The following is a 72,089-nucleotide window of genomic DNA, read 5'->3' on the forward strand; positions in this document are numbered from 1 at the left end:
AATAAAGATCCATGCGTATAACAGATACAAGTCAAGCAATAATAATCAAGCCATTAAAGCTTACAATGCATCTAAATTATACATTTTAAAAATAAGCATGGCTAAATATTCTAATATAAATAAATTACTATGGAATAACAAACTCGCCAATCAGTACTCCATTCATTATTATTATTATTACTTTAAAGATAATAATATAAGATAAATGTCACACTTGCAGCTTTTAAACTCAAAAATGCACAATAAAGACCTTCATTTGTAACCGTGCATTGAAGAAACCTTAATTTGATTAAATAATCAGTTACTTCTCAAACTTTTTAACCACATGTCAACGTATATATCCATAATAATTGAGTCAGAAAATTTACCTGAAGAACATAGCCTTCCACAAAAGTAAATCATTTCCCAAAGATGATTAGGACAGCGTTCTTGTTTGAGTGTTATGCTCAAATGCATCACTGTAGAGGTCTTAAGCGAGTTTCCATTTTGGGGCTATTTTGGCATTGTTAGTGTTGATCATATTCAGCATTGCCTACATGAGTGTTTGCCACTGTGCTCACATACACCCTAACATCCAATTTTGTTTGTAAATATCAGCGAAACTCACTGCCTCAACACACACCTCCACTGGGTTTGGGTTCACCAAGCCTAATACACCCTCATCACCAATTACATCCACAAGGATATAATTGTTAATAGCTCCCCATGAGCACCTCTCAAGTCAACGTTGTAGTAGATCAATGGTGTAAGCTTTTGTGACCACCAACTTCTTAGGACCAGACTCCAATCAATAGCAATACATGCTTTTAAGTCAACCCATTGGATTTAATCAATCTAGAAAGTCAAAGGAAAAAGATGCACACACTCATTACGTGGATTAACTCATTATTTCAATTTTTTTCCATAGTTTAATAACAAAAGGTCATAAAACAATAAACAAATATCCAACATGAATTGTCATTTCAAATGCCTTGCCACTTTTAAGCAAGAAAAGCAAGTGCATGTCTATATATATTTATATAATATTTTCATGCCATGCATATTTTAAATATCCAAAGTATTTTTTGTTATCTAAATTTTGCTGCCACAAATCATAGTGTGATCTAATAAACAAATATTAAAAAACAAAGCAGGGATACAGAACAACAAAAATTTACAGAATATATTCAAATAATTGTACAATAAACTAGTGTGATAGAAGAGGAGAGAAAGATCAAAAGTACCAAGGCTCTCTTTTTGAACCTGTGCAAGCGTTGTCTTTTATAGGCAGATCTCATAATGTTAGGTAATAAAACCACCTTAATTACAATTAAAAAGCAGTTTCAAATAATAATGTTGTTTACATTATATGTTATAAAATAATAAATAGACTTAAATAATAATTAATATTATTAATTTATAATAATTCCTTTTGAAATACTCAAAAATATTTATAATATCCAACAAAGTTGAGAAGAATGACAAATTTCAAAGCACAGACCTGGTAATATTTTTGTAATGTCCTTCCTTTACTTTCCATTTACTTTGGTTTCTATACATTTCATGCTAAGATAAGCTCAATTGTTAAAGTTATGGGCAGCGACACTCAGTTTAACTAGCTAATTTACAACCCTTCAATTTATAACTGGAATCTTATCTTAATTACTTGTATAACTAATCCGCACATAATGGTAAATACATGCAAAAGCCATATAATTTGTAACAACGTCCATATCGAAGCCATTCTGGGCAGAAGAATAGTACTGATCATAGTAAATAAGAAAAATTCTCATTTCACAATGAAGTAAAATATTAAAACTTAAAAAACCGTTATCTTAAGAATAGATAAAAAGAACTAGTAAAGTTGGTTAAGTTGATAAAAATTTAGCCTTAACATATGAGGTCGTAAATTTAAATCCTGTTATCAATATAAAGACTCAAGACCAACTCATCTAAACTTTCTGTTACATAAAAAATAATAGATAAAAAGAATTTCAAAATAGATACAAGCTCTAGTATTTTAGGTCTTTGACACGAATTAATACGGTTAGCAGCTTACTACCTATTGATAATTTAATTATTGTTGTGTGTCTAGGGCTCAAGCTCAAAACCTTTGATTAAAAGAACCAACCCCTATCCAGTTGCTTCATGCATCCAATGGTTAGAGATTAATTTGTAAATATAATAATTGCAATTTCATAAAATCCCCAGACCCAAAAAAAAAATATATAGAACTTTAGGCGACAGACACAAAACTAGTTTTGGCCTGAAAAGAAAAAAAGAAAGAAGGGAAAATATCACTGAAGATCCCTTTACCAGACATAATAAAAAAAAAAGTCCCTGATTTATGAAACTTCATTACAAGTCTAGGGTATTAAGTTAAAATTAAAATTCAATGACAAGATTGTCCTTGCCTCTTTGCAAGTAATTCAGCTGAAACAAAGCATGCTCTTGCCTTGGAGAGTCAATGATTCCAGTGACAGCATTGCTTTTGCTTCAGAGAAGCTATGCCGGTTGCCAATTTGACAACAAAGCTCCTAGTCCAACAATAAGATCCAAGAGAACAAGAACAACCATCTCGTCTCTATGCTTTTCTAATCATTCCTCTTCTATTTCATTCTACAGTGGAGGATTATGAGGAAGATAATAAAGTGATGACTTCTGATATTTTAATGAATTTAATAGTATTTTTAATGCAATTGGAAGTCATCTTATAGAATTAATTAGCAAATATATGATTAAGTGGATAATTATTTGTGAGATTGGAGGTGGATAAAGTTCAAGACAATTGTTGAAGTTAGTGAATCAATTATGGTATTAAATTTGAGTTTTATTCATAAAGGGAGGTCCAATTTATGGGCCTAAAATTGATAATTTTGAAGCCCACAAGAAATTGGATTCTGCCCAATGATATTGCAACATCAATTTTGGATGTTGTGACATTTAAACCAGTTTTTAGCAAAACGCACAGATTCACTTAAAATCGTGTTTTAAGAGTTTTTGGCAATCATTTCCATTCCACTTCATCTTCAACCAGCAACTGCACGTCCAGGAAGCATTCTAAGGTGGAGAAAGAGTTGGAGAAGCTTGGGAAATACTTGGGTCTTACAATTTGTGATAGAAATCATCCCTACTAAGCTTTCTTCTTCCTTTTCTTTGTATTTTGATGTATATTTTGTTGAATATTGTTGCTTTATACTATTTTAATAGCTGTTAGTGGTTGAACACGTTTGACCTAGAGCAACTATAAACTTGTTGGTGGATTAGAGCTTGTTTTTACCCATTGGTTATACTTAATATTAATTTTGGTTGCTCAATCTTGCAATTATTTATCTATTTAATGTTTGGCCACTATTAATTATGAATTTGGGTATTGGGTTTTTTCCTTGACAAGGGAATCTCATTTGGACCTTTAGATTGAGTAATAGGAGATTAAATTATGATCTAATTCATAATTAGGATAGAAATATACCTAATTACATCATATAATTAAATTAGAGTGAGTTGGAATTAAAGTTGCCTCTTGAATAATTTTGTTAGAAATAACATAATTAATTTGAGAGAGGGTTATTTGAGATTCGAAAGGCCCTTATAGCCATTAATATTCTAGATTAACAAAATTAGCATTAAAATTAATTAATTGGATAAAAGGCAAGATCTATGAAGCTAGTAAGGGATTAGTGACTCTAGGTTATATTGGACATTTGTAGTTATTGGATTGGAAATCTTATTGCATTTTATTCATTTCACTTTTTAATTTTGCTTAATCAATCAATTCTAATTGGTTTTGCTTAATGTTAACCAAAATGAAAACTTTATTGCTTAATTGCTATTATGCTTGATTCCTTATAGAATCGACTTTGACGCACTATTATATTGCACTTTGACCTATACACTTGCAGTGAAACTTTTTTTGTGCATTATTAAGTGCTAATTTGATACCGATAGAACATGCTCATGCCGGTACAGGTTTCATGTTTGATCAACAAAATTAAATTCCTTTCAAGACTCGTTTAGGAGAGATTCTTAGTTAGGAATCCTAATAATGAAGAAGTCACTAATCTTTAGATGTGTTCGTTCAAGTCTTGGGGAGAAATTTAAAAAGCTTTACTACATGCATCCTCCAACTTTAGAAGCTGATGATCCACCTTTTCTTAAATCCTATTGCTGGTGAAGAAATGCTCAAAGACTTAGCTATTCAAGATTTCTAGTATATTTGATTTCAGAGCATCATTTAGAGTGTAGAGAGACAAGGACAATCTTGTCATTTTCAACTGAATTTTAATTTCAATTGAATAGCCAGGCTTGTAGGATTTCAAAAATTTAGGAGCCTTTTATTTTATTTTATTTGGTTAAGGGATCCTAGTGAAATTTTGCCAAGATAGAAAGACAAAAAACCTGATTGGCGGGACCGTCCAACACAGTCTCATTCAATCTCGACACATGGTGTGTTATGCCACGTGTGCAACAGGACAAGCCCCATCTGACACGTGGCTCTTCTTCCCTGCTACGTGTCGTCACTCTCATACCCACCGATCTATTTCTATCCTGCTCCTGCTTCAACCGAACCTACCTATCTCAGATTTCTCAGATATATCACAACTGTGACACATTGATCTATTATACTTACAAAGAAATCACATACGGCGACCAAACTAAACACGCAAAAAATGATGAACCTCGTAGCTCTCTGTCTTGTAATGGCTTCCCTCGCCGGAGCAGGTGTCTTCTCTCCCACCCCACATGTCCGTCATAACGACGCCGGCGAGCAGACTATCGTCAAGGAAGGTCACAGAGTGGTTGTGGTGGAATACGACGAAGGCGGCCACCGTAACACCAAAATCTCCATCACCCCAGATCATCTACCACATGGCAGCGAGAAATTCATCTACGGCGCCGGAGCCGGCGATCACTCAGGCACCAAGGACAGAATAAAAGAAGCTGCTTCAATTCTCCCCAACGTGGGCCAAGGCCTCTCTCAGGATTTTCCCCATAATGATAACCAGTATCGTTCATTTCTTCACAGTACTCCTAAGGAGCTCATTTGCGACGCTTATGGAAAATGCAAGCACAAGATCTCCGACGCCATAGGAAGAACGAAAGAGAGTGCAGAAGAAGCCATAGACACGTCGAAGGATGAAGCAGAAGAAGTTCGTGAGACTATCTCCGATGCAGCTGGTAAGGCCAAAGATACTGTGTCACATACAGCACATAACGTTCGAGCAAAAGCTAAAGATGCTTTGAAAGGAGCCAAAGAAATTGGTGAAACTGTGGCAGATTCAGTTGGTAAGGCCAAAGAAACAGTGTCACATAGGACACATTACGTACAAGAAAAAGCAAAAGAGACTCTGAAAGAAGCCAAGGACACAGGTAATACTTTCAGAAAGGATGTTTCTGGAAATGTTTCAGAAGCCGTGAAGAATGTTAGGAGCTATATAGGATCATCAAAGGAGATGCTAGATCAAGCGATGAGTGTGGCAAATCTGATGGGTTTCGCGACTGCTTATGGATTGTGTGTTTGGGTTACGTTCGTTTCGAGCTATGTGTTGTCCAGGGCTATGCCAAGGCAACAATTTGGAGTAGTTCAGAGTAAGATTTACCCTGTTTATTTCAGGACTATGGCTTATAGTGTTGGATTGGCTTTGTTGGGGCATGTTTTGAGGCATAGAAAGACTCTGTTTTTCAGCAAAGCTGAAATGTTGCAAGCCTATAATCTTCTGGCCTCGCTTTTCACTGTTTTTGTCAATTCCATGTACTTGGAGCCTCGTGCCACAAAGGTATATATCATTATCATATCATCAACTTTTGTGTTATTGATGATGCGTAGGTCTTCATGTGAAAAGTTCCAAGTTTCTCTGTCTGCACTTAAGTAACAGCATATAATTGAATGGGTTTGGTAGGTGGTGATTGATAAGCTAGGAGTATATAGCATCATCTTTAAAATTTAATTTTGAATTGGTATCAAAAGTTGATCAATTATATATATATATATATCCTTGTGTCCTCAAAGCGTACTTTCAGCAGCACTCTAATTAATGAGGCCTATCTCTCAGAAGCTTTATATATCAAACTCAGGATCAATAAGTGCCCATGTTATGGTTTGACTTTTTAACTGGGTAGGCGAGCGCGCCCGCGCGCCCACAGCTTGTTCTCAACTCCTGCGCGAGCTTGATTTGCTTTGTGCTGATGAAAGTGAAAGAGTAGGCTAATAATTTGGTCTGGCCTAGTGAGTTTTTGTCTTTTCATTTAACAAATTTCTCTTTCAAGTCACTTGACCAAAAGGATTAAGTGAGCAATGACTAGATGAGTCAAGCGAGGCTTTTTGCACTGCATTAGTCTGTTTATATGTTAATGACCTTGGCATTATTTATAATCCTTCAATGAATGAGTGTATATATGTGTGTGTGTGTGCCTTGTTTTATTTGACTGAATGTTCAAATGATAATAATAAGATTACTTGGGTCTTCATCATCATTCCTCCTCTGTTAATGTATTACAGGTTATGTTTGAGAGGATGAAAATAGAGAAAGAAGAAGGAAGGGGAAGGGGAGATTTTACCGCTGAACTTAACAAAGGGAGTCAGCACACTACCCGGACAAATCCAGCCGCCACTGCGCCGACAAAGGAAGGAGGAGAGAAAGACGTGATCCGATCCAGGATTATTAGACTGAACGACAAGCTGAAGAAGCTAAATTCATATTCATCACTGCTGAATATTCTGAACTTGATGTCTCTAACTTGGCATCTGGTTTATTTGGCTCAATGTCTTCACCATGATTGTTGAGCCAAATAGAGGGCAGTAAATTTTCTATGTTGGTGCTTGAAAATATATGGTTGGTTTCTTTTCTTTTCTTTTCTTTTCTTTCTTTTTGTTTTTTTTTTTTTTAACTTCTGTATCTTCCAGGTTTTACGTGTTTAGTTACAGAACATCGTGTTGCAGCGTCCAGACTAGATACACCTTAGCTAGATATAGAATTGAAGCTTGCTTTAGAGACATGTAGGAAATTGCTTGTGCTGTGTTTTTCAGATCTGTACAAAGAAGTGCTTCAGTGTTAATAGAAGAAGTTGCAGCTTTAGTTTAGATGTGAAACCTTGCCAATTCCATCACCACTTGGATATACATGCCTGACAAACATTTTACAAGGTATCTTCTTCGCCCCGAGACACAGTCATACAGGGACGGAGCCAAATTAAAAAAATAAATATAAAAAGAAAAGAAAACTTTGGGTAGTGAGAATTATAATTAATGAATAATTATAAAAATATTTTAAATATTTATTAACTGAAAAAAGTAATACGATTTAATTAAGTTTCTATAATATTCTGGTCAAGGGTTTCTATAAATTGATCTTATAGGTTTCATGAGTAATAGCAAAAGTTAACTTTGATTGTTGGTCAAAAAAATTATAATAAATAATTCAAAAATTATAGATAAGAACTTAAAAAATTACATAAAAGGATCAATTTTTTTTTCTTTTTCCATAATTTTTGATTTCTTTTTTGATATTTTTTGGTCAACAGTCAAAGTTTTTTTTTTTTTCAAATGATGGCAGTTAAACTGTTAAATTATATTGTTTTTAAAATTTGAGAGAATAATTTAAACAATAAATAAATTTAGGGATTTATAGTGTTATTGGACTTGAAATTCAGGGAGTTGTTTTGCTCATTTATGTTCTTAATTTCTCTCTTAATTCCATGTATACAAAGGATGGTAGTGATAAAAAAGTACTGATTCAACTAATTAAAAAAGCTAAATTGACTTTTCTTGTGATCTCGAGTTTGAGTTATAAAATAAGTAATTATGATAAATAAATAAATATGTCAAAGGCAACTTTGAGGCAATTTAAAGCCGTCATTAGTAATAATAATCACATATATGGTAAATAAATAAATATGTCAAAGGCAACTTTGAAGCAATTTGAAGCCGTCATTAGTAATAATAATCACATATAATGGGATTGTGAATTAGTTTAAACAAAAAGTGATAATTTCTTTCCATGATGGAAAAAAAGAGGGTGGTGATAAATCTTAAGCCTTAATTGTTTCGCTGCAATCACGGTACATTTCAATTAGCGAAAATAACTATTAAAGATTTCATAAGATAGTTAATCATAATTAAATTATTAATATCTTGATGATGAAACATTACCCTTGTTTAAAATAAACATGAATTTAAAATTTAAAAAAAAGGACACAATTAAAATTATGAGTTAGAATTATTGTTAATCTTAATTAAAAAAATTAAAAAATACATTTGAAAATGAATTATTTTTTATTATGAAACTAAAATTTACTTATAAAATTTTCTAAAGGTACATGTGAATATATGATAATCATTGAAAAATTTATTAAAGTCACTTTTGAATAAAAAGTTAATCACTTGTAAATTTTTATGTTTGTCAATACAAAGGTAAATCACTTGAAAAATCAGCAAAATAAACTATTAAAATTATTTTCATGAACTGTGATTATTGTTAATCTCAATTAAAAAAATTAAGATTTCAAGTGTTATGGGATGGGACTACTGAATTTACTATTATAAGTTGAAACTATTGTTAATCTTATTTTTAAATGTGAATCCTGTTTTTTTCAACCAAAATTAATAATAATCATAACTTATAATAATTATTACATATATCTTAGAGCTTCATTTTGATTAGGGCCTAAATTAAGATCAATCTTTAAAGGATTAGGGCCTAAACAGACTGACCTTATAAAATTTAATTATATCTTAGAGCTTCATTTTGATTAGGCTGGCCCTGACCTTATGTATTTTTATTTCTTAATTTAAAAACTTAAAAATCAAATTTAAAATCTTAAAAATTATTACATCTAACATTAAATCTATAAAAACAAGTTTAAGTAAAATAAAAACAAAATTATAAAATTAATGCCAATAACAATTAGCTATCATCATCCATGAAATTTTGATAATTTTTATTATCATTAATATTAATATAATTTTATCATCCATGAAATTTTGATGATTTTTATTATCATTAATATTAATATAATTTTATCCTTCTTTTTATGAAGTCTCAATAGTAATAAAAATATTAAGTTTGTCATATATTTCTTCTTCATCCCCCCTAAAATGAGATTAAGATTTTAACATCAGTATAGTATTTAATTTTTTAATATTAAAATTTAAAAAATTATAAAAGAAATTTAAAAAGACCGACTTTAACCTTAAGAGATTTCCCTTTTATTTTAATGCTTGAAATAATTTTAAACTTAAATTATTATTTTACATTTTAATACAGCGAACTGACTCTAAATTGTTTTAAGTTTAAAAGGGCCCGTCACATGAGTACATCTACCCTACCTTTGAATTCTCTTCGTTGGAAAATGGACTGTGTTGTCTTTGGCATGTGACTGTGTGTGCTATCACGGGATCTAATTGACAGCTATACATCTACCCACCTCTGAATTCTTTTTATTAGAAAATGGACTGTCTTGTCTTTGGCGTGTGACTGATTGACTGTGTGTGTGTAGATTCATCTCTCCATATGCTGTGGCCCAGAGACCAGAGTACCTCAATTTTACATAAATTTCTCTTCAGACACCACTTACGACGCTACTCCTTAATCAATCAACATGGAACAAACCATAGTTCTCTATCCAGCTCCAGGCATAGGCCACATAGTCTCCATGGTTGAGCTAGGCAAGCTTCTTCTTCTTCATCATTCCAATTCTTTCTCCATCACCATCCTCCTCACCACCGGCCTTCTTGACAAGCCCTATCTCGATTCCTACATCCGCCGCATCTCTCACTCCTACCCCTCCATCTCCTTCCGCCGCTTCCCTTTCCTCGCCGTTAAACCACCGGCCGTCGCCTCATCACATCCCAGCCCTTCGGCCATCGCCTTTGAATTCATTCGCCTGAACGACGCCAACGTGGCTTCAGCGCTCAAGGACGTCTCAGAAAAATCCAATATTCAAGCTTTCGTCATAGATCTGTTCTGCACATCCGCCATGAACATAGGTTCTTCTCTCGGGATCCCTGTTTACTACTTCTTCACCTCTGGAGCCGCCGTTCTTTCCGCTTTCTCGTACTTTCCCAGAATTCACGAGCAAACCACCAAGAGCTTCAAGGATCTCTCTGTAGATCTTCACTTCCCTGCTAATCCCCCGCTCAAGGCCTTTCACATGGTAGAACCAACGCTTGACAGAGATGACCCAGCATATTGGGACTTCTTGAATTTCTGTTCCCATCTTCCAAAATCAAGTGGCATCGTGGTTAACACGTTTCAAGAGCTCGAGCCTGTAGCTGTTAAGGCTATAGCAGAAGGCAAGTGCTTTCCAGATCCAAAACAAGCACCTCCGGTTTACTACATCGGGCCTCTAATTGCAGAGCCAAATGACCGAATCGAAGACGAAGGAGAAGGAGAACATCGTGGAAGAATCGAGAACTGTTTGTCGTGGCTTGAGAAGCAGCCGAGCAGAAGTGTTGTTTACTTGTGTTTTGGAAGCCGTGGGTCGATGTCAGTGGCGCAATTGAAGGAGATCGCTCATGGATTGGAAAGGAGCGAGCAGAGATTCTTGTGGGTCGTGAAGAAGCCACCCAGTGATGAGAGAACGAAGCAGACGGAGGACACGAGAGTAGATTTCGATTTGGATAAGATATTGCCAAGTGGGTTCATGGAGAGAACCAGAGATAGAGGGATGGTGGTGAGGTCGTGGGCCCCACAAGTGGAGGTGCTGAGAAGGGAATCGGTCGGAGGATTCGTGACTCACTGTGGGTGGAACTCAGTGCTGGAGGCGGTGGTGGCCGGAGTGCCGTTGATTGCGTGGCCGCTGTACGCGGAGCAGCACATGAATAGGAATTTGCTGGTGGAAGAGATGAAGATGGCGATAGGGTTGGAACACAGAGAGGAAGATGGGTTCGTGAAAGGTGAGGAATTGGAGAAGAAAGTGAGAGAACTGATGGAATCTGAGGGAGGAAGAGAGATGAGGGCAAGAAGCTTGAAGAGGAGAGAGTTGGCTGAATCTGCAAGAGGCACCTTGGGTTCATCCACCAAAGCGTTGAACAACTTGGTTGAATCGTGGAGTAATGGCCGTTGATTTTTCTTTTCATTTTTTTTCCTTTTACTTTTATATTACTCCTCCGTACTAAAATGTATTTGACATTTTTAATTATATTTAAATTAATATTTTTTATATTTATTATTATTTAATAAAATATCTCACCAAAGCAAAAAAATTTGGTGTTTTATTTGTTAAATATATTTTAAAAAACTCATTAATTATCTATTAAAAATTATAAATTTTTTTGTGTGGTTCTTTGATGATATTTTTAATCTTAATAAATTTTTTTAATATGTGGATAAATAATAATTTATATTTTAATTTATTTATCTTTTTTTTTAACATTCCATGTAAATATTTATGCTTATCATTGTATTATTTTAATATATAAAATTTAAAATATATTAATTTATTAATCAATGGTTGGACCATTATGCGATTTTGATTGAACCAATGAATTATGAATCATTATCTTGATTGATTCAATGATCAATATAATTTTTAAAATATTAATATTTAATAAAATTTATTAATACTTGAGATTTTATTTAAAAGTATATTTTATAATTTGAGGCAAAAGGGATATTATTTATGAAAACTTATTACATATAAGATCTAGATGTTATAATGATGTTTGTTCTTTTTTTTTTTTTTGTTTTATGGATGTAAATGAAAATATTATTAATTATTTCTGTCTTTTTATGGTTTATCTTTAATACAAATATAATTGGAAAATAGTTTCAAGTTTTTTACTCTCTCCATTTAAAAATGTAAAGCATTTCTTAAGAAGTTAGATATTAAAAAAATGTAAAGCATTTTTAATCTTTTGAAATGTAATCATCATCTTTTTTTAAAAGTGTCCCTATTGATAATAATTTTATATTTATTGTAAAATATTTAATAAAAGTAAATATAAAAAAATAGGGTTAGTTTAGAAATGGATAATTATTTTATTAGGAGTGAGATTTGATTAAAAATATTTTATATTTTTAAATAAGGAGAATAATTTTTTATGAATCTTTCACCCTCAATCCTATTTAAGTTTCAACTAGGTCTCATTGCGGAAGGTTTCTAACGCTTAATCCTCCTAAAATAGTATCCTTGGTCATTAATTGACAATCATTTTCGAGGTCATTTACCAAAATGTCCATAATTTAAAAACAACAAGGATATAGTTTTTACTTGTTAGAAAGGATTGTTAAAGTAGAAAGACATGTGAATTCGTTAAAACAAAGTTGTGAATTTTAATTGTGTGTGTGTGTTAATAGTTAATGTTTGTGCCCAGTACAGTACACACACATATATATGCAATTTGTGGGTCTGATGCTTTAATTAAATGTTGTGTTCGGATTAAGTTGTGACATTTAAAAGAATACAAACACCTTTACACAGTTTTGAATTAACTCTATAATAAGTTTGTTTTGCAAACGACTTCATTCAGGACCATAGATCAATTTGTGACTCTAATGCTTAAGTCATGAGTTGTTAATTTTAGAAAAAGCACCTTGTGAATTTGCTAAAATTGTAAGTTTAATAGGCTAGTCATTATTAATTAACTATGTTCCACCCTCAACTAACTTGTGAAAATTGCTGGCCAAAAAAAGGGGAAAAAAATAATAACTTGTGAAATCGATGCTGCTCAGTTAATGTTTTTTCTTAGGAGAGAATTGTAATTTCAAGCCTTCAGAGATTTTCAATTCGCGGGGGAAATTCAATTTAAGTTAAAAAAAAGAAAAAAAATCACTAAGGGGTCCCAAAAGATATTTAATTTTCAAAGAGTCCCATGAAATGCAAAAATAACTCTTTAACCCCGCAAGCCTTACAAAAATTAACCGTTAAGTCCCATGAAATATCAAAAAAAAAAAAAAAAACTCAGAATTATAAATAAATTTTGGTATACATCTACTAAAATATCCTTATTTAAAAAAATAAAAATTTCTTCATATGGAGATTTTGGTGCTAAGGTCGTTTTGATTAAAATTAAAATTTTTTAGTTTTCAAAGTTATTTTTACATTTCATAAGACTTTTTTAAAAATAAATTTCTTCTATGAGACAGGGTGATTTTCTAAAAACACTGAGAGGAAATTTGATATAAATAGAATTACATGAAGAAGATGATAAAAGGTCACAAAATCATATGCACACACATATATAATAGTAATATTAATAGTAATATACAGGTTTACGAACAATTCCAAAATTAAGATACCTAAATTTATAGATATAAAATGAACAAGAGACAAACTGACAAAGTTGAGACTCTAATACTATAGTTAAGAAGCGCATTCGAATTTCATATATAACAGATAATAATATAATGGTTGTCTTCCACAAACGAAAAATCAATGATCAGTATTCCATGTTTCAACCAAGCTGTTCAAGGCTTGGGTTGATGAACCAGATATACCTTTTGCGGATTCAGCGAAGATTTTCACCTTCAAGCTTCTTTCCCTCATCTCTCTTCCTCCTTCAGATTCCATCAATTCTCTCACTTTCTTCTCCAATTCCTCACCTTTCACGAACCCATCTTCCTCTCTGTGCTCCAATCCTATCGCCAACCTCATCTCTTCCACCAGCAAATTCCTATTCATGTGTTGCTCCGCGTACAGCGGCCACGCAATCATCGGCACTCCGGCCACCACCGCCTCCAGCACCGAGTTCCACCCACAGTGAGTCACGAACCCACCGACCGATTCCCTTCTCAGCACCTCCACTTGTGGGGCCCACGACCTCACCACCATCCCTCTATCTCTGGTTCTCTCAGTGAACCCATTTGGCAATATCTCATCCAAATCGAAATCTCGAGTTGTGTCCTCCGTCTGCTTCGTTCTCTCATCAATGGGTGGCTTCTTCACGACCCACAAGAATCTCTGCTCACTCCTTTCCAATCCATGAGCGATCTCCTTCAATTGCGCCACCGACATCGAGCCAAGGCTTCCAAAACACAGGTAAACAACACTTCTGCTCGGCTGCTTCTCAAGCCATGACAAACAGGTCCGGCTTTTTCCAAGTTCTGCTCCTTCTCCTTCTTCTTCGGTTCGATCATTTGACTCTGCAATTAGAGGCCCGATGTAGTAAACATGAGGTGCCTGTTTTGGATCAGGAAAGCACGTCCCTTCTGCTATAGCCTTAACAGCCATGGGCTCGAGCTCTTGAAACGTGTTAACAATGATGCCACTTGATTTAGGAAGATGGGAACAGAAATTCAAGAAGTCCCAGTAAGCTGGATCGTCTCTGTGAAGCGTTGGTTCTACCATGTGAAAGGCCTTGAGCGGGGGGTTAGCTGGGAAGTGAAGATCTACGGAGAGATCCTTGAAGCTCTTGGTGGTTTGCTCGTGAATTCTGGGAAAGTACGAGAAAGCAGAAAGAATGGCGGCTCCAGAGGTGAAGAAGTAGTAAACAGGGATCCCGAGAGAAGAACCTATGTTCATGGCGGATGTGCAGAACAGATCGATCACTAAAGCTCGAACATCGGAGGTTTGTGAGATGTCCTCGAGAGCTGAAGCCACGTTTGCGTAGTTCAGCCGAATGAATTCAAAGGCGGTGGCCGGAAGGCTGCGCGGCGAGGAGGCTGGTCCGATGGCAAGGAGAGGGAAGCGACGGAAGGAGATGGAGGAGCAGGTTTGAGAGATGCGACGGATGTAGGAATCAAGAGAGGGACTGTCGAGGAAGCCAGTGGTGAGGAGGATGGTTATGGAGACAGAGTGGGAATGGTGAAGAAGAAGCTTGGCGAGCTCAACCATGGAGACTATGTGGCCTGAGCCTGGAGCTGGATATAGGACTATGGCTTGTTCCATGTTTGAGAGGATGAGATTAGCTAAAGTGAGCAAAGGTCGGAGAGAAACAAGCTCTGACCCAACTAGAAAGAGATGAAGAGAAGCTAACTAATTCTTTAAGGCCAACAACATACGAGAGACATGAAGCTAGTAGCTAGATACGGAGAAACTAAACAGTCCATTTCGTTACTAAAAAACATAAAAACAGAGAAAAATGTCATGGAAAGATCCTTGTAGCTTTGCAATATCAGTTTTTTTTTCTTTTTTTAACTTGTTCATGAATTAATATCTCTACGTTAATTACATATTGTTACTTATTAATAGTTGAATGCCTTTGTTTTTTTATATATATTGGAGCAAGACTTATAAAATCAAATCAAACCTTTTAATTTTTATAACTTGTTAACACATGGATCTCTGCTTGTTAATTGCGCATAATAATTTATCAATAGCTGAATGTTTTCTTATTTATGTAGGAGAAACACTTATAAAATTAAACTAGCCTATGAGTTTTTGTAACTTATTTATAAATGAATGTCAGCTTATTAATCACGCATAATAACTTGTCAATAGTTGAATGTTCTATTTTTATATCAGAGTGAGGCTTGTGAAACACTATAAGGCAGTTAGGTGTTTTTCCTGCAAAATCTTAATTATTTTCAAATATGTTCCCGAAAGTACAGTAATATTTTAGAATTTTAGGCTCATTCTTTGATATTAAAATGTTAGAGGAGTCCTTAGATGATATTTTTCTTAAAAATTGAAAGTTAGTTGGATGACTCACAGGGAGGGCCGTTGCACCCAGTGGATTTTCCATTAGAGGGGGAGCTGGGTTCAGAGTTCGGGATCCGTTTAAAGTGCATATTGAATTATTGATGATTTTTTGTTGTTTTGTTGGAAGGGGAGAGCCCCCCGCGGTGGCGTTTCCATAGATTTCGTAAACTTTTGTCATCTTCTTCCTTTAATTTTATCCATATTAAAATTTCTCTTTTTCATATAAATTGGAATTTCCCCCGAGAATTGAAAATCTGAAGACTTGAAATTAATGGTTTCTGGCCTTTTTTTTTTTTTGATATGCTTTAAGAGAGTGTTTGGGGGGAAGTCTTAAATTAGTTCAAATTTAATTGTTCCTAAAAATATTCTCATTTAAAAAAACAAAAAGTAAAAACATTTCAAAGCTAATTTTATTTTCTTTGCTTTTAAAATAAACTACATTTCATTATTAAAAATTATAGTTACTTTGATCATAAGACACCATCATCGTTAACTTATTTTTTAATTCTAAAATTATTTTTAATTAACACAACCAAATAAATTTTTCTTTTATTCTGTTTTGTAAAATAATTTTAAAAAATTATTGCAAAACAATTTTTTAAAACAAAAATGATAATAAAAATCAAACAGGCCTTAATTCTCTCCTAAAAAAAACCATGAACTTAATAGCACCGATTTCACAAGTTAGTCGAAGAAGGCACATAGTTTACAATGACTAGTCTATTAAACTTACGATTTTATTTTAGCAAATTCACAAAGTGCTTTTTCTAAAATTGGCAAATAGGTCTTGGGGAACAGATTTCTACTATATATTGATGCAAGCACCCGGTACACATATGCAATTATTGGATCTGATGGTTTTTTTTTTAAAAAAAAAAATCTTCGTATTCTGGGATTACAGTAATTCTTGTCTCTTATCTATAGTAATTGGGGGTATTTCTGGGATTATAAAAAGAGTCGAAAATTCATGCCCTTCACATCTATGCAAAAATACAAAGGATGTCAAGGGCATTTCCAGTATTTCACATTTATTGGCCAAAGTAAAATATATATGACATCATGTTTGAAGTGAGCTTTTATCCTCCCGGTTCTACAATTGCCGGGATTGCATTCAGTGCAACAGGCTAGAAGGGTCCTTGTCCTCTGTTTCAATCTTTTGTTATTCATTTAAAGTAATTTTTTTAAATATTTTTAATATTATATTTATTAATATAAAAGATATAAAAAAATTTAAAAATTTAATATATCTATTAATTATCAATTTAGTTAGTATAGATTTAATTTAGCAATTTAATTTAATATTAAAAAATTATAATTTTATTATTTGACTATACAAATAGATTCTGTATAATTCAATTATAATTTAATAACCTAATTTAATATTAAAAAATATATAAATTTTATAAATTAACTGTTTAAATATATTTTAGATAGTTTAAATTTAATATTAAAATTTTTATATTTTTTATTTTTTAAAAATATAATATTAAAAATGTTCAAAAAATTAATTTAAATGAACAGTAAAAATTAAATAAAATTAAAATCAAGGGTCAAAATTATTCCTGACTTGATGAGCACGCGTTGCTCGTCACTACGATGACCAGCGTATGTAACACTACAATTGCCCTTTTTTACAAATATTTATGAATGTAAATACTTAACTTAATGTTTTCTTTTGCCGCACAAAAAAGATAAGGAAAAAAACTTGAATGTTTATTATTATTATTTTTTTTCCAGAACGTGTAACACAATGTTTTTCCCCACATAAAAGATAGGAAAAAGACTTGAATGATTATATATTTTTTTTTTCCTTTTGTTCATAATTCCTGCTATACATTTATACTCCAATGTAAAAGGGATATAAAATTATATTTTGTTTTATTTCAACACTTTATTTCAATTTATTTTTTTTGTTTTGTTTTTAAAAAAATTGGAAAAAATAAGGTGTTCAGAAATGAGAGGAGAAAAAAGAAAGAAAGAAATTTTGATGGTTTCTAATTAACTAATATTTGAAAACATCTTTAACTCTCCATGGACACGTCACCGGACAGAGTAAAAAGACAGAAGTTGTTGTAGTAAAAAGACAGAAGTTATTGTAGTAAAAAGCTGGTATATTACTGAAAAAGGACGTCAAAGTAGATAACATACGAAATGAATAAAACAGCAAACCAAATTACAAAAAAAAAAAAACTAATAAATAAACGAACTCTGAAATACAATTAGCCAACACCACTTCTCACGGAGATAGCATTTGAAGGCATAACGTAGGCCACTGCATCCTCAGCTAATAGGAGAGACAAAGAAGGTTATGATGAGGACACTCGTCCAATTGGAATCACCTCTTGGAGAGCAAGCGTGGTAATGAAATCAACTTCAGCATTACTTTCACTTGGAGCAAAGGCGAGAGAAAATCCAGCTTTGATTGCTAAGAGGTACACAATATCTTCTATTGTCCCTCTACATTTTCAGTCGCCAAGAGTAGGTTGACACTTCAGAATATAAGAGACAAGACTTAGACAATTAAATCTGAAGATGACATTGTCACAATTTAAGTCAAGAACAAGAAAAAGTGCTCTTTTTAAAGCAAGAGCTCGTACATTGGTTGCTTGAAGGAGCCAATTCAATTATGTTATAATCCTTCAGAAAAAGAATCAATAAAAGCTGATCCTAATCTTTTATCGGCGAGAATCTGGGGCCCTCAGAAACAATTTGTCTACTTGAAGGGCTCAAAGAAATATGAAATTCTTTTGTAGGCCCTTTTATTCAATTAAAGGTTTTACTAAAATGCCAAAAATGCCCCTGCCTTTCCTTTAAAAGAAACGTCATCATTACCTGTGGTTGAGGCTCTGAGGCTATCACTAGAGCCGGTAATTTGGGCCGAGCCCGACGGGCCAGCCCGAACCCGCCCGAAAAATTTAGGGCCAAGCCCGAAAAAAATATTATTATTTTATTGTTCGGGCCTATTCGGGCCGCCCGAATAGGCCCGAGGAAATTCGGGCCAAGCCCGATCGGGTTCGGGCTTGACCCGAATACCCGAATAAAAAAATAAATTTTTTAAAAAATATATAAAATATAATAAATATTAATTAATTTTTCAAGTTTTATATCATTTTATACCAAAATACTATATATATATATATATAAAAGTGTTTTAACGTAGTTACTTTTTTAAAAAAATTAAAAATAATTATATTTCATATTTTTATTATTTTTAATCAATAAAATATCTTAAAATAATATTTAAAATATATTTTAATATTGATTTTAATATTTTAAGACCCAATTTTTGTTAAAAAAAATTTTTGAGTCCTATAAATCATTTGAATATAAAAAATAAATTTATATTTTTTATAAATTAAGATAATTAATTTTAAAATAAAAATAAAAATAAAATTTAGGCATGTACAAATTTCTGACTCTACTACTACATAAACATAATAAATAGAATAATATTCTTAAATAATTATTTGGTTATTGTCCATGCTAGATTTGGTTAAAAATTAAAGGTAAACTAGAGTAAGAATTCCTTTTATGTAAGAGTAAAACAATATAAAAAGTTAAAGAAAAATAATTTCAAAAAAATAATATTTTACTCATAATTAAATAATTTTTTTATATAATATAATGATGGCAATTTTTTTTATATTTATAAAAATGAAAAGTACAATTTACCTAAAAGTTATTAAAAACTTTGAACTAATCGAGATAATAATTTTAAGTTAGTAGTCTAATTGTGATTGAATTGAGATCAGCTTAATCATAATTAAAATAATATAATTTAATTAAAATATATAAAATATTTATATATGACTATGATAAGAGCAATATTTAAACAACTAAGACATTAATTTACAAGTAAAGAAAACATTCATGAATAAATTATACATAATACAACAAAATAATAACAGAGCTACTTAAATACAAAGTTGATCAGTTATTTTTTATTTTATTCTTTTAAAATTAAGATAATATTTTACGCTTAATAAAATTATTTAAAAGTTAAAATTGGTTTAAAAAATAAAGAAAAAATATTTTTAAAAAGTTTCGGGTATTCGGGCCAGCCCGAATAAGCCCGAAGCCCGAAGGTGTTAGGGCCGGACTTGGCTATATGGGCTTTTTAGAAGGGGTATGATGCTTTAAGCCCGATCCGAATAAGCCCGGCCCGAATAAGCCCGGCCCGCCCGAATTACCGGCTCTAGTAATTTGAGTCGAACTCGACGGACTAATCCAAACCCGTCCAAAAAAATATTATTTTTTTATTGTTTGGGCCTATTCGGGCCGCCCGAATACCCGAATAAAAAATAATTTTTTAAAAAATATATAAAATATGATAAATATTAATTAATTTTTTAAGTTTTATATCATTTTATATCAAAATATTATATATATAAGTGTTTTAATGTAGTTATTTTTTAAAAAAATTAAAAATAATTATATTTCATATTGTTATTATTTTTAATCAATAAAATATCTCAAAATAATATTTAAAATATATTTTAATATTTTAAGACTCAATTTTTGTTAAAAAAATTTTGAGTCCTATAAATCATTTGCATATAAAAAAATAATTTTATATTTTTTATAAATTAAGATAATTAATTTTGAAGTAAAAATAAAATTAAAAATAATTTTAAAAATAAAATTTAGTCATGTACGAATTCCTAACTCTACTACTAGATAAACATAATAAATAGAATAATATTCTTGAATAATTACTTGGTTATTGTCCATGCTAGATTTGGTTAAAAATTAAGAGTAAACTAGAGTAAGAATCCCTTTTATGTAAGAGTTAAACAATATAAAAAGTTAAAGAAAAATAATTTCAAAAAAATAATATTTTACTCATAACTAAATAATTTTTTTATATAATATAATGATGGCAATTTTTTTATATTCATAAAAATGAAAAGTATAATTTACCTAAAAGTTATTAAAAATTTTCAATTAATCGGGATAATAATTTTAAATTAATAGTCTAACTGTGATTGAATTGAGATCAGCTTAATCATAATTAAAATAATATAATTTAATTAAAATATATAAAATATTTATATATGACTACGATAAGAGCAATATTTAAACAATTAAGGAATTAATTTACAAGTAAAGGAAACATTCATGAATAAATTATACATAATACAACAAAATAATAATAGAGCTACTTAAATACAAAGTTAATAAGTTATTTTTTATTTTATTCTTTTAAAATTAAGATAATATTTTACGCTTAATAAAATTATTTAAAAGTTAAAATTGGTTTAAAAAATAAAGAAAAAATATTTTTAAAAAGTTTCGGGTATTCGAGCCAGCCCGAATAAGCCCGAAGCCCGAAGGTATTAGGGCTGGGCTTGGCTATATGTACTTTTTAGAAGGGGTAGGATGCTTTAAGCCCGATCTGAATAAGCCCGATCCAAATTGAACCCAACCCAAATAAAACCAACCCGCCTGAATTATCAGCTCTGGCTACCACCACCAGTGGGCAGTGGCTGCCTGGTTGGAGCTTCGGTGCCAGCACCTATAGTCAAATCTATTCAAAGAGAGCAAAGGACTAAGGGAGGATTTAAATTCTTGATTCTTTGGAGTTGCAAAAGGTGGTTCACTACTGTAGTAACAACAACAACAACAAGCCTTTATCCCACTAGGTGGGGTCACTACTGCAGTAACAGAGCCATATAATAATATGTTACAAAATTTATAACTTTTATTGTCAAATATTAATATGAGTTATTATTAATCATAAACATATTATTATTTATATATAAATAATTACTTATAAATATATGAACATGACTTATTCATATATAAAAAAGTTATCAATTTTTAACATCTAATTTGTCCAATTTTCTTAACAATTTGTTCCTTCAATATTAATAAATTACCAATATTATGCTAAATAATATATGTGTGTGTTATAAATTTATTTTTCAAGTATTTTCATGAGTTGTGATTGATTATAAACATATTATTATTCATATCTACATAATCACTTGTAAATATATAAACATGATTTGTTCATATATAAAAAGTATTAATTTTTAAAACTTGACTTTGTTGTTAAACTTGTATGAAGATTGGTACACTTGTCAAAAACTTACCAAAAAGTTGTCACCTTGTATAAGAAAGTTGTCAATTTTAAGACCCAACTTTATCGAGATTAACTTTTAAAACCCGCAAGGGGCATATGAGAGTAGATGGAAGGGTTTTGCTGTTTAATTGATTGGAATTCCAACTTGAAGCCAAAAATATGGACCATCCAGACAGAGGCAATGTAGCTCCCTCTTTTCTTTGACTCCATGCAGGGCTTCTTTAATTTTGTGAGCTTTTATGCTTAATCAATTAATCTCTAGATATTAGATTACTAACTTTCGCTTTTAGTAACAAGTGACTGCAAAATGCATATAGCTATTTCAACTTCAGTTTTGCATTTTGCCTTCAAATTCTGTTTGAAATTTAATTATTTTGGTTTCATGGGAGATGCTTTTCTCAATGGGAAATTAATTTTTCTTTCAAATATATGCGAGTTTCAGAAATCAAAACGCTGAAAGGAGAAGGGAGTAAGGACAAGAAGGAACTATGGACGATGGAAGAAGACAAGGTTTTGATGGAATTTGTTGGGTTAATGGAAGAAGGCATTGTATATGGTGCAGAACATTTGTTACATCTCTTTGGTAGTATTTCACACTGAGCCTTTTTTCCTTTCCTCTTCGTTGCTGCAAAATGTTAGTAAATTTTTTGGAATAAGTTAATAGCATGGTAACTTTAAAAGAAGAAACTTTAGTTTTACTTGCGAATAGAAACGTAAGTTTCTTCAGTCTTCTGTGTTACTAATTTATGTATGTTTACAACTTTGGCTTATTCTTTTTCTTTGGTCATCATCCATCTGCTCTCATATGCTCCTTCTTTTTTCTCAACGTAGAGTAAAGTAGGATTCATTTTAATAGCACCCAATCCCTTAAAGATGTTTAGATTTGTGAAAAAGTATGAATGACACCCATCTTTATGCCATGGAAATCAACCTTATAATGAGAGCAAATTGATGATAGTAAATTCTAGCATTGGCATTTTCTCTTCGGTGAGAAGGAAATAGTTTTTTTGTTGTTGTTGGGCTTAGCATTTACCAACATGGAAGTCGATTTATCTAGCCGAAGCTTGAAAACTGCAGTACTGAAGAGAAGACATCTGTTTCTGTGTTCATCAAAATTAATGACGAATGTGTTTGGCAATTATGTATAATTCAGAAGGTATAATGTCACAATCTGTGTCCTAGGTCCACTTTTAAGGTGATGTTTCACTCAAAAGGATTTTCTGGACTTATGTGCAAGGAAAATAATGCTTACAAACGATTGCTCAGCTACAAGAGTGTTTTGGGATTAAAGCTTCGATCAAATTCAACCGAGGAGAACCTAGATGCAAGAGCAGGCTAAGGTTGTGGGTTTTTTCTGGTGCCGCAACAAAGCTTTTTGAGGATTTCTTTTCATTTATTAATATATGGACATCAATGCCACTTTTCTGTGTAGCTTAAGCTTATTTTTAGCTTACTCATTGTTAATGTTTTTGTCTTGACAATGTCAACGTCCAGATCATCAATTAATGAGAAGGCATGTTCATGTTAATTTAGGCCTTACATGAGCATGTTCATTCACAGATTGTATGTCTTCTAAATTATTTTTCATATTGTCGATTTAATATGCAACTCAATTTGTGAGCTAAGGAGCAATATCTATACATCACGCTTTGGTTGTATCCACCAAAAAATAAGAGTTTAAAGCACTAGGAAAGTGTATTCTAACTCAACAATCAAAACAAACACTCAACAGTAAAAACAAACAAAAACTATATTCCAGTAGCCTAAGCATATTTGCTTGTCATGCTTTAATTGCATCCACCAATAATATTATGGGTTAGTGTGTACGAGCCTGCTAAAAAGTTTTTTTTTTTTTTTTTGCTGTTTCATGTAATCTTACTTTTATATAACTACCATTTAATTCATTATGGGACTATTATAGTGATCATGAATCGTTATGTGATTTTAATTGACATCAGAACAAGATATTTAATTTGACTGCCATTTAAATTTATTCTTCTAGGATATCGCACGGGAAATAAATGATAATTAAGAACACAATAGTAAGTTTTTACTGAAAAGCTGGATAATAAACATAGAATCTAATAGCAAGTTTTTGTACAAAGCATCCTTTCAATATTAATACAGTCGGCTAATCTATTTATATTAATTAAATTGATGATAGACAAGATTCTAATTAATTATGAGATTGTAAGTTTTACAGTTTTTTTTAGGGGGTAGGGTGTTATTCTTGAGTAGCTTAAACATATTTACTTCACAAATCTTAATTATATTCAGGCATAATATTATGGGTTAGTGTGTAGAAGGTCATTGCTATGCTCCTGCAAGTTTTCTTCTTGTTTTATGTAGATAATTTTGGTTTCATTATCTTTTAAATCTTTCTTTTTATGTAACTTAAAAAGTAATTTTTTATAATTTAATAAATTATTAAGTACAATATTTCTTTGCAACATATAGGGGTAATAAAAGCTAGTTAACTACTATATGTACGTATGTTGGTAGAAAAAGGGGCTAAAAGCCCAAAAGAACAGAAACACCCATCAAAACCACTTAGCCCTTATCAAACAAAAAGCCCCATTTATCTGCCGAATAGAACAAATTCCAATCGTTCCAGACTCCATCCACTAATGCAACCCCACTTTCAACTCAAAGTTGCATCTGGTGTCTTGTCACCGAGCTATTATCCCCTCTTTAAAAAACTAATTTATTAAAGTGTATACACTTATTTATATAATCATGATTCTTTTCAAATCTTTTTAATATGGTATATAACAATTACTGCGATCAATTGGTGAGGCTCTCATCACAGATGGTTTGAAAATGGTATATAACAATTACTGCGATCAATTGGTGAGGCTCTCATCACAGATGGCCCACCAAAGAGACTCATTAATTGAATAAATTTGTGTTTGTCTTTGATTTCATTTTGTCATAGAATCATTATTCTCTTTCCGAAAAACTAATCTATTGATATATACAGTGTATTCATTTATATAATCAAGACCTCTTCAAGTCTCTCTAGTGTGAGAAAAAATAGTTTGTTACCTTATTACCCTCCCTAAGGGTTGCATCACTTTAATTTGCCACTCTTGCTAATAAAAAAAAAAAAAAGGATTTAGCAAGTGAATCAATCCCTTTGTGGGCTTATGCCATGAAGACTTGAATCCTTGATTTTTTACATTATTCCAAATTTTATGCTTTTATTTTTTGCTATTTGAATTGAAATGTACCATATAGTAATTATATGATAAATTAAATATATATTATTTAACTACACATATGTATCAAAAAATATATTATAAAAAAATACACTTGTATATTATATTTTATTTTCAATTATTAATATGATAAAAATTTATATTTATATTTATATGACTCTTTATATTTTTTTAATAATCCTTTGTGGGCTTATGCCATGAAGACTTGAATCCTTGATTTTCTACATTATTCCAAATTTTATGCTTTTATTTTTTGCTATTTGAATTGAAATGTACCATATAGTAATTATATGATAAATTAAATATATATTATTTAACTACACATATGTATCAAAAAATATATTATAAAAAAATACACTTGTATATTATATTTTATTTTTAATTATTAATATGATAAAAATTTATATTTATATTTATATGACTCTTTATATTTTATTTTTTAATAAAATAATATTTTTGTTAGGTAAATGAACTTAAAATAAAATAAATATTAAATATTAAATAATTTTATTATGAAAAAAGAATATTTTAGTTAATATTTAAATATTATTTTTATTTTTAAATGAAAATAATTAAACATACAATTAAAAGTCTTTGCTAAAAGTCATTTTTTTGTAATAATTAATTAGAAATATAATCTCTCACTAACACTTTTAATATTTCAATAATTTTTTTTAAAGAGGCATAAAAATGCATTGCTAATTTTCTTATTAATTATCTTCTTTTAATGATGAATAAAAAATCTCTCATTAAATACCTTATTAATTATTTTATTTTAAAAATTGATTGACAGTCACTTGTTATTTTTTTTATTAATTTTTAGTTGAGCTATGAAATTAATATTTCTTATTTTTTTTTTAATTTGACATTTTTAGAGAAGGATAGACATCACTAAATTTTTTCACCAATTCGCATTTATTTTCTAGCAGTGTCTTTCCTCCTCAAGTCACGGATTCCCTACAGCAGCCTGCTACCCTTGCTTCGCTCCTCCTCACTTTTCTCAATAGCTGGAACCAAAGGAGAATCCAGATCGTGCTCCACCTTTTGAAACCCTTCCTTCTAACAAAGCTCAATATCAGTTAAAGCTCCCCTTTTAATTTAATATATTTTTTATTATTATTATAAAAGGTTATATGTAAATTATTAATTCGTTAACTTTTATATTAAATTTGTATACCCTTTTACCCCTGCACTCGTGGAAAAAGGAGTTTTTAGATTGGTTGTTTATTAAGGCTTTCTAAATCAATTTTGTGTGGATGTGGTTTCACTTTCAGGGACCGAAATAAAGTTGAACTTTCTAGATGGTTATTAAACCGATCTGGAAAAATGTTTTTAGATTGATTAGAATTCTAACCGATTTAGAACATGACGAATTGGAGATGGGGTCCCTCATTCCCGCCCTTATCACATTGGTGACCAAGTTGAGTTAGAGAGGGTATTAGTGGCAGCTGGATTGGGAATCTTCTCGGAAGCCATCTTCTCGGCGAGAGAAAATCCTGACCCTTTAATTCATACCTAATCTAATGTTTTATATCTCGCGACATCATCTCAGGTTAAAATAATTTAATTTTAAAAAATAATTATTTCACAATTTATTTCACCACTTCAGATATATTTTTTATACTAATAATTTAAAATTATTATTTTTATTTTCAAAACTTGTTCTAAAAAATTAGTCTGTAAAAATTTTTTTAAATAAGTATTTGTTAAATAAGTCAGGGCAGAGTTTGAATAAACTATACAGTAGATCCCTACAAACAATCTGAATAATTCTAAAAGCTTGCAAAAGCTTACAGTCTGGCTTATTTAAATTTTAACTTGACTTATTTCACAACTGTCTATTTAAATAAAAAATTATTTTGAACTATTAGTATAAAAATATATTTAAAGTGATGAAATAATTAAATTGTGAAATAATTATTTTTTAAAATTAAAATATTTTAATATGAGATGATATGACAAGATATGATACATTAGATATAGATTCAAGGGCCAAGATTTTCTAAGAGGATCGGATCCGAGTCAGTTTTAATGGTCCAAAGTCACAGGATCTTCAAGAGAGATGGGCATCGTCAAGCAAAAGGAAGTGACACAGTGGGAAGGAGTGATAGGTCTATTCGTGAGGCATAAGTGAGGGTGGGAGAAGTCTCAGCATGAAGGAGAATGGACTCTAGAGCAAATTAAAAATGTGAAGGATCTCAGAAAATAGGTGCTTGAATTAAACATAGAACGTTACTCGCCAAAGCATTAGATAGGTCATAAAGTCATATGGGCTAAGTGGCTGAAAAGTTATGCTCAATCAATAATCTAAATAAAAGGGCCGACCCTGAGCTTAATGAAAAGCCACGACAGGATGAGCATGATGAAATCCCACCAATTGCATACCCTAGACTGTTGGTACATAAAGACATAATCTCAAATAAGCCTGGATCTCATAGGAGAAGCATCATCGTGCCCAAGTATCTCGGCGAGACGAGTTGGTTACCAAAAATGGGAGATAGTGAGTAAAGACCATGCCATGAGCCTCGCGAGATTCTTGATTCTTTGGAGGAACATTCTAAGTTCTAAAGGAGAGGCTGCCATCACTCTATCAGTATAAATAGAGTACCAAAGTGTAGAAGAAGATAACAGTCAACACTCAGAAGACTCGCATTCTGCATCCATAATTTTTAGGTTTATCAATTAGCTTTATCTTCAATTCAGGCTTACAATCATTTTACATTTCAATAATAATAAAAAATATTTGTTCTACCAAGTCTTGTATATCTTTTACATTTGGGTAAATTGTGATAAGAGAGCCTAGGACCTTTTTGTTATCAATTGAGATTCAGCGTCTTTGACACGCCTGATAATTTGTTGTTCGCAAACGAACAATAGGAAATAAGAAATTTGATAAGGTTGTTTTTAAATTGGGTAATGAAAACAATTAACCAATGTAAGAAATTAAAAAAATAATTTCCTTTATCTTAAAAAGATATTTTAGATCAGTTTTGTATATAATTATTGGCATAAAACAAAAGTGTTGCACCCTTTACATGTGCTAGACACTTGCTAGAGGAGCAAGTCCTCAATATGAGTGTTGAATTAAAGATTGTGAGTCTTTAAGGTCCTTTATCACTGCTATCTAGAATATTTTTCAAATATTTTATTATTATTGTACATATATTTCAGTCATTATTAGGAGATATTATTTGATATTATTATGTAATTATTAATTATTATTATGTTGTCTTTTTTTATGTATATATTATACCTTTCAACTTAATAATAGACACAATATTTCTTCATATTTCTCTTGCTCCTTTCATGGTACTGGAGTCATATTTTTTCCGCTCCTTCTTCCAATATTGCATCTCCATCATCTGCTCGTTTCATCCCTGACACTGTTCTTGGTTGCTTTTTTTTTCCTTGCCTTTAAAATTCTTCCTTTAGCTTTCACATTTCTGATGGGCCTGCTATACCTTTTTCTCTTTAGCTTTTCTCTTGCCTTCACGTTCTGTTCCTTTCTGGTAGGGGACGCAAAAGCAGAATCATGCTAATTTAGGGACAGAACCCTGAAACAACAAAAACACAAGAACAAAAGGAAAGTGACGAAATTTATGACGAAAATAAAGAAAGGTATGAAGTAAACAATAGGATAATGATCAAGGCGAAGATCCTCTTAGAGCACCTACCTCTAGGAACCTCAACCTTCGAAGACACTACAAGAGTTGATCACGCTCTTGATCACGTCTGTTTCTCACACGGGATGCCACCATAAAGCACTAAGGCTCACAAGAGTTATAAACTCTAAAATAAATAATTTCATTCAACTTCTGTGTTCTTTACAAAAGGGAGCATGCCTAATTTATATAGGCTCATAGAAAAATATTTCCTAAAATTAAAACCCTAATTTCCTAATACTAAAAGGAGAAATAATGATAAAATATTCAGCCACATAATTTAGGAGATGTGATCCTAAAATTATGGGATTACAAAATTTAGAAATTAATACTATAATTAATTCTAACCTTTGACTAGATTCAAAATAGAAAATTAAATCAAAGGACCATTAAAATAGGAAATAATTTAGGAGACAATCAATGGATCATAAAGAATTTAAAATCACGCCACCCTTGACTTCTTCACTAGGGTTTCATGCCTCCTTACTTGCAAGAGGCTCAACTTGCAGTCTTCCTTGCATTGGGCTAAGGTCTGCATCTCTTGGACTTGACTCTTCATGAGTTTGGATCTTAAATACATTATACACGTATAGATGCTCTTCTTTGGGCTTGAGAGGAGTGCCCCAATGCTCTTCAAGCTCTTGAACTTCTTGCACAAGACTGAACAAGGCTTACTTCATGGCTTTAGTTCAGGCTCTTGTCATTGGACCTCCAATATATTGTAATGGGTCTTTAGGTATGTTGGATTATAAGTATTGGGTTCCTTCTATGTCACCATGCTCATGATTACCATCCTCAAGCTTCGTTGCCATTAATGCTAATCACCCATGCCATGGGGTCCATCACTTTCTTTCTTTCTTTTTCTTTTCTTCCCCTTAAAGTAGCATCTATTTTGTCTTCTTCCTCATTGAATTTTTTGAAACTTCTTGTAACATCCTGATTTTTAGATAATAAAGAAATTGTGGAATTAGGTTTTATTGAGGATAAAAAATTGATAATAATAAGAATTTATATTATTTGAGGTTATTCGAAAATAATATTATGGTTAGACATTTAATTATAAATTAAAAAAATTTAAATTTAAAACCACATAAGAAATATTTAGTTAAGATATAATTTTAAAATTTAAAATATATAAATAATTTTTTTATGTGTGTGTTAGTAAAAAAAGAGAGAGAGAGAGAGAAGGTGGAAGGAACAAAAAAAAGGTGAAAGGTTGTTTTCTAAGTCCTACATTGGTTAGATATGGGAAGAGAAGAGGTGTCTTCATATATAAAAGGAGGGGGTGTGTTAGGAAACATGAAGTGCTAAGATGCAATTTGAAAAAAATTGCAACTTACGGCCCAAGAGTTTGAATAATTAAATTCAAATCTATAGTCTTTTTTTAATATAACTGTGAGACCCACAATCCAACTTTTATATTATTTTTTTCCATCTCTCTCTCCCTCTCACGTTGCTCTACCTTGCAAGGGGGTTTATTTTCTTTTGTTTTTAGGTATGCTCTAACTTTTCTATTTAGATTAACATTTAAAAAATTACTTAGTTACAAAATTAATTTTGTAGTTATTTCCTAAATAATATTAACTTTCTAATGATATAATTATTTTGTAGAGTAGAGCAAATATTTTGATTAGGATTTTTCTATAAGATAGTTAATCTGATGATATGATGAATTAAAAATATAGGTTAAAGTTTAGGGTATAATAAATATTATAGAATATTTTTTTGAGGTTGAAAATCATGTAAAAGAATTTTAAGTTAGACTCTAGATCTATACAGTTGAATTTATGTTGAATCTGAGATGTAGGGCTGAACATTTAATTATTAAATATTTATTTAAGTATGAATATGTATTTTTAAGGCTATAGAATGGTGATTTGAGGCTTCAGGGTAATTCTGAAATTTTTAATTTATTTTTGGACGAAATTTTTAGAATATAAAAGGATGAAATTTTGATACTAGAAGTGATTTGAGGCTTAAATATAATTTATTAGGGTATGATAATTTTAGAAAAAAAATTTGAAAAGTTAAATGAGGCATACACCTTATTAATATGGATTTTAGGCCTAAGACTTTTTAACTCTTTAAATTAGAGTCATTTATTAATTTTAATATAAAATTAATATATAGTATTATGGAATAATTATGTAGATTGTATTGATAAAGAGAGCGGTGAAAGAGAAGTTGTGAAGGGGAACTTGTTGTTCAAGATACAAAGTAACTATTATTAATGTGTTGTGATGGGTATGTATGTGATTAGTTATGTGTTGTTTTGTTGTTTGAAAAAATTATGAATTATGAATTATTGAAAATAAATATTGTTACATACTTGTTTGGAATTATTGCCAAGTGGGTCAAAATTTATTTTTGTTTATCATAATGAGATATTATTATTTGGTTATATTTTTATTTGGATATTTAAATGATGCATGATTTATCAAGGTATTTTAATATATGATATTATTAGGAATTTCTGTTTGGTTAATTATTACCACGTGGTAAGCCCTCATTGGACCCAATGAGTGGCGTGTAACTTGATCCAACTCACCTTTGGTCGGGTGATTTGGCGTCCAAGCATGGCGAAAGGAAGATATAAGGTGTAGTCATGCAATTAAATACTTGTTTGGTTTGATTGGAAATACTATTCGATTAAATGTTTTTGTGTGCCCACTTAGCAATCGCATGATTAGTTACATCTATATGCATTATTACATATTAATTTTTGATTCTGGGACTTTTAAGTCTCATTCCCCATGGTTAATATTTTTCCAGGAGCAAGTTCGGCTAGTGTATGAGACACCATCTTTTATGTTGCCTCTTATTTTGAATCATACAATGTATCTAGTGTTAACTTAGGACATATCTTATTTTATGGAGCATATAGATTCTAATCCTTTTTATTAATTGCATTTATTATGATTAAGAGGATCATGTCTGTCCCTCTTGATTCTTAAACTGATTTGAATATTATGTCATAAGGATCCTGTCTGTCCCTCATGGTTCTAATTGTTTTTTTGGTTCACATAACAATATAAAAAAATTATATTTAGAAATTATTTGAGATTCTGCCACCTTAAAATAGGCTTACTAAATGCTGATTTAAAAATTATCATTTTCTTTGATATGAATTGTTTTTACATTATTTTTTATTAGGTAAAATTTTATTATAAATGTATTTTCAATTATCATGGTAGAGCTTATTCATTATATTAAATTCTTTCTATTATGATAGTCTATTTGTAAAATATTTTATTTATATGATAAAATCTTTTCTACCTTAGTAGGGTTTTGAAAAGAAGTTTAGTTATTTATTATCATGGTAGAAATTTTTCTACCATGATAAGGGTTCGATGATGTAAAAAAAAAATTTATTGAACTAATAATTTGCAAAAAATCAGTTTGAAAATTTTAAGGTGTTACACTTCTCTATCTGATTAAGGCAATCCATGTAAACTCTTTTATTTTGAGATTCTTGCTTTACCATAAAATTCTCACTTAATCACTGTCTCCTCTTGGTCTTTCTATTTTTCTACCCCTTATTCTTCAATGGAAAAATTTGATGTTGCTCAACCTATTTCTATTTTGTTGACTAGTCCTAACTATCGCTTATGGATGGAAAGTATGCGTGGTTTTTTGAAAGGTAGGAAACTTGGGCGATATATTACTGGAGATGTCTCATTTCCTGTTGGATCCTTTTTTGAAGATGACCAAAAATTTACTGATCGATTAGATGATTGGGATAGTAAAAATAATCAAATCATAACATGATTTTGGAATACTTCTACTGCTAGTATTCATTAGCAGTTTGGCTGCTTTGAAACTACTAAGGAGGTATGGGATCATCTTGCTAGCTAGTATACCTCTTTTGATTTGTCCAATTAATACCAACTGCAGAAGGACTTGGCTGTTCTTAAAATGGAGAAAGGTCAACTGTTGCTTGAGTTTTTTTCTAAGATGGAGGCTATTTAGGACCAACTAGCCTATTCTGAGCCTACTTTTAAAAATGATGAGGATGCTAAAGTTTTCTTCAAGTATACAATTCTTGATGGCTATTATTGATGATTTTAACCCTGTTCGTGCCTCTCTGCTCTACCAGAGCCCACTTTCGACTCTTGAGGATGGTCTTTCTTATCTTCATTTTGAGGAAACTTGTTTAGGTCTTCTCTAACGATCCCTTGACATGGCTTTCGTTGCTCCTGGAAGGAATTTTAAGCTTTGTCGTCACTGCCCTCAACCTACTTACACTTTTGATCAGTGTTTATATATTGAATGTAGAACTTGTCAGAAGAAGGGACATATTGCTGTGAATTATCCTTCTTTGACTTGTCGTTATTGTAAGAAGCTTGGGCATCTCATTAATCAGTACCCCACTCGACCTCCTAAACCTGATCAAGGAAGTTCATTCAAATCTAGTTCCTTATCATCGAAGCCTGCTCTATCTGTTACTAATGAGCCACCTATTGTTGCTACTTCCACTTTGGGATCCTCTTTTGTTGAACTTGAGTCTTTACTCTGCAAGCTTATCTCTAGCTCTTCCAGTCCACCTACTGCCTTAGCCACCCCTTCTGGTACATCTTCTTGGTATTTTGATTTTGCCTGTTGTAATCATATGACTAATCAGAAACATTTCTCCTCCTCCATGTCACCTAATACTATTGCTCACCTTTTATATACTGCTAATAACTCCTAAATGCTTGTTAGTCATATTGGTACTATTTCCTTACTCTCTCTGTCCATTCATGATACTTATTTGGTCTCTAACATTAGTTTTAATCTCCTATCTATTAGACAATTAGTTGATATGGGCTATGATGTTTTATTTAACAAACGTGGTTGTGCTGTTTCTAATTCTTAAATAGGACAGGTTATCGAGACTGGGCGTAAGGTTGATCGAATGTTTGAGCTCAATTCCTTGCATCTTCCTGAAGTCACTTCTTATAGATTATGTGCTCCCTCCACTTCTTCTTCCTTTGAATTATGACATCGTCGTTTGGCTCATCCGTCTTTAGTTCCTTTACGTCCTTTACTTTCTACTGGTCTTTTGGGACAAGTTGATGTTAAGACTTTACATTGTATCTCTTGTCAAACTGCTAAACAACTTACTTTATCATTTAATAAAAATGACTCTATTACTAATGAGTCTTTTGATTTAGTTTATTATGATGTTTGGGGCTCAGCATCCACTCCCTCTATGGGAGGCTTATGATATTTGTGATTTTTGTTGATGATTTCTCCTGTTATACTTGGATTTACATGATGAAAAGTCAATCTGAGTTACTTGATATCTATATTAAATTTACTACTATAGTTCGCACTCAATTCTCTAAAGTTATAAAAATTTTTCGCCGTGATAATGCCTTGGAATACTGTGATTCTAAATTGCTCAAATTTCTTAATGCTCAAGGTACAATCTCTCAATACTCATGTCCTTACACCTCTCAGCAAAATGGCCGAGTTGAACGAAAACACTGTCATATTATTGACTCAGTTTGGGCCCTCCTTATTTCTTCTTCTTGTCCTGAACGATATCGTGGGGAGCTACTTTAACTACTGTCTATTGTATAAATAGAGTTCCTATCCCAGTTCTTGGTAATATTTCTCCTTTCGAGCGCCTTCATGGTATTCCTCCTGATTATAGTCTTTTGAAAGTATTTTCTTGTGTTTGTTTTGTTCTTCTCCCTTCACATGAAACTACCAAATTGCAAGCCTGTGCCTGTGTTTGTTATTTTCTTAGTTATGACCCTAAGCATAAGGGTTATCATTTCTAGGATCCTATATCTCTTTGCATTTGAATCTCTCATCATGTTGTTTTCTGGGAACATATGATGTTTTCATCCTTAACTGATTTCTCCTTCATTTCTCTTCCTTCACCTTCTATTTTCATAGATCTTTTACTTGATCTTTCTTCAAGTGACTTTGATGCAAATTCCCCCATAGAGATCATTACCAATGCTACGCCCGCTCTTGATATGCTTATTGTCACACCTCAAGATGTTTCCACACAAGTCATGTCTCTTGAGCCCGTATTGTCTGACAATACTCGACCGCACCGTATAAGAAACTTGCCCTCTTACTTTAGTGATTACCATTATTTTTTCACTATTCTCTAATTACAGGAACCCAAATCCTTTAAGGAAGCCTTTTGTGATCCCTTATGGCAGTAAGCTATGAATGAAGAATTGCAAGCTTTGGAGAAAATGCACACTTGGGATCTTGTTGATCTTCCTTTTAGTAAAACTCTTGTTGGCTGTCGATGGGTCTATAAAAATAAGACTCATTCTGATGGCTCTTTAAAGCAATGTAAGGCTCGCTTAGTGGCCCAAGGGTTTACACAAGAATATGGTGTTGATTAAGAGGAGGCTTTTGCACTTGCTATGCGCATGAATTCTGTTCATAGTCTTCTAGCCATTATTTCTGTTAAGCACTAGTCTCTTCATCAGATGGATGTTAAAAATGCTTTTTTGAATAGATATCTAAAGGAAGAAGTGTATATGAAGCTTCCACCCAGGTATCAGCATCTGAAAAACAAGGTTTGTCGCCTTCGTCGAGCTTTATATGGGCTCAAGTAGGCTCCTCGTGTATGGTTTGCTAAGCTTAGTAACACTATAAGTCAGCTAGGCTTCAGTTGTAGTCCTCACAACTCAGCTCTTTTTGTTTGATCTACTACTCATGGTATTGTTTTGTTGTTGTTGTATGTTGATGACATGATTATTACAAGCAGTGATGATACAAGAGTCCAGGAGTTCACAATATACTTGGGGTAGCAATTCGAAATGAAGGATCTTAGTAACCTGAAATATTTTCTTGGACTTGAGGTCTATCATAGGAGAGGTAGTCTCTCTCTCTCTCTCTCTCTCTCTCTCTCTCTCAGGGCGAGTATGCTATTGATTTGATATCTCGAGCTTATCTTTCTGATGAGAAGGTTGAAAATACTTCTATCGAGCCAAACGTTCACTATACTTCCACTGATGGTGCCTTGTTAGATAATCCCACCCGTTACCACCAATTGGTTGGGGGCCTTATTTATCTTATTGTGATCCGCCCTGACATTGCTTATGCAGTCCACATTGTCAGCCAGTTTATGTCAGATCCTCGAACTACTCATTATGCAGCAGTTCTTCGGATCCTTCGGTACATTAGAGGCACTTTATATCATGGACTTCACTTCTTTGCTAGCTCCTCTCTTACACTGTGAGCTTATTTCGACGTCGATTAGGGTGGTGATCGTGATGATCGACAATCTACGATTAGTTTCTGTATCTTCCTTGGCTCTCCATAGACATATATTGTAACAATCAAGTTACAATCAAGATTGCTCACAATGATGTATTTCATGAACGAACTAAACATATTGAGATTAACTGCCATTTCACTCGGCAGCATGTTGTTAGGGGCACTATCCAACTCGTTCCAATTCGAAACCAAGCATCAACCGGTAGACTTATTTAAAAAGTCTTTTTGTCTAGGCCACTTTTAGTTCTTGGTAGACAAACTCAAGTTGCTTTTTGTCAAACCATCTTGAGTTTGAAGGGGAATATTATCTAAAATATTCTTCAAATATTCTATCATTATTGTGTCTATATCTCAATCATTATTAGGAGATATTATTTGATATTATTATATAATTATTAATAATTATTATGTTGTCTTTTTTCTGATGCATATATTGTACCTTTTAGCTCAATAATTGACAAGATATTTTTTTTTCATATTTCTCTTGCTCCTTTCAATCGCAATTCTCTTGAAATGTCTAAGTTATGTGAGTTATAGGCACAAAATTATGCATGGGAAAGTAATTTACATTGATTGAAAAGGAAATACAGTACGCAAGAACTTGGTAGTTCTGGTGACTTGAGTTTGAATGCAAAGTAACAAATCTAGTTGGGGCCTAGATCAGAAAGGGTCACATTTGGTTGGGGCTTGATTGTCTGGGAATCTAAGACCCTCTTTTTTTTTTTCAATTTTTAAAAATTATTTTTATTTTTAAAAATAAAAAATTAAAATCTTGTTTGGATGAATGTTTTTCATTTAATAGTTTCTGAAATTGTTTTCATTTTTTATTTTTAAAAACAAAAATAGAATCAACTTTAACTTATTTTCATTTTATTTTTCTTGTTTTTAAAATACATTACATTTGATTATTAAAAATTCTAGTTATCTTGATTAATTTGTATTATTAATCATCACTATTAACTATTTATAATCATAACTATCAATTCATTTTTTAATTTTAAAATTATTTTTTAATTGACATAATCAAACAAATTTTTATTTTATTTTGTTTTAAAAAATAATTTTAACAACTATACTATAAAAATAATCTTTCTTGCACCAATGAAAAGAATGGAATATATAATTTTGAACTTTATTAAAAGAGGTAAAGGAAGGCCTAAGAGATCACTTTTGAAAGTTGTTGAACACAATCTCTTAATTAATAATATTTTTAAAAGCTTGATAAATGATAAAGGATAATGACGTCTTGCAATTCATGTAGTTAACCCTATTTAATGAGATAAAGGCTTATTGTTTGTTATTGTTATGATATCAAATTATTTTTAACAATAAATGAAAATAGAAACCAAAGCAGGCCTTACTTGTTTGATTGATGGTGTTATTATGCCTTTCTTTGTGCTATATCAATTTTTACCTAGTGAGGTCATTTGCTTTATGATTGACTTTGGAATTCACCCGCCTTTTTTTTTCTTTTTTTTTTTTCCTTTTTTTTGGGGAACAATCCTCACTACTTTAGCACTAGGGGTGTATAGAGGTTAGACTAAGTTAGATTTTGACTAAATAAATTTGAGTCTGTATGATAAGTCAAAAACTTAAATAGGCTCACCACTTTGGCACTAAGAGTGTATATAGGTTAGGTTGAGTTAAGCTTTAACTAAATAAATTTGAGCTTGTGTAATAAGTCAAAGGCTTAACCATAGTTTGAAGCTTATATAAAGCTTTTTTTTATGGTTCAAGCTTGAGCTTAGTTAAAGCCTAGCTTGACATGAAAATCTATTTAAATGACTATTTAAAAATAAATCTTTTAAATAAACTTACATTTTAGTTTCAAATTTAAAAATAAATCTTTTAAATAAACTTACATTTTAGTTTCAAACATTTCAAACATACTTTAAGATTATTAGTAGAAATATATAACTTAATTTATCAATTAAAATATACAATAATTAAAAGAATTTATCAACTACAATCCAATACAATAATAAAGTAATAACATTAAAATTAATATATAAGTTTAATATGATCAAAAATATAATTAGAAATATAAGAAAATAGATTGATTAAAAATTAAATGATGAAATTAGTGTGTGTGTGTGTGATATATTACATAATGTGTATGTAAATAAGTTGGCTGTTGGAATCATAGGTTAGGGCTTAAAAAAATAAACTTGACTTATTTAATTAAATAAATTTAATTAAAAATCTAAATTTAATATGAGTCTATTTAATAAATGGCATGGGTTGAGCCTGTTCTCATCCCTCTTTGGCACGAAGTCAAAGTGCTCCGAGTTTTTATCGACACGTGTCGTGGCTTGACAGAGTTTCAACTCCTGTGTGAAACGCATCATTTCATTTAAACTTCAAGTACCTTTCCTTCTAGTCTTCACAGATCAAGCCCAGTTTTCTTACCTAGTTCAGGCCCAATAGTGTTGGATTCGGCCCACTTGTATATTAGGACAAACAATAACCAATCTATATTTTTTTTCCATTTATTTGATAAAATATTTTTTTAAAAATCAGTTGTATTTATAATTGATCTAGAATATAATTTTCAGATCAGTTATATTATTAACCGATCTAAAAAGCACCACACTAATAATTTTTTACAAAAATTTACTGGTTACATGTTTTAGATCGGTTGTCATAACCGATCTTAATTACGGATGTTAAATTCAATTTTCTTCTCCTAGTGGCAGAATTCATTTTTGGATCTGTCTTCGAGCAAAATTTAAGAGAAAATTGATTTGTATGACCTGTTCATATAATTTTTTCTTTTGTGGAATTCAACGTTATGTTCATTATTATTTACAGTTTCATCATATTTGGATGTAATAATAGACAACAAATGTGAAAGCATACATATATAAGATTCTATATATGTCTGCGTCCACATTAAAAGTCCGCCAAAACAAGTAGAAAGTGTATAGTGAGCTTGAATAATGTTAGTAGGTCATACCTCTATTTTTTAAAACATTTTATATCTTTTTAATTATACCTTATTAAATATCTTATATAATAACAATCAAAATTTCAATGCATATAACTGAAAAATAATTATAAAAATTAGCTGATATTCTATAATTTGGATTAAAAATGGCTCGTAAAAGATGCTATATGTTATGGTCTAAAAAGAGTAATTAGATTTAAATAATTCATTTGCTAAAAATATTAGTTCTCTCTCTCTCTCACACACACTATAACGTGATATTAATGCTTTGTTTTTTTTTTTATGCATATCCTAGGACTTGAACCGATTGAACCAAGCACCACTTGATTAATGTCATATTAATGATAGCTAATAAAAAACAACGGAATGAAAGGAGAGCTTGATACAGAAAGTAGAGAGGAAGAGCTGAGAATTTATTATAATTAATCTCATCGATCGATAAAGACATAAGCTAAGATATTGATGATGATTTTTTTTTTTTTTGGGTAAACAAGGGGCAAGGACCAAAAGTACAATCAGCAATACTCAGCCTCAATCAAACGAGAAACCACACATATCAGCAAACCAAATCAGACTACCACTACTCAGCATGCTTTCCTAATATTGGTTCTTTATTTATAGGTAGTAAGATGTAGGAAAACAAGGCACTACAAACTCAATACTCAAGGGCAAAAGACAACCTTGTAATTGGTTCCTCCTGGGCAAGTGAAAAGGCTGGTGGGATCGTCCTTAGGATAACTATAAGCATCAGGACACTTACCCTTAAAGAACATAGAATAATTAGTTGGTCCACAGGTTCTAGAAGAATCACTACAGCAATATTGTTCCATATTAAACACTGTGCAAGGATCATTACAGCCACCTGGAGCTTTCAGCTCGTTAGGACACTGTCCGTTCACATCAGCTGTACATTGAATGGTGCGGGTGCACCCATTAGAAGTTGGACTAAACTCCATGGGAACATTAAAACCTTGGACTAGTGAGATATCGTAGAAGTCCCTATTCATGTATTGGTTAAGAGAAAATTCTGCTAAGGTATTTGGGGCTGCCCCATATTCATTGCATGCGAGTAAACCTTTACAATCACCAGTTTCGCAGTGTCCTTGCCCTGATCCGTCGAAGTTGCAGTTGGTTCTGGCCCATATGCGAGCTCGGACGGTGCCGGCAGCCACGTCAAAGCTCCACATGTCGTTGGTGTTCAGCTGCCGGCCACCGCCCGTGGGCACGGCTGCGGCCCAGACTGTGTAGGGACATCTGTTTGTGACATCGAATCTGGCAGCCTGAGTAAAAGTAGTGAAGGTAAGTGCAAGGAGGAGGGAGAACACAGGAAGGATTTTGATGATGGATGTCATTTTTGGGATATAAATTTTGTGATGTACTGAAGAGAAGGGGGTAACAATGATGTGTACATATATAGGGTTCAACAAGCAGTGGTGTTTTGGAAAATTGAGACGATGATGATAAGCACGTACGAGTCAAGTCGGTTGTGCCAGTCAAGTCAAGATGCCTCCATAAAATATCTTGGCTAGTTCGGAAAATTGGATCAGCTTGGAATTGAAGACAGTGGATTGGAGGTTCGGGAGAGGAGATTCGAAGAAAGTGGAAGCCAATAATATCAAAATTGTTGAGCGTCAGAGGGGGGAATTGGGAGATTCTGGAGTTCATTTAATCTGATGAAGAGAAGAAGCGTCTGCTCAAGCTGTTTGAGAAAAGTCTTACAGTCAAGAATTACTCGGCAAGCAAACAATTCGGCTAATAATGTTAAAGACTACAAATTATTCTGACGTGTTACCTCCGCCAAGCATACAAAGTTGACTTGACTTGGAGGTATGATAGCCACTACCTCAAATGATCTCCTATAAATTATTGTCATCGTTTTGAAATATTACATAACTCAAAAACTAAATATTCTAATGAACTATTATTATTGACTTTAAAAGATAGATTCTTTTTCACATATTACAGCGTGTTGGGCATTGGCATATTTTTTGCACTCATAATCATTAATTAAGAAACCTATTAGTGCCCGTAGTATAATGCAAGGGTCTTCTGATATGCACTCGGTGACTTAGGGAAGACGACGTAGGAAACCGATCTCCTCCAGCGAAGTACGAAGAAGATTAAGGCAAATGAAGATGGACTTACAGTCAAACTCTAAAGCGCCTCAGTGGCGGTGGGATTCGCATGTGGTGCTCATCACCCAATACGGTGATCTTGAGCCTTCATTTTACCTCAAATGATTTATGCTGTTAATTTTAAATTATTCTTTATATATTTTTAATATTATGTTTATCAAAATAAAAATTTTAAAAAAAATTAATAACTAATCTGGCCAATACAAATTTGAAATTTAATCTAGATAACTTAATTAAATATTAAATATTTTATAATTTTTATAAGTTGTCTATTCAAATGTGCTTTAAATAGTATAAATATAATTTGGACAATCTTTTTAATGCTAAATTTTTCTTCTAATTTTTACAAATTAACTATTTAGATATACTTTGAATAGTTCAAATTTAATATTAATTTTTTTATAATTCTTATATAGTTTTATTTTGATAAATATAACATTAAAAATATTTTAAAAATAATTTAAAATCAATGACAAAGATCATTTGAGGTGAAATGATAGACCAAGATTACTCTAGGAGTGATGAGCACACGGTGATTATCAATCTTGATGAGCACCGAATAGGGATCCTTGAATCCAAGCTTTGTGGACTAAAGTTGGTATTGTTTGAAATGGTTTTGTTGGGAAATGTCATTGTTCATTTTATCATTAGTATTTTTTTTATTTTTATTGTTGTTGCTTTTGCTGCTTTATTTATTTATTTTTATAAGCTAATGTTAGTTACTATGATTAGTTGTTAGGGAATGATGCCTTCACGTTGATCTTATAAGAGTAGAGGTGAAAATCAAGGCAGGCTTGGCCCTTAAGGGCTTAGGTCCTAAAGTCTAGTTATTCAACATTTGACCTAATTCTGAACCTTGTCCCTCATATATAGAGTTTAGGGTCAGGCTTTTAAGCCTTCTTTCTTGAAAAAAATCAAACATTTTAATTTAAACAGAATATTTTAAAACTTAATATAAAATAAATTAAAGTCTCACGTAAAATTCAACAAAATTATTAATTTTAAATTTAAGATGAAGATTTTTAATTTTTATCAATGTAAATTTAAATCCTCCTCATTATCATTTAAAAATAAAATATTAGATCCTTTAAATGTAGGTCCACTTGTTGAAGATGGAGGTAGAGATTTAATGTCAATTATTTCTGCAATTTTTTCTTCATCACCTATAATAAATATTAATCCAATTGTTTCATTATCAATCAAATATATGTATGTATGTATATACATATATATAAAATAGCTTGACTTATCAAGGCTTGAAGAGCCGCCCGAATATCAAGATAGGTCCTCAAGCCTGGTTGCTTTAAGAAAAGTTTAATTTCTAAAGCTTGAACCCTTATTTAAACAGGATCTTTAAGCCCGAGCCTTTAGGCTCAACCCTTATTTCCGACTCTACATAAGAGCCACAATTGAAGAGGCGATTGTTTGGCTACAATTCACATATTTGTCGCTGAAATATCATGAAGAGGAAGTGCCTGAATGTTTTGGGAATCAGATTGGCAAAGTTGTTAAGGTGGGCATGTCCACTTCACTGATTAGAGGCAGCTTTGCAAGAATTGCAGTGCAAATGGATTTGAGTAAGCCAGTTCTGTCTGTCGAAGTATATAATTGAAGGTTTGCATCTCCTTTGCTTTGAGTGCTGAAAATTTGGGTGTCTTGAAAAAGAATGTCCAAACCAAGTCCAGGAGAGGGGTAGATGAGTAATTATTGAAAGGTCCAAACTGGGCAGCATAGTCTATTATTGAAATCTTAAAGAAGAGGTTCTGGGTTGAATGAGGGAAAGGAAGTCATGGAATCTTTTTTTAGGTATCATGAAGGTGACTAAGGAGGTTGACGGGGTCAATGAGGAGAATATTCTGCAGAGTGTATGTTAAAGACATGGAAAGGGGCCTCATAGGGACCTTCAATGCGAGACCACTAGGTCTAGAGGATTTTCATAGAGGCAGAGCACGATTTTGTTGAGAGTAATGAAGAAAGTGCTAGAGGAGATGTAATGATGACTAAGAAATCGATCATGCTATCGATTGAGGCATTGTTTACATCTTATCTTTCTTTTTTTCTTTAATGGATAAGAATTTTTTGGAATGGAATTTGAAAGGAGTTGAGGATGTTGGTGACTGAGAATGGGGGCTGATTTGCTTGCTTTAGTGGAAGTGCGTGGGTCCAAAGCCACAGATGATTTTCATAAACTTAAGGGCCATTTGGTTCAATGCTATTGCACATAAGCAATGATAATTAGCATTACATTATCATTAGAAAAGTGGTTAGCTTGTGAGGTAAATTCATGATAATGACTATTACACATCGTTACCAAAATGCTGGTAATACTCATTCATATTTCCTTCCCATGAATCTTCATTGCATTTTATTATCATCTTTCTATTCCAAAATAATATTAATATTGCATTGCATCCTATTACATTCCATTGCATTTTCCCAAAAGAGAGCGAAATTGAGCCAGATGTGCCCAATCTTTGACGAGTGTGCGGCAATTGAGGGAAGTGTCATGCTGGAGGTATTTGGGTAGGCTAGGAGTCATGCAGAGTGGATGTCCAACTGCAGATTCAGAAAAATTATGCAGTATGGTCTGTTTGAAGTTTCTTTTTTGAATGATATAAATCCCTTGGCTATTGCTCACTGTGGTTTATGTTTCTCCAAGAGAGGATGGGAAGAGATGTTTTTGGGAAGAAATGAAGAGGCTTTCTTTGAGTATTAGAAAACCATGGACGTTAATGGTAGCCGAACTAGTAGACCGTTCAGATTTCATGCCACATGGTTAATGCATGAGGACTTGAATTCTTTCATGCGGAATAATTGGAGGATACAAGACGCGATGTTGGTGAAAATATGGGACATTCAAGAAATGAATTGGGAAGGTGGAATAAGGAAGTTTTTAAGAATATTGAAGGAAGAAAAAGGAAGTTGCTGTTGGCACATTTGATGGTATACAGAAGAAGATAAATAATTTTGAGGACACCATATCCTCGTCTGTTCAATATGGAAGTTGAATTGCAAAAAGACTTCGATGCAGTGTTGAGTAAAAAAGAGGTATTGTGGTTTATATAATTTGGCAAGGAAAGTTAATAAGGAATAGCATGTTCTTCTCTAATTTGCTTGATTAGTGAGGGATCATGGGCAAGAACAATATAGTCCTCTTCAAATTGCTTAAATGGCGAGGAAATTAGCAAAGTAATATGATCATATAATTAGTGAGAGATTTATGTGGAGTGTTTATTCTCTTCTAAAAAGTGAATGGCAAAATAAAAAAACAATGAGAATTAGAACTGTTCAAACATGGAATTTTACTTTATAATATAAATAGTCAAATAAATAATAATATAAATTATTTTTTCATATTAATAATTGAAAATGAAATGCAACATTTATGTATTCTTAACAATATATTATTTAATATATGTTTATTTTTAAATAATGTATATTTAATCTCTCACACAATGATTACAAGTGCATTTCTTTGCAATTAGCAAAAAGGGAAGACATAATGATATAAATGTAATAAATATGGCACGAGGTAGTATGGCATGGGATAAAGCACACATTTCAATGCGTGAAACCAACATGGCACAACATAATTAGCATAGCCTTTACATCCGGCTATATTAGCAAGAAACATGATATTAATCAATAAATGGCCTTCATATCTTTGGATTGGCAAAGACATGATATCCCCATATCCATGTGTGTGGCTTAAAGGATCAAATTTAACCTTCAATTATTTTACAATAAGCATTGGGTATTCTATGCTATTAGGTGGTATAAAGAAATTCATCAACTCATGACAAAAATGAAGCATCTGACACCTCTTGTTTATTTTCCACCAAAGGCAGTTTATTTTCAAATTTATTGGACCCACTACAAATGTTCAGCACCTCCCTGCTTTCATCTGCTTAACACACTCTCTGTCTTCCTAGATTTCATCCTCCATCATATCACTACAGCTTCGCTAGCAAGTCTTGGTTTAATGATGACAGCCTCATGATGCTCCCCTCATCCTCATCTTCACACCCAAGACACCCATTCCCACCAAATCTACCCCTATGGATGATCCTTCTGATAAGCTTGAGGGCCTCAAGAACCTCAACTCTCTTCTTCCCCAGACTGCAAGAGACTGCTGAATGCCGCCAACAAGTTGACACAGATTTGCCATAAACGTGGTTCTATCACTATGGATCCGATGCAAGCACTATTTCTCACTAATGGAACCTAGCTGTGGCCCGGGACATTTCAACCCATGTTTGATGTCTTTGAAACAGAGCACTTGGAGTTTCATACTTGAGTTTCTAGGATATCATTTCCTCTGCGAATTTATTGTACAGTTTGGGCACGTTACTGGAATTTGCTTTGTTTCTTTGGTTGCAATGGAAGTCGCCTATGATTGATCTGCTTTTTCGGGTTCCCGTGAAGTTACCATTACTGGTGATCATGTGCTTGGTACCGTCTGTGTTTTTTGGATATTGATAATAGCTAGTGTTTTAGTTATGTAATTAGGATTCATATTCAAGGCCATGATATACATGATAATTTCATCTTGCATATGACTTGTGCTTCACACTCTGTTTTGTGCTTCACACTCTCACTCAAGGACAAGACGATGTTTCTGAGGTTCTCTCAAACTATGGCTTGTCAGGGTTGAACATGATGTTTGGTCAGCCTTCCGAAAACTGAAGCACTCTCAGGTCCAAGCATGGCTTAGCTATGGCTTTTGGGTTTAAGAGAATAGCAGCTTAAAAGTGAGAGGGACCACTTGATGGGTTAGAGAGAGAAGATGAAATTCGGGAAGAGTGTGTGTGTGTGTAAAGCATATGAAAGTTGGGAGATGCTGACATTTGTGATGTGTCCTATCGGAGACCTCATACTCCTCAAAAAATAGTTGGAGGATAAATTTGCTCCTTTACTCTTTTTCTCTCTCTCTATATATATACACATAAGAGAACAAGAATATTATTGACACAAGTTGATTCTTGAGCATCTATATGTGTATATATAGGCATTAATTGTGAGAATCAAACACATGGTGACCTGGCAAACTTCTGCCTCGTTCACTTCTACTATTATCTGCAAACTTCAAGCTTGCATGGTGAGACCCTTTCTCTTGTTCCTCTGAGCTCCACTCAGACAAGTAGTAATCTTCTTCTGCAACTTTCTCAGACGATGGATCACAAAACATGCCACCCCATTGTGGGAAATAAATCAAACATATTGGGAGAGTACAGATTATGATCATCAAACCCATTAAGGTTATACCAGTTTCTTTTGAATATTTTGATCCTCTGAAGAATATTAACTGGGTTATCACAGCACCCACACTTCCTCCACCTCCTGTCATTCCAGATATGACCCCCAATGATCTGAAATATATCAATAAATGCAAAGGATTAGTAAAGTTTTGAGCACTTTGTCAATATATAGTAGATCTATTGATATCTGGCCACCAATTATTAATACCGTAAATCAATTATCCTCAATGTATATTGCTGAAACTATGATGCAGAAAGTATGGAGTATACTTTCTCTGTTTTTAAAGATAATAGAAACTACCTTATATTTTATTATTTTTATTATAAGACAAACTATAAATTTCAAAAATATCAATTACATTGTTTTAAATTGTCTCTCATAAATCGAGAGTATCATTAAATTAGAGAAAAAAAAGTAAACATTAATTACAAAAATATTTTAGTCCAAACATTTCAATTTCAAATATAATTATTAGGGTTAGCTAATTTTTTTAAACTATAAATTTGAGTTGTTTGAAATTCTCTTATATATTTGAAAATGAAGGAAGTATACTCCTTCCAGTTCCAATTATAAAGCACATCTAATTACCACACCAAAATAAAGAAAAGATGATTAAATTATTGACTTTATCTGAAAATATAATTAATTTTCAATTTTACCCATATTTAAATGAATTTTTTTTAAATTTGTATTATTACATTTTATCTCATAGTCAATAATTTTAAATAGGGGTAATTAAGGTTGTACATAGGATGGATAGGACAAGACTTTAACTTAATTCGAAATTTGATCTTTTTCATAAAAGAGATCAGGTTAGGCAATACATGATTTAGTTTGATCTAGAAAGAACCCAAGATCAAGTTAGACCAAACTTGGTCCATAAAATTGGGAGATTAGTTTAAACAATCAGTCTATCTCAATTTGTTTTTTTTTTTTCCTTTTCCTTGTGGGAGACAACAATTCAACTTAATAAAATCAATTAAAACAACAAAAATACTTATATCTATAACATCAAACCATATCATAATAAATACATAACAATTTTCAACAATATTTAACGAAAAATAGTCAAGTTACAGTCAATAATGATAAATTTATAGTAGTGTTTAACAAATTTTAATAAGTCTAAATTACATTGCAACAAGCAATATGGAAGACCCCAAAATTATACACATGACCTTAGATTTAACTAAACAGTTCCTCTAACTTACTTGTTAGATAAAATAGGTATACTCCATTCGTTTAAAAATGTAAAGCATTTTTTGAGAAGTTACATTTTTAATCTTTCGAGGTGTAATCATTGTCTTTTTTTTAAAAGTGCCCCTATTGATAATAACTTTATATTTATTGTAAGGTATTTAATAGGGATAAATATGGAAAGATATGGTTAGTTGGAAAGTAGTTAACTACTTTATTAGAAGGTGAGATTCAATTAAAAATACCTTATATTTTTAAATGAAGGGAGTATTTTGTAATAATCACACTATGCGAGACTAATTAATCAAACTATTATATCATTTAATTTATTGGAATTCTTCTAATAAGGAAAAACAAAAGCCAAAAGCAATACTAGGCTTCACCCTCACTCTTTTAAGACTGAATAAGAACTTGTCATCTTTACACATGCATGCGGAACTAATAAAACATACAAAACAGAGAACAATAATTAACAAATTAAAAATTTTATTAAAGAATTTACAAAGCTAATAACACTAGCAGGCGAGACAGCATTGAAATGAGATGCATGAGTGAACTTCAATTATATTAAAAAAACTTATATTAAAAAAATTTCATAGGACTAAATTAGATTGAATAGTCTAATAACTCAGTCTTAACTCAAATAAAAAGTCTAGCTTGGGTTGGATTGTGTCGGACTACTATGTTGAGCTTTGCACAGTCCTAAATGTAATATTGGAAAAAAAAATGTAATTAACAATACATCAAGTATTTTAAATTAATGACTAAATAATCTCTTAGAAAGCTCCTCATGACAGGGACATGTAAGAAAAACACGTTTGTTGATTTTTCAACAATCAACAAAGGCGGGAAGACTTTGAATATATTATATAATATATATATATATATATATATCTTTTTCCAGTTTGGTCCGGTATATACCGCTGTTTTGATGGCCCCTTTTTCCTAAAAAGCTATACTTATTACTAAACCAGAAGTTTCTTATTAATTTCTTTTCCTTTTGACAGCTTAATCGACCCTTGAAACTTTGAAAGCAAAATTAATTTGCTGTAAATTAAGGATTTGAAAAGAAAGCTTTAAACCCAAAAAAAGAAAGAAAGAAAGGAAAACGTACCTTCTAGAGACGAAAGGAACCACCCCAAATGTCATCCCACAGGCAGCTTGAATGAATATAGAGAATATGACCATGACGATGATGGACACTGTTAAAGATGCCACCTTCCCAAGTATTACACAGAACACACCTCCCAAAGTTTGACACAACCATAAGGCCCAAAGCCGACCTATCAGAGATTAAAGAAATCCCACAATTAGAAATTAAAAATACATTATCAATATATAAAATTGAAAATGTGTCTGCCTAAAAAATGATAATTTAAGTCAAACTAATGAGCTATTTCAATTAAGCTCGAAAAATCTTAAAATTAAATTTAAAAATTTAAAAAATTTTCTTTACTTTAAGATTATTCAAACCGTGCAAATAAATATGAAGAAATTTAGACAAAGCTTGAATTTTAATGGGCTTAACTCAAATATCCAATTTATTATTATTATTTATAAAATATAATTAAAATGACATAAAAAGTGAAAAAAATTATTTTTTAAGATAAAAATTAAAATTAGCTAATAAAATAAAATAATATTTAACAATTTGAGTATTCAAAATAGTCTGAATAAGCACGATGTATTAGGGTTAGACTTAACTATATAACTTTTTTATATGTTTGAGTATTTTAAAATTAATTTAAATAAGTTTGGGCTTGAATAAGTTTGGCCTACTTAAATTATTGACTTTAACAAATGATTGGAGTTACTTTCACGAAGTAGATTATCTTTAAACATTGTTAATATAATATAAAGAAGTTAACACTACCTCTCATTCCAAACCTCTTTGCCACTAAATCTGATATATAGCCTCCTCCAGGTCGAGAAAATACATTAGCTAATCCAAAGCTTGCAGCAATTATTCCTGCTGTGCGAAGATTCAGATTAAATCTGTCATAGAAGTATTCAGCTATGATGTTGTCGATTGTAAGTTCGACTCCGAAGCAATATCCATAAGTCAAAGCCAAAATCCAGCCTCTGTAATTTGAAACCCCAAAGAACAAAACTTTGTTCAAGTCATCTTTTGGCTTTTCCCCTGATTTCTTCAAGCCATGGAAATTCCCATCTGGCAAATCCTGGCCAAATATGAACACTGCAAAAGCTGTTAACATTTGAAAAATGGCAGGAATGAAGAAAGCTATTCGCCATGCTGTGAATTTGACTGCTCCAATATCACGTATGAGTCCAAATACAATAGGCATCACAAGTTGTGTGGCTCCTCCTCCTAGGTTGCCCCATCCACCTGTGTTGGAAAGATTTTGGAAGTCAGTTTAAAAGGCTGACCAAAGTTACACACATTGGATTCACTGTCAATGAAATTATCAAAATACGTTTGAAAAGTCAATTTGACTACTTAAAAAATATTTAAACAACTTCTCACATCTGAAAAGTTGGGAAGTGTTTCTAAAAAGTTGGGCCCTTAGAATATATCGAAAAAGTCTTGCACTGATTAATTGAAGAATGAACCGGAGGTATATAAAATTAATTAGATGAGCACTATTAAATTAGCTCAAGTTATTTTAATAGAAAGACAATATAAAACATACCTAATTTAATAAAGTTTAATACGGCATCAGAGCTTTGAAAATGGAGAAAGGGAATTAGGGTAAAAAAGAAAGCAAAAAAAAAAAAAGAGAAGAAATGAAAAATAAATATTATAGACCTAAGGCCTCTTAAAAAAACAAAATTAAGGTGAGTCTAATCAAATTGGTTTAAGTTATTTTGATATAAAGACAGATCATTAACTTTGTTTAAAAAAATTTGGCCAAGAAAATACTTTATCTGAAAATATAATGAACTTTTAATCTAACCTTTATTTAAATGAAAATTATTCAAATTTGTATTAAATTTTATCCCATAGTTAATGAATTTAAAAAAAATAATATTATAGCAACGTATTTAAAAATTTGATATCCATCAGGTGCCTCAATATTGAGAATTAAATAATTTTTGTTAGAAGGCATCCTGTGCATGTAATAGGGATTGAGAGGGAGTAGCTAATATAATTGAACAAAGTTTAATAACCTGCAAGTCCATTAGCCGAAGCGACGACTCGGGAAGAGAACATGGAGCTCATCCAGAACTGGGTTGAGACGAAGGTGGACAAAGAGAAGCCGGTGAGGAAGCGAACGAGAAGGAAGGAGGTAGGAGATGAGATAATGGAGGAGAGACAAACTGCTGGTGCTATAAGGAGAATGATAGAAGCAGAAGCAAGACGAGGGCCAAACAAGTCACAAGCAGTGCCCATGGCGATTCGCGCGAAAACCGCACCAGAAACAGAAGCAATCCCAGCATTTCCAATGTCTGTGGCTGTCAGGTTGAGATTATCACGAATTATGGGAAGCAGAGGAGGCGCAGCGAAGCTTGAGACGAAGCATGAGAAGAAGGAAATCCATGAAAGATGAAATGCTCGCATGTGAGGCTTAGCCACTGAGAATAATTTGAACTCTGTGGCCTTGTGTTCAGAATCCACAGGAAGAGCGAATGTTCTTCGCTCCTGAGATTCAACTGTTGCAGAGTCTGCAGGAATATCCATGTTCTTCGCTCTTGAATTTCCAGTTCCACTGGAAGATTATATTATACACTCACCCGCGCGCGCGCGCGCGCGCACACACAGAGTCAGATACTCTTGCCTTTACCTGATGCAGGCCAACAGCACATTAATGAAGTCGAGAAACTAACGCAAATATTACTTCTCGTTCAGGAGTAAGAAGAAGAAGCGTGCAAGGTAGGAGAGCTCATGTATCCTTCACGGTGGCGTGGCTCATTATTTATCTCTAATATAAGGCAAACAGCTAACTTATTAAATGTATCTTAAAATAAAAAAATCTTTCAACTTTACTCCTGTTAAAACTAAGAAGAGAAGGATATTTGGTATATTACTAGTGATAAAATTAAATTTATAATAGGGGTAAAATAAAAAAAATAGTATTCTATCTGTTTCAAATTATATAGCACTTTTAAAAAAATTTTTCCTTCTTAAAATATAAAACATCTTGGATAAATTAAGGTTTCATTAAATGAATTAATTCTAATATTACCCTTTCTCTCTCTATAATTAATTTTTATCCCTTCTCTTTTCAATATATTAAATGATGGGTATTTGTGAAAGTTTGTATTTTTATTTTGAAAAGATAAGGTTGTTAAGTGTATTTAATGAGGTTTATTAGTATGTAAAATTTTGTTTAAAAGTGTCTTATAATTTGGGACGAAGGGAGTAACAAGTAACCATCTATGTGCTTTATACGAAGGACTAAAGAATTCTTCTAGAATTATATCTTATATATAATAGTCACTGAAGGAAGTTTAGAGTAGAGATGGTATTTATTTTGGTTATATTTATAAGATACCTCAATAATTATTATGTCTATTTTTATCTTTTTGTTCCTATTAAATATTGCAAAGATTATGAAATACTCCATCTATTTTATGATATAAGAGAAACTACCATGTGTTTTCTTTATTTTTTATTTATAGGCAAAACTACAAATTTCAAAAGACATTTATCACATTTTTTTTAAAATTGTCCCTCATAAAATCAATGCTCATTTTCACTAGAAAATTTTATTATATTAATTACAGAGATGATTTAGTCTAAATTTTATAATTTCAGACATGATTAGTATACTTAACTCACTTTCTTAAACTATCGAAATTCATTATTTTCTCTTATATTTAAAAATTGAGAGTATATTATGGTATTTCATTTTTTTAAAAAAATATATTTAATAGAGATTAAGTTAAAAAAACTTGTTGAATTTTTAGATAGGATTAATGAAATTTAATATTTTCTTTTTTACTTATAAAAATAATAAAAGTGATTTATAAATAGAATTAGTGAATGGATCATTTAATTGAAAGAGACCAGATTGACAAATAAGGCGCAAGAAAAACTTAACTGAGGTGGCTTAAAACATGTGGCATCTGGCGTTTCTCTTACCGTGTGAAAGGAGATAGCATTCATGGAGGCAAGTTGTGGCATTCGTTTATTGACTTTAGTTAATTGGATGGGTCTTCATGAGAATCAAACAAAAATAACCCATTCAATGATTCTCTGTCGAGTGTGGCTGTTATCAGCCCTAAATGAAATGGCCAATTTAGTCCTTGAACTTCTCTGTTATTGACGAGCACTGGCATTTATATTTCCAGGTTCTCATGACTCCATGGCAGCTAAACTTTACAGAACTGTAATTTACATTCACACGTCATCACAAAGGACAAGAAAAAAACTCCCTCCTCCGATCATACATATAAGCAAACAATATCCACAATTTTGTGCATTAAATCAATTTTAAGAATCGCTGGATCAGGCTAGAGGTCACAATGTCACTGGACTAGTTATAGCCTGTTTGGATTGCATAGATAATCGATTTTTTCAGCCAAATAACTGATTTTAATAAAAATTATCCAAATAGCCAAAAAATATGATAATTGATTATTAAGCTAGAATCATGTTTTAATATAAGCTGTGAGAGGTTGTTTATAGATTTTATTTTACTGTTAAATAATATATTTTACTTCTTAAATAAAGTTTAACAAATTTAATAATATTAAATACAACTTTATTAATAATTTAATTTTGAAAAGTAATGTATTTTATGGTAATTTGTATAGCTAAAATCAATTTCAAAAAAATAGTATCTAAACAGATTGTGTTATAACATAATCAATTATAATTAAAATTAATCATATTAATTAATTATTTTTATAATCAATTATATCAAATTGAAATTCAAACGGCCCTTAACGACTCAATTTGGATTAGAAAACTAATTTCAAGGTTAAGTCGGGTTAGTCCAGGAGGGATTAAGCGACTATTAAGCTAGAACTTGGACCATTCTTTAAAAAACTACAAGTCTAAACCTAATATAATAAAAGGCTAAAAGAAACTACAAAAATAAAAAAATATAAAAATTGGACCCTTCATAAAGCAAGTTTTATTTTTGGACCTTTTACATATACACCCAAAATTTTATTCACAATATATTTAGGGCTCGAACTTGAAATTTCTAGTTAATTAATCCAAACATTCAGTGATAATTTTTTTTATTATTTTAATCATATAATTTGTGCATGAAAATATGATTGGGATATGCCCAAAATAGGATACTTTTGGGCATAGACAAGTGAGTATGTAAATAAATTTTCATTGTTCTGATTTGTTTACTGGCGGAATTAAATTGTTTATGTTGGTGGTTAGAATATAGCGTGGGAGAGATAAGCAAGGTGGAACTTCAGGAGGGTACATAGGTAATTTAGAAAGACCGACATATATTTATATTATTAGTGAGAATATATAATCTCCGAGGAGTGCGGTGTAGAATATTCAAAGGAGTCTGGAGGATATTATTTCAAAGAATCCACCAAAGAACTTGCGGCTTGTTGTCCATCTTTTCTAAAGTCAAAAGTCAACCCAAAAAAAAGACTTGTACAGTTTTATAATAATGTAAGAATGAATTCTTATCTCCAAAAGCTTTATGGTAAGGGAACAAATATATCTGGTTGAAAATAGGGATAATTACATACACTTCTACTTAACATAATTAATTATTTCAGTTTTAGGAAAAATTAATTGTGAATTTAGTAATTAATTATATTGAATGGAACCTTAAAGTAATTCTTCCTAAAAAATGGTTGTGGCAGCAGTTAGATTTTCATGTTAAAACAAGAAGTTAAGTTAAGTAATCAAGTATTTTTTTTAAAGGTTATAATAATAGATTTAATTTAATCCTTCCTTATCCCATTTTTATCATAGCGAATATACACATGCTCATTTAGAAGATTTAAGTATCATTTCATGCTGTAAGGAAATTTTACCTTTCAATGCTCTTAGTTTAACTAACATATTAATATGTACTTTTGATTTTCTAACTTTATATAAGATTTCAATCTAGTACTTTAATTTTATAAAATATTTTTTAGTCTTTTGTTCTTAATGTTGTTAGTTTTAAATGATTATTTTTTATATCAATTATTATTATTTTAAAAGTTAAATTTAATATGTGAACATTTAAGAATATTTTGTTAATGTTTAAAATTTTAATATATGGATTTCTTGTTGATGAAACTAGTAATGTTAGGGTTAATAGACTAAAAATATATTTTATAAAACTAAAAGATTAAAATAAAACTCTGTATAAAGTTAAAAGATAAAATGTGCGCATTGCCAAACTAATTAATATAATCATATATAATATATTTAAAGAAAAAAAGAGTGTTATAAAACAAATTATAACCACATATAGGATTAATTATTTGATTGTATCACGGGCGATATTTTTGTGATGATAAATTCAAATATTTGAATTGAATAAAATAACATGTAATTGAGGAATGGAAAATGCGATTGGTTGGCTATGTTGAAAATGGAGCATATCACATCTAAGCACCTTCTAAAAATATTAATTCTAGCTGATCAGGAATGTAAATTTTGAAAAAAAAAGTTAAAAAAAAAATCTTCTTATTGGTTGGAATTATAAAATTGTTGGAGTTGATTTTTTCAGCACTCTTATGTGTGATATTTTCAATACTCCTAATTTCAACATATTCAATACTCAATTTTGATATTTTATAGTAGACTTCAATAATTTCAGTACTGAAACAAAAAAAAAAATCAAAGTAAAAGATACATTAAATTAAAAAAAAAAAGTAGTTGTGACTATAGTTTCATCAAGTAAGAGTGGAGCCAAGATTCTAGCTAAGCGTGTTGTTTGTCTTTTCCATTCTTTAATTTCTTTCTTTGTTTTTTTTTTGGGGTCATTCATTGGGAATTTGTTAGGCTTTATTTCAAGTGGCAATTGCATTTTTTCTCCAATTCAAAGCCATTAAAATTAGAAGAAGATAGCAAGCGTTTGGGTCAAAGACTGCAGTGAGATGTCATCATCAAGTAATGTATTTCGTTATTAATGAGTATAATATGAAAACCAAGATCAACCCTTCTGATTGAATTGTTAAATGATTAAATTAATATCTTAACCAGTTTAATAAAATAATTTATTTACGATATGATTCAAATATGGTTTTTAATTATTAATATTTGAACCAGTGCTTTGACCGCTAGTTATATGACTGATACGATCTTCAGTATTTTATTAATATGCCTTATGTCTTATATTTGCAATCATTTTATCTTTTTAATGCAATTTGCCTGAACAGTGTTTGGAATGAAAAAGAAATAGGTTCGCTCAGTGCGAGGCACGTGCAAGAGTTCTCTATGTGATCACATATGAGATGATTAGGATTTAATTAATATTATATTATATGACTGCAAACGTAGTTTTCGAGTATTTTATAGGGCGAACTTTTGAAAATGATTGTTTATTGTAAAAGTTCTACTCTTTCATAAAAACATATAAATGTTGATTGAATATGAGTTGTTGATATTTTGATTTATGTGATGATGTTTGGAAAAGTTTATTCGGATCGGTAATGAGAAAAATGGCATTATACTATCATTTGAACTAAATGTTGATATTAAATTTTGAAAAAAGATTTAAATACACACACACTAAAGTCAGTAATTTAAAATAAATTTGACAAGTCAATCTAAATAAATTTAAAAAATTTTAGAGCGGATTTAAAAGTTTAGAATATATATATATATATATATATTACATCAAAATTAATTGTCCAAATAAGCTTAAAGAAGTCCAAACAAAGCTCAAACTTATATGGGCTTAGTTGAATATTCAAATTTTTTTATTATTAATAAACAAAATTAAAATAAAAAAATTAAAATTAACTAAAAAATAATATTTAGTAACATGAGTATTTGGGCCAACTGAAATGCTCAAGATGTTAGGTCAGGTCTGGCCAAATGGCACTTCTTTACACATTCAAATATTTTAAATTCAATTCAATTAAACTTGAGTCGAATTGAATTTGGTTGAAATAAACTTAATTCACCTAAATTATTAATTATGCGCACGAAAGCTTTGGTAACATTTTAAATTTTAATTTTGTGAAATTCATAAAATGTTTCAAATTTCAATGCTATCTCATATATGATTAGTTGTGGGTTAACGCCCCTAATCACGTCGACAAAATTGAGGAGGAAATAGGCCTCTGGCCATGCCCGTCTGCCGACAAGATGCCAAAGGATTGTACCCATGAGTGAATAGTGATCGAGAAGCAGGAGGCTCACCCTGCAGATATCTGGCGCCGGATGGGAACAATGCTTAGGTTGTCCAGAGCCAGACATAAGCACGCGTTGACCAGTCAAATGTGGAGTTGAACCAATCAAGTGTTTTAAATGAAAATACAATATCTTTGAGATTCCAAAAATCGATATGAAGTTTAGGGTTGTAATTTCTCCTCTTCCTTCTCAATTTAATTGGTGGGAATGGGTTTTGTGGTTGTTGGTACACTAGCACAAAATAATATAACTAAACCCCCCTAGCTACATTGGCTATGACACATATGATACAAAAATAGAAGGTATGGTATTTTTATAAAAAATTAAAGTTACATTAATATCCATAGTGGTTAAAAAAGTAACTGGTATAAATAGATCATTAATATTTTTTAAAAAAATTATTTTTACACATCTACACTAGTTAGTAAAGATATCCGATGTAAATATGTTTTATATTTTTTAAAAAACTATTTTTGAAAGTTCTACACCGGCTATACTATATAAACTGTGTAGATATGTTTTATGTTTTTGTTTTATAATTTTATTTTCACATATCTACATTATTTATAAAATATAAACAGTCTAGATATATTTTATATTTTGATTTATAATTTTTACTTTACATATCTACACCGGTTATACAATACAATATAACCGTGTAGATATGCATTATAATGTTTTTTATTTTTTATTTTAAGATATCTGCACCTGTTGTTCTTGATAACCGGTGTAGATATTATTTTTTTTTAAATTTTAATGTTATGATATCTACACTGGTTATTCCTCATAAACGATGTACATGTATCATCTGTTCTAATTTTTAAACTTTCCCTTTCCTCATGTCACTTGTAGAATCATCGTCGCTTTCCACACTCACTCTTGCAGTCACCTTCTCGCACTCTCAATCCTAGTCTCAAACTCATTGTTCTCTATTCTTTATCTCAATCAATCTCAATCTCTGCCCTCGCACTACCTAAAGATTCATCAATCTTTGCTTTGCCTTCGATCTTGCACTCACTCTTTGGTTCTTTGTTTTCGAACTCTTAATCTCAACCCCTATAAGTCTCAAATTCATCATTCTCATCTCTATTCTCTATCTCAATTAGTCTAACCTCTGCCCCTGTAACAACTCAGCCCACAACGTCAAAATACAAGAAAATCCTATCAAAGTAGCTGTTGGAACTCATTGGAAAAGCCTCCCTCCGTCCCTAAAAGTTCAACTGTTGGAGCAAACAAGGTGTTAAAAGCTTCAAATTTACATTGATTTAAGTTAGGACTTCACTGTGTTCTGTACCATAATCTATTTTGAACTTTAAATTAATCTTCAGTTTTGTCTTGAATTTGAAGTTAATTAAGAGATTTTCTATATACACATTTCTCATTTGTTAGGATTTTTAGTTATAAATTAAAGAAGCAAACCCTTGGAAGCAAACTCTCATTTGTTGGGATTTTTAGATATATGAATTTTCAAGCAAGAGAACTAAAAGATTGTTAAATTAGAAACACCATTGTTAAAAGTCAAATACATTTGTTTATGCATGATATGTGAAACAATGAGGATTATGCTTTAGCTATCTATTGGATTATCTTTTTTCCAAAAAAATTTTAACCACTAAATCTTGGGTTCAATAATTGGCATGATACAGACACATGGGGCACCTAAGCAAATAGTAAAAACCACACCCAGAGTTTTGAAATACCAATGATCATGTTTTGAATACAAAGTAGCCTTATATGATTTTGTTTCAGATTGATTGATTTTTGTGAATTAAATTGTTGTGATTACATGAATAATTTATTTTTTGTAAGTTGGTGGGGTGCTAGTAGAGGCTTGAGGCTATTAAGTATTGCATGTGGCTTTGTTTTGTTTAAAATTATTATTCTTTCCTTTGTATTTTTAATTGTAAATTTATTGAAAAGTCTAACTTTTAAGGGAGATTTTGTCAAAAATTTTTTAAAACTTAATGTTTTGCCCTTTGTTCTATATGAAAATGCCAAAGAATATAGAGTTAGCTTAAAATAGGAGGGATGCTTGGTGATATTTCTATGCTAAATTTTTAATATAGAACTCATTGTTGGAATTGCTAGATTTCCATGCTTGACCCTATTTTTAATATAGAACTCTAAAAAATATTCTCAAAAAAATTGAGAATTGTGCCTACATCAATCCTATTAGGCCAGTTTATTTTATGTGAATTAAATTATTGTGATTGCATTATTAGATTATTTTTTATACGCTAGTGAAGTGCTAGTAGAGGCCTGAGGCCATTAGGCATTGCATGTGACTTTGTTTTGTTTAAAAATATTATTTTCTCCTTTGTATTTTCAACTATAAATTTATTGGATAGTCCAACTTTTAGGAAAGACTCTGACAAAATTTTTAAAAAACTTAATGTTTTGCCCCTTCCTTTATATGAAAAGGGCCAAAAAATATATAAAGTTTGCTTCCTTCCTACTTATTAGATAGGAGGGAAGCCAACTCTAAAAAATATTCCAAAAAATTAGAAATTATTGTGTTAACATCTTATTTCTTATTTTTTAATATATAACTCGTTGTTTGGCCCTCTTCTGATGGATCTAATGATAATCCATGAACTTTGTCATGTTTTAGGAAGACGAATTAAATATGGATCGTAATTGGATAGATGCCAAAAGAACGAGCCTAAAGTATGTTAATGGGGTTAATGGGTTTCTGGAATTTACTCAGAGCAATGCTGAAGATGATAGTAGGAGGTTTTATTGTCCTTGTAGGAACTGTTTAAATGAGAGGCGGCTAAGTGTAGATAAGATATACAAACAATTAATTTGTGAAGGGTTTCTCAAAAGTTACAGGGTTTGGATATGGCATAGTGAAAGAATGAACATGCCAATGCTGAGTAGATCTCAATCATGGGATATTGATGTTGTTGTTGATGATGATGATGATATGGTTAATCAGTTGGAGGACATGATTCATGATGTGGGTAAAGAGGCTTTTGAGAAATTTTGAGCATACAATAATATATGCAATGATGCAAAGATATCTTTGTATTCAGGGTGCGAGGAATTTAGTACATTAAAAGCAGTGTTGGAATTTGTGAACTTGAAAGCTAGATTCGAGTGGAGCGATAAGAGTTTTCATAGAAATGCTTGAGTTGTTTAAATTAATACTTCTGAAAGAAAATGTATCGCCAGTTTGTTACTATTAGGTGAAGAAAATTCTATGCCTACTAGGCATGGAGTTTAGGAAAATACACGCATGCCTAAATGATTGCATATTGTACAAGAAAGAGCATAAAGAGGAGCAGCAGTGTTCGATATGTAAGACACCAAGGTATAAAGAAAATAAATCTCCTGTGAAGGTGCTATGATATCTTTCAATTATACTAAGGTTTAAACAGTTGTTTGCTAATAAAAAGGATGTGAAGAATTTGAGATGGCATGCAGATGAGAGGATTTCAGATGGAAAGCTTCAACACCTAGCCAATTTGGAGCAATGAAAGAAAATTGGCACTTTATTTCTTGAGTTCGGTGGTGATCCAAGAAACCTCAAGCTTGAATTTAATATAGATGGCATGAACATTTATGATAGCCTTAGAAAGCATAATAATATTTTTGCAAAGTAGTCTAAGTAGAAAGTTGAGAGGGAAGATTGTGTAACATCTGAAAAATTTAACCTTAGTTTATTAACCTAATGAGAGTAATTAGTGAATTAATGAGGTATATGCCCAAAGGGGCTTAACTTGGCATAATTGTTATGATTTCAGCCCCAAAAGTAGGTCCAGATCAATAGCGGGCCACCCAAGCAGGGAAAAAGGAAGAAAAAGTGAAGAATTATTTTCTGTGCCATATGCCGTAGCGTGTGGTTAGTTCGCCGCGGTGTATAGAGGCAATTTAAATGTAGCGGGCTTCTTTGTGCCATGCGCCGCTTTGTACGGCCAAATAATAAGATATACTTGATTCATTTCTGCGTGAGAAAGACATAAAAGGAGAAGAAGAAAAACAAAAAGCTCAATTTGGCTTTGCTAGGGCATGGCATTGGGTTTTGTTGAGGCTAGATTGAAGCTCCCAAATATCTAAGGTAAGATTATGGTGCCTTCTTCCTTTCTCTTCCTCATTCATGGTGATTAATGGTAGGGTTTGAGTTGAAAAATGAATTTTCGGTCCATAGGAGCATGGGTTTGATTCCATTTGGCTAAAATAAGTATAATGGGAGTCGTTTATGGTATTAGAATACCACATTGATAATTTTAGAAGTGGATGGCCCACGAGAGCATTTATTATCCAAAAATTGTCATAAATATGGTAGTTGAAAGTGGTTAATGTGCATTAATGATGGTTTGAGGTGTTATTAATGATAAGGTGCATTAATAGAACCTAATGAGCCCCTTAAGTGAGAATGGGTAGTGATTATGAGTTGGTTAAAAAAATTGTATGTGGAGTTTTATGTTGATAAAGCTTCAATAGTTAGATAATGATGATGTTCTTGTGGTTTGGACGTATAGAGGTTTGTTTTGACACCATTTGAGCTTGTTAAAGCTTTAGAAAGTTGGTATAGTGAGGGGTAAACCTTTGACCTCTCAAAAATTTGAGGTAACAGGGGAAAACTTTACTTTTATGGTTGAATATTAATTGTGTTTTGTGAAATATGATCAATAAGTTAAATTAATGATGCATATTGGCAAAGTGCTTAATTTGTGAAATGGTTTTTGGGAAAGAAAACCTTAATTTTGCCACCCTTAACTTGAAAAATTGATTGTGATTTACTACCATGGGTGGAGAATTGTGTTATATTATGTGTTAAATTATGGAGTATTAAGTTATACGAGTTCATGTGGTATGAATCATTTGTCAAAATGCATATTATGTGAAATATGTGCATAGCATGATTATTAGTGGGAGTTCACTTAGGGAGAGGAGTAGATTGGTTGAAGTCCATGTGGTAATTGGCAGTGACTATTGGAATTGAAAACTAGCCGTGGCACCAACTGATGGAATCGGGAGGTAGCCTTGTCTTATGGTTGATTCGACACTGTCCCACTTATTCTATGAGAGACTTGAACCTAACTATTCTCCACCAATTCATGAGGAGGCTAGATTAAGGATACAACACCTCATGGTTGTTAGTATTGGGGGAGCCGAATTATATAAGTGAGTGAGTTCACCCTGGCCTGGTTGCTCCTCATAAGTAGAAGGCTGGGTTAGTCCGTGAAGGATGTAGCCTCGTGATAGCCATCAATTTTATGTCGGAGGTAACAAAAGGATATAAGGTTAGCATATGATTATGTATATAAGTCTAGCCGCATGGTTGTTAGTTTTGTAGTCCAATATGTTGTTGCTCACTGTAAGTGCACGGGTCATAGCAAGTAATATAAAATGAGTAGAATATCGTTTCCTCGAGGATTTTTTTAAAAAACTATAATCAAGCAAAAGACTAAGCAAATTTGATCAAGTTGAGCTACATATAGTTAGGTGAAATGATTTTGCAAATGAAACTGACACTAGAAAATAAAGAAAGGTGAGTGATTCACAAATTTCAAACACAATTTAGGACTTAGGATTATTTATCCCCCTTGTATTTCATAACACCAAAATTACCTCCTCTCATAAATGCTTTTTAATGAAAATAAGTGCTAACCTAGGGTTCTAAAAATACTTGGACAAGCTCTCTCAAGTCATGAACAAGTGTTTAGTTAAATTAATTGCTCAATCTCTTGTTACAATTAATAAAACTTAATTTTAAACACCAACCTTAATGTGGTTATGTAAGGCTAGCAAGTATATCTCTATCTTACTAGCAAAACCATATATTCAACATGCAAATATCAAGTTCTTATACAATTTTACCCAAGTTCTACACTCAATCTAGCCCTCTCAAGCATCAATTAAGTAAACCCAACATCTAAATGGTGGCCAATCATGTAGAAGCATTAAGGAAAGAGTAAAATAAACACATATATATCATTAATCACAAAAAGAGAGGAGAAATATAATGTTAATCCATACAAGGGTTCCAAATAATCCTAGAACAAAGGATTTAGCCACTCATAATCATCCACAAGCTACAAATATACAAAATAAGTGGATCTATTTCAGATTACAAGATAGGAAAGAAGAAGAATAGCAAAACAAAAGAAGAAAAGCTTCAAATGTCTTCAAAGCTTCAATCTCTTGATCCCAACTCTTCCAATGCCCAAACCTTAGCATAACCAAGCTCTAAGTGTGTCTACAAGTCTGAAGAATGTGTTTTGGGTTGAGCTCTCATCTTATATATGTCCTAGCCAATTAATTTTTGATAAATGAAATGCAGCGTTTTTTTGACAGTGGCGAAAGTTGCGAATGAAAGTCGTGACTTTGGGACGCTTTTGACAGTTTTGCACTGTTTTTACAGCTAACGAAAATTATTTATTTTGCTCTTGATTTCTTCATCCAAAAGCCTTCCAAAAACATCCACAAAGCTCTAAAAATGCTTCTAATCAAAACTTCAATCAAAATAACATGAAATTAGGCTAAAAATATCAAATTAAAGCCAAGAACATAAGCCCAAAACAAAATGCACATTTTCCTAATCTGGGCAATAAAAACATATACAATTGAACCAAAATGGATTAGAATATAAGGAAAATATGATGAAATAACATGAACTTCTAGAGGTTAACACATGTGTTGAGGGCGCATGGTTGTTATTTTTGTGACCCTGTGTTATGTTTTTGTGAAATAACATGATATGGTATTTTGTGTCAAGTCTGGTCACATAGTTATTAGTTTTGTGAACCGTGGCCTAATGTTATGTGGTATATGTGCTTATTTGCCTAATTGCATCTATTTACAATTAATATGCAACTGTAAGGGTTAAGTAAAACTTAGTTATTGAGTAGTTGTACTTACCCCTCAATTCTCAATATTTTTAGGACCTAGCTCATTGGATCCGAATTGGGAAAAACATACAGAGGCTTAGGATTGGTGGAGTAATCCTCTGTATGCCTCTCTTTTGCTACTTATGTGTGTATTTGGTAATGTAATTACCAACTAGGATTAATTGCCATGATTTGTGCACTACTTGTATGATTTTGTGTATAACTAGTGTATTTTATGCCTTGGGTTAGTGAGTTTTTATTGTAAACCTATGGATAGAGCTAAAATACTTGTGCAAGTAGAAACATTTATATTTTGAGAAATTAGAAATGAAATAATTGATTTTGTGCAACTTTTCCTCCCTCTTATTATTTTATGAAAATCAAGGTTGAGTAGTGATTTTATGAGATATGCATTTTTGATTGTGTGTGGTGTGTTGCACGAGTCCGTAATAGTCTATTGAGTATGGTCGGATGGTTGATGTAAGCTATTGGCATATGTGGTTGAGTTAGGACAGCCCATTTGTGAGATTTTGTGAACAAGTAGTCAAAATAAGTTTTGATGTCCAACTTTTTATAGAAAATAAGATTGAATGTGAAACTTGCACCATTTACTAGAGCTAGGAGAAAGCTCTGTGTAAACACCAAAACCACCTCAATCAAATGTCAGACAAAGATTTGGGACACGTCCGAAGTTTGCTCCCCGTCTTGTCAAATGATAGCATTGACCTGTCAAATTTCGTGTAATGCACTGTGACGTGTAGCATCATGAATTTCTTAATCTTAAGTTTAGAAGTTAATCGAGGATGAAGTGGAAATTAAAGTTGGATTAGAGATTCAAATGATTAATTGGTATTTTGACTTGTTTGTGTGTTGTATGAATAAACATGGGTGATAAGAGTGTGTTTTAGGTCGAAGCAAGTGTGTGTGGTGAGAATAAGTCTCACTGTGCCACCCACTGTGGTTTATGCTTCATGCGCCGCAATATATGGATCAGAAATTATCTTCATAAGTCATGAATTTTTAAAAATTTCAGAGGAGAGAATTTGAGAAACACGAGATAAAGAGAGGAGAAAGGCTGAGGAGCCAGGTTAAGTCATTTTGGAGCGGTAGAAGGTGATTCGGGTCGGTAACTTGCCAGGTAAGCTACGTATAACTCTTACTTTCCATTCTACACAAATTTCTCTAAAAATAAGTTATAGGAAAATTGAATCGATGGAATTTGAGGGGTTTGATTCTTGCTCAATAGTAATAAAAAGGTTCTTGAAAGTTAAATTAAAGCTTTATGACTAGTTTAGAGTTGAGCAGTAGAGTTTTGAATCTGGAGGCTCAATTTTGGCCTTTAGAGAGAGAAAGTTAGGGTAAAAATCTGTCTTAAGTGAAATAAGATCGATCAAGGTAATGTAAAGTAGTAATTGGATAGTTATGGACTTAGAATGGATAAATGAAAGAGTTTACGGATGAATATAGCCCTAAATAAGTAAAAATGAGTTTTTGGTCAAAATGGACCAAATGATTAAAATGTGCCAAATGTGTTCAGATTGGCATATTGGGTGAGTGGGTAGAGAAAGGAAGCTTGAGATAAGCTTGTATGATAGTGAAAATCTATAGGTAACCTTTATAGTGACAAAAGGGTTGAGGTAACCGAATAACTTCCTTTATTTGACTGTTTATTATAACTGTATGTTAGTAGGCTATGTAATGCATGAACTGGTTTCGAATTGAGCATGTTTTGTGGCATTGAGTGATTGTGTGTCTAAAATGACTTTTAGTTGAAATGAGCAATAAAATTGTGTTTTGTAATGTAAAGTGCTATATATATATATATGTTATGTATAAGAAAAAGTAAATTGTGAAAAGGGAGCCTTAAATGGTTTGAGAAAGCATCATCTGAGTGGTGGGAGTTCACATGAGAGTATAGGAGATAATAAAGACCATATAGCAAGATTTTCTTATTACCTTGTTAGGGTGCGGTGTTGGAAACAATTCTCCTTAGTGCCTTGAAAGGTACTATGTTAGAGAAGATCTCCTGAGTGCCTATTAAGATATTGAGTTGGAGATAAGAGACTCCTTAGTATCTTTGTGATATAGGTTAGAGTTAACGACGCCCCATTATGTGTATTGGGGAAAAACCATAGTTTATATTGTGCGTTAGACATCTTTAGCTAGGTGATTCTACCATTGCAGGTGAGCTCAAGACTAATGAGAGTGTACATTGGTCTAAGATGAGCCTATGGTTTCATGTCGGGGTGATTTAGAGGTTTGGTTGGTAGAGATCATGCTAATATTTTATGTGATATGATGAAATATTTTGAGATAACATAGAATCCTTTGGGATTTATGAAAAGATGAAAAATGAAATGTGATATATGGTGAAAATACTACTTAATGAGGTTTTAATGGTATACTATGTTTACTTTCATATTGTTGCATGTGATAGTCAATAGGAGTGAGTTATTTTTTTACTTTAATTTTTATCTAACCCCATGGTTACATGTTTATAGGACCGAGAAGTGATCAGATCAAAGAAAAAAGAGTTTGGGCTAGCTTGAGTTAAGAAGCCGTGTACTCTAAGGTTGTATAATGAACTAAATTGAAAGATTGTATATATAAGTATATATGAGTTGCCATAGGTTGTCTGCATGTATTGAATTGAGTTTTTGTGAAATTAAGCCTGATTATGTGTATATGTGTTGTTTGAGACAAAGGGACTTTGATTTGAGTATGTTTGCATTGCAATGGTTATATGTTGGTGAATCTTAAGTCAAAGGACAAATTATGAGGAAATGAGTAATTTAGGGGCTAAGATTGTATTGTGATTATGATAGGTGAATCTTAAGTCAAGGGATAAATTATGATAAAATGAGTAATTTAGGGGGGGCTAAGATTGTAATGTGGAGATGATTGCATATGTATGAGTTGAGAAATAGCCAAGTAGGCTAAGTTATGCCGAGAAATGGCATAATATGTTAAGTTAGTGAATTGTAAAAATTGATCGTAGAAGGGTCAAATTTTGATATATGAGCATGATTGTGATAAATTGTGGTCAATCAAGTGTATTATATCCTCTTGGACTTGGTTCAAGTCCTAATGTGGTCTAATTAAAGAAAGGGATCGATTTGAGCACTTGGGTGCACAAAATTTTTAAAAAAAGTAACTTTTTGCACTTAAGTGTCTAAATTTTGATTAGACCGTTAGATTGTGTTCAAACCTATCTTATTAGTTAGTATGTTAAGCTTCGTGTAGGCGTTTGAATCATTCTGATCGAATGTCATATGAGAAATTGGCGCACGTCGAAAGTTTTTCATTTTTGTTGTCAAAATGATAGCAGAAAAATTGATAGGCGCGCCATGGTGCATGGAGGCACATGCCACAGCACACGACACAAATAGAGAGAGCATGTGGCTTTGTGCCACATGCCACGGCGTATTGATTGTCCTCCATAGTGCACGTACCAAGCTTTAAATTTATTTTTGAGTTAAATTGTATGCAATTGAGATAGGAATGCTAGTGGGTTATTTCTACTATGTAATCAAGGAGTGTATGGTTTACTTCCACTGTGTTTTCTCTGATTGAATTGAGATTTAATTGTTTTTATAAAGTAAGTCTTCAGCCGAAGCTTTTAAAATGTAATTTGATTATTGTGATTGATGGGAGGTAGTAGTAACACCGTAATCTTCTCTTATAAAGAGATGATAGATATAGGAGGAGGTTACACGGCGCATGGCATAGAGGAGAAATGCCGCAGCGCACTAGCCATGAGCTGCAGCGCGTCGCGGCGCACGTGTCGTTTTCTGTACAAAATTTGTTTTCTGAGGTCTAAAACTCATTATTTAGGTTCTAATCGATTTTTAAGTTTCTACTTTGTTTTCGAAACTCTAATTTAGAGTCCTTAAATTGTGTTTGGGATTTGAATTGTTGAAAATTGAGATTATTTTGAAATAATTTTGGAAAATTCCTTTATTAAGCTTTACAATTTGGTAATCCTTTGAGGGTTAAATCCCGGATTACCATAATTTCAAGTTAATTGTGGTTTAACCTCAAGGAGGTTATAAATTGTGTTTTTGATATTGTTAAAAGGCTGGCATAAGGTCTTGAGTGTGATGTTATATGCTAAAATGCATTTGATATTAATGGGTATTTGTTCTACATAAGGTCTCTAGACAATAGGAGTAATGTGCAAAATAGTGGTAGTACACTCGTGGCCTCAGGTTTGCAATTCTCTAGCTTGAAAGACCCAAATCCTCTATTACCATCTATGCCTTATTACAAGGTTATTAAAGAGATTTGGGAGATTGACTATATTAAATTTAAAATCCTTATTTTTAAATGCAAGTAAGTTGATGCTAAAAATGGTTCTCATCAAGGTAGGATGGGATTTACATTAGTCAACTTGAATACTCTAGGTTTTGGTGATAAACCATTTATTATGAAAAATCAAGTGAAACAAGTGTTTTATGTCCTAAATCCAAGTAATGAAACATGGTTAGTAGTTCTTGAAGGAAAAAGGGAGGTTAACATTGATGAGAAGGATTGTTCGACTTTCAATATTTTCAAGACTCCATCTTTCCCAACAAGCTTACCTGTATGAAATGTAGAAGATGAAATAGATGACAAATATGGCATAAGAGATGATCACCATGAAAGGATATGGGAGAATATTACTATTTAAAAATATGTTAAAAGTTAGTTATTTATTTAGAACATGTATGATTTATTAAATTAGTTATTTCTTGTGTTTTTATTCATATTAGAACATGTTTTAGTTATTAGTTATATCATTGATGATGTTCCTTTATTGCCTAAATAAGAACATGGAGGATCGGAGTGTTAATTAGGACCAGCCTGACCCTTCTACTTTGATCGTGTCTACCAATGGTGATGACAGTGTTCCTATTAGTCCCCAAACTGTGAGCAGCAGCCAGTCTAAAAGATCTAGGAGACCTAAAAGTGGCACGTGATTAAGAGAGTTGGCTGAGTCAGAGTAGAGGTGAGAATATTCTGATCTAATTTGCTAGCAATTGGAAGCCAATTGGGCTTAATGCGGCCAAGTTTATTGTTTTTACAAGCCTCCAATCTCACAGTAAGCTAAGTATATTGGCATCCACATGAGACGATGTCCTAGAACAAGTGGACGAACAAATCTGGGAGGCCATTAATATATGAAAAACTAACTTTTATCACTATTTGTCACTAATTATTATCACCATATCACTAACTATTTCAATAGAAGTATTGCAGGTCACATATGATGTCCCCACTAGTACAAACTTTAAGCATAGGTTGATGACTTAGGCATATGATCATTGGAGGGGTTTCAAGACATCATTAGCTAAGAGATTTGTGTATATTGAGGTGCCAAAAGGACAGTCATGGCCTAATCCTTGTACCCAATATATGTTTCTCGATGTTGAAACTTTTAAAGAATTTGTTAGGTTTAGGACTATGCCAGATGCTTTGGTGAGTTAGTTTGTTTTAATTTATTATTTTGTGGTTCATTTTGGTTACATATCAATGTCTTTATTACATAATGAATATTTTGTAATTCTAATTCATAGGAAAGGAGGAGAAAGGCACAAGAAGTTGGAAGGAAGAATAATTGCCCCTAAACAAAGCCTCATGGTAATTATGTGTTGGCCGATAAAGAATTGATGGATGCCAAAAGGAGGAAGAGAGAGGAACAAGCTTAATTAAATCCTTCTATTCTACTATGTCCACCATCTCCAATACATCACTATAAGATATAGATCTACGCTTACCAGAAGTATAATTGTCATTTGTAATGTTATTTTAAATATGAAATATTACTAATTGTTTGTTATTTTTATATTATAAGATGAGCTTAAACAGAAGCAATGTGTCGATCATTCATCCTAGGGGGAAGGAATGATATCCTGATCGTTGTTATAGGAAATAGAGAGCATCCTAGATGTGTTAGGGGATTTAGATCAAGGGTGAGCATAAGTGATGTATTTAAACCTCCTTGTCAATGCCATTCTTCAGGACTTATGACTAGGGAGGAGTTGGATGCTATGTTAACTCAATCAAGGGTTGAGGCAAGGGCTAAGGTTGAGGCTACTTTTAAAGCCAAGTTGCAAAATATGAAAGAAGAAATGATGATGATGGTGAGCTTAATGAAGGAACCAAGTAGTCTACAAACCCACTCCCCTGCTTGTCATCTGAGCACTAAAGGGAGCAACATCATTCCATTTCCTTTAGATGATGACTATCCTCTGGAGAGTGAACTATGCTACTTATATGTGGAGGATTTAGATAAATGTTTAGAAGCATATAGTCACATCCATGAGAGGTCAAAATGCCACTTCCAAGAAGTTTAAGAATATATTGTCAAGGTCACTGTTGAAGAGGTGAAAATTGATGATGCTCTTATCTCATTCCCCATTGATGAGATCAAGATAGTGAAAGATGCCAAGAAAACTTTTTGCTTATAGCCAAAGAGACTTGTTGGGAGGCCTCAAGATTCGGTAACAAATTTTATTTATTAATTGTAATGAATTCTTTATATTTAAGAATGTGTTACTAACTTTTTTATTTAACAACAAACCCTATCGTCCCATAAAGTGGGTCAAAAGCTATAATTATTTGACCTAAGTCCATAGGATTGATTTGTATTGATGGCATATAGTAGATCATTTCCACCTCAATTTTTTAAAGCAATTTCTGATCTTGCTGGCATAAACAACTACAAAATCTTTGTTGAGAGTAAGGATGTCTATCAGATTCTCATTGATATTGACTTAACTATGGCAAACATTCAAATTGGGATGATGTAAGTCTCTTTTTATAAATTTAAATGGAAATAAACAATTTAGCTTTTGAAACTAAATTGTTTTCATTTTGTAGGTTTTTGCTTCAGTTATTAATTTCCTTGGGCAAAGATAAACAATATGAATTTCTTTGCCTATATTACACTAATGATAAGGAGACCACCAAAGAGGCAAAGGAGTCATATATGAACCAGAGGCTTAGTAAAGGCAGAAAGGAGTGTTACTTTTTCATGTTTCTCAATCTATAAGTAAATATGTTTGAATTTGTTCATAATAGTATTGAATATTTTCTTAAGTTACTTTACAGGCAATTGATAGTATTTTTGATGAAGAGCAATTCTATAATCTTTTTATGCTCTTTGTATCGCAAACTTAATCCGACAATGAAGAAATCTTGCGAGCAGTGAGTGTGCTTAAGGAGTCTTATAATACATTTTTTCTTAGCGGTTAAGTTACTAACTATCTCATGTTGATGACAAGGTTATGAGAATTGGCTAGCCAATTCGGTTGAGCAAGGCCTCACGTGATGTCAAGGATCTTACATGCATTACAACAAAGGTAACAAGTTTTACATGTTTTTATTTTATATAATTTTGATGATAGAGCTTTCTTTCAGTATAATTATGACAATGTTGTGTTTTTTCACAAAGTTGTATGCAACTCCCTACTAATTTGTATGGCTTTTATGTGTTGGGACATGCATATAATATCATCACGGCTAGCTTGACTGAGTTCATTGAGGAGGTAAATCTAATTTTAGGTATTATTTATTTATTTTTCTTCAAATTGCTAATTTAATTCCTTATCCCAAATCTTTTCAGATGTTCGATGATCTATCTCTTTATGTTAGATCTTTATAACAATAATCTTTTGGAAGAGTGAGTTGTGTAGTTGTAAGAAATATTGACATTTATAGTTATATATAGGATTATGTAGTTGACAATTTATGTTTTATGTGTTTGGAATTGTATATAATTTCAAATTCATTTGACTTGAATAATATATGATTGTTTGGCTGGCTGTTATCTGGTTGTCTAGTTGTTGGATGTTTGATAAGTGTAGGTTTTAAAATGCAGCCTATTATGGTTAGGGCAAATGCAAAAAATGAGATTAATTTTTTTTTCTAATTAAACTATCTACACCGGTTGTGACCATAACCAGTGTAGATATCTAACTTAACTACACCAGTTCTAGTCTTAGCTGGTGTATATATTAACATATCTATACCAGTTATAACTACAACTAGCATAGATATGACATTATCTGCATTGGTTCTTTTTAAAGAACCAGTGTAGGTATGTTCTTATCTATACCAGTTTAAACTATAATCAGTGTAGATGAGTCAGACATCTACACCGATTATGGACACAACTGGTGTAGATATTGTATTTTTTAAAAAAATTAAGTATATAATTTATCTTATCTATACTGGGTTTAGAATCGGTGTAGATTGTCCAATAACCACACTGGTTAAACAACTGGTGTAGATATCTCTGCCTTATCTACACCGGTCTTATCTACAGCGGTTGTAAAACTAGTGTAAATAAGCTATTTTAACTAATGTAGATTTTCCTATCTGTATTAGTGGTAGCAAGGGATCTAAAATATTGTTGGATTAAGGAAGTTTCTTGAAACCTTGAGTTAAGTCTAACCATTCGCTAACATCATTTGGATTTTTCATCTTTAGATTTTTTAATGTTGTGGTTCATTGAACAAACCCTCGATAATTAGAAGAGGGATTTTGAATTGCTGAGAATTCAAAGGTTTAAGAACATGATTAATGGTCTTAGGTAACTTAGTAATTCTTGTTGGAATGTGAATTTGTGGTTACATTGAAGATTGTGATGAATTTTTATTTTTTGGGGTATTTATTTCAAATTTTCAAGGGATTTTTTGTTTGGATAATTAGATGGTTTTTTCCACATGAATTTGATTT

At 31.9% G+C, this 72,089-nt stretch overlaps 5 protein-coding genes across 6 annotated transcripts; 2 read left to right on the plus strand and 3 right to left on the minus strand.

Annotated features, from left to right (window-relative positions):
- Positions 1 to 4,571: 4,571 nt before the first annotated feature.
- On the plus strand, positions 4,572 to 7,049 carry LOC129314571 (uncharacterized). Of its 2 annotated transcripts, XM_054958054.1 has the most exons (3): positions 4,572 to 5,756; positions 6,479 to 6,812; positions 6,884 to 7,049. In XM_054958054.1, the coding sequence occupies exons 1-2, from the start codon at positions 4,650 to 4,652 to the stop codon at positions 6,761 to 6,763; spliced, it is 1,392 nt and encodes a 463-aa protein (XP_054814029.1). In that variant the 5' UTR covers positions 4,572 to 4,649; the 3' UTR covers positions 6,764 to 6,812; positions 6,884 to 7,049. The 2 variants fall into 2 exon arrangements, with proteins under 2 accessions (XP_054814029.1, XP_054814028.1); XM_054958053.1 differs by having other exon boundaries at positions 6,479 to 7,049.
- Positions 7,050 to 9,397: 2,348 nt separating this feature from the next.
- LOC129314596 (UDP-glycosyltransferase 88F5-like) lies at positions 9,398 to 11,139 on the plus strand. Its single transcript, XM_054958078.1, has one exon. It carries the CDS (start codon positions 9,577 to 9,579, stop codon positions 11,041 to 11,043), a length of 1,467 nt encoding a protein of 488 aa, XP_054814053.1. The 5' UTR covers positions 9,398 to 9,576; the 3' UTR covers positions 11,044 to 11,139.
- Positions 11,140 to 13,253: 2,114 nt separating this feature from the next.
- On the minus strand, positions 13,254 to 14,936 carry LOC129312484 (UDP-glycosyltransferase 88F5-like). The gene has a single exon (XM_054955119.1). It carries the CDS (start codon positions 14,803 to 14,805, stop codon positions 13,351 to 13,353), a length of 1,455 nt encoding a protein of 484 aa, XP_054811094.1. The 5' UTR covers positions 14,806 to 14,936; the 3' UTR covers positions 13,254 to 13,350.
- Positions 14,937 to 39,169: 24,233 nt separating this feature from the next.
- Positions 39,170 to 40,395, minus strand: LOC129313657 (protein P21-like). Its single transcript, XM_054956938.1, has one exon. The coding sequence runs from the start codon at positions 40,053 to 40,055 to the stop codon at positions 39,366 to 39,368; it is 690 nt and encodes a 229-aa protein (XP_054812913.1). The 5' UTR covers positions 40,056 to 40,395; the 3' UTR covers positions 39,170 to 39,365.
- Positions 40,396 to 45,784: 5,389 nt separating this feature from the next.
- Positions 45,785 to 51,153, minus strand: LOC129313656 (high affinity nitrate transporter 2.5-like). The gene is made up of 4 exons (XM_054956937.1): positions 50,424 to 51,153; positions 49,168 to 49,641; positions 48,409 to 48,577; positions 45,785 to 46,207 (listed from the first exon to the last, which is right to left on the minus strand). The coding sequence occupies exons 1-4, from the start codon at positions 50,932 to 50,934 to the stop codon at positions 45,850 to 45,852; spliced, it is 1,512 nt and encodes a 503-aa protein (XP_054812912.1). The 5' UTR covers positions 50,935 to 51,153; the 3' UTR covers positions 45,785 to 45,849.
- Positions 51,154 to 72,089: the final 20,936 nt, after the last annotated feature.

This window comes from Prosopis cineraria, unplaced genomic scaffold, assembly GCF_029017545.1.
Source record: "Prosopis cineraria cultivar Desert tree isolate PC_DT_omini unplaced genomic scaffold, ASM2901754v1 PC6, whole genome shotgun sequence".
NCBI classification, from domain to species: Eukaryota; Viridiplantae; Streptophyta; class Magnoliopsida; order Fabales; family Fabaceae; genus Prosopis; species Prosopis cineraria.

Bases quoted from the DNA above. Each gene is read 5' to 3' on its own strand.
- LOC129314571 (XM_054958053.1), top strand. From the start codon at position 4,650: ATGATGAACCTCGTAGCTCTCTGTCTTGTAATGGCTTCCCTCGCCGGA. The intron at 5,757-6,478 runs GTATATATCATT...AATGTATTACAG, and splicing joins TGGAGCCTCGTGCCACAAAG to GTTATGTTTGAGAGGATGAA.
- LOC129314596 (XM_054958078.1), top strand. From the start codon at position 9,577: ATGGAACAAACCATAGTTCTCTATCCAGCTCCAGGCATAGGCCACATA.
- LOC129312484 (XM_054955119.1), bottom strand. From the start codon at position 14,805: ATGGAACAAGCCATAGTCCTATATCCAGCTCCAGGCTCAGGCCACATA.
- LOC129313657 (XM_054956938.1), bottom strand. From the start codon at position 40,055: ATGACATCCATCATCAAAATCCTTCCTGTGTTCTCCCTCCTCCTTGCA.
- LOC129313656 (XM_054956937.1), bottom strand. From the start codon at position 50,934: ATGGATATTCCTGCAGACTCTGCAACAGTTGAATCTCAGGAGCGAAGA. The intron at 49,642-50,423 runs GTTATTAAACTT...TTTCCAACACAG, and splicing joins TTCGGCTAATGGACTTGCAG to GTGGATGGGGCAACCTAGGA. The intron at 46,208-48,408 runs GTACGTTTTCCT...GATATATTTCAG, and splicing joins GTTCCTTTCGTCTCTAGAAG to ATCATTGGGGGTCATATCTG.